Raw genomic sequence first — 72,089 nt, forward strand, 5'->3', positions numbered from 1 at the left:
TTCAATCACCAAAGATTGACTGTTAACTGAACTAAAACTGATCAATAACGATACAAACATTATGGAGATAGCACATCTTAAATAATCATTACACAATACGTATACAACTATATTTTAACATGCTGGTTAAACAGTCATTAAAAGTTTGAATTTGAAGTGTATTTTGTAATTACAGCGAGACAAAAGGATAAAATTTATGCATTAAACGACTTAAGACTTTTTAATAGACTTGTTAAAGTTACATAATGAGTCAAAATGATGTCTTTCTTTCAAGATAATTGTATCATAAAACATGAGATTTATGTGAAATATGAATAAAGCGAAGTTTTGACTACTCAACTGCACTGTAAAGCAAGAAAAGAACTGCAAAATGTAAGTGCCGGAAAAGCAAAGGTTGTATCTATCGCTAAGTTGTTATCGTCAATGTCAACAATGTCAAGGTCACACGACGTTTATTCTTAGCAATGAAACTTGTAAACAACTTTGAATTGGAGCAAGAAAAGTGAGGAAAAATTTCTGATCATCTTTATTGAAGATTTATCAAAATCCTTGGTCACCTGACATGTATATCTATGGAATTGACACCATGGTAAATTCTTAAACTTTTCTGCGCATGTGTGCAAGAGGAAAAAGTGGAGCAATATTTTTGTGTTGGGGCAAACAAAAATTATTTTTACTTTTATTTTTCCCCATAAATGTAGATTTTTTAGGTTCTGAAAAATGTAATTTTCTGAAACCTAGTATCTTCCAGAATTGAATAAATTTGCATGTGTCATGCAGAAATTCTACTTTTGACAATTTTCCTCGTTTTCCATCACGGTGTCTCTTTAATGAATCCAATATATCGCATATCGCTTTATAAAGTATCGTATCGTATCGAAATTTTTTGCTCAATACACAGCCCTAATATCGATATAGTTTCAAGCAGAAAGCTTGTTATTGCCTTCTTGCAAGATTATTTTAAGGGAATTCTTTTACATGTATGGCTTGGATAGAGTCGCATACACGTTACCTGATAACCTGACTTTCAAACCCTTATCCTTCAATAGCTGTATCAATTTGCTATATGATAAAACCTATAAAATGTAAAATGAACAGCAACAAGTGATTAGTGTTCTGCTTTCATCTTCTTCCACCAGTTTTCCTTATTATAAAATTAATTCTCTCCAAACAGATCTCGTAAATTCCAATCGCCATCCTGATACAAATTGTTTTCATTTTTCCCTCATCATGTTATCCATTACAATGTGAACAAAATTTACCCTGCTATAGAAATAACATTAATATGAAGTAATTTATTTCAAATAAACAACATCAATGTCACAATAAAAATATACATGGTTCTGTTAAGAATGTGTATTCATTCATTTCTGAATTATTTCATTTTTACATTGTAAAAGAAGTTTATCCTAACTATCAAACAGAATTCAGTTTTATCATCCACCATACTGTAAAGGGATGTGCATGTAGCCTTGGTTAATTCCTTTTTAAAAAAAATCGAATCAATTTCTGAATTAGATTAGTTTTTTTAAACCTTCACGTTTTTCGTTTTGTCGTTTAGAAGGCCTAATTTAAGCTATTGAAATTATAAAGAAATTGAGCTACAAACATCCCGTAATACAGTATGCAGAAGACCATTTTCTATTTTAATGTTCTACGGAGTGAAGCAATGGGACCTACAATGCTTCAGCAACGTAGACACAGCATAAGTAACAAAAAGATGTAAATAAATCGTAAATACGTGATGGTACAACTTAAAATTGCCGCTGATCAACTTGTGTTTTTACTCTGTTCTTTCTTTATCTAGGGTAATTTGAGTCCTATTTCCACGTGGCTGTTTGGTTTATGCAGCGTTATAAAAATACTTAAACTTAACATCATGCCTTGAGATCCAGTTCATTTTCTTATTTGGCAATGTCTCATGGTTAAGTAAATCTTTGCAAACTGCTGATATTTTGGGGGGTGTGGCTCGCAAATGTGACGTCGACATACCGATTATCAGTCCACTTCCTAAAGCAATCCCTTTGTTCAGCGTTTTAACAGGCACTACCAGATGGCTTGGGCTATTGTAGATCTCTGTTTAGTTGTGTTTTTGCGCCTCGTAAACGCATAGTGAATCAACGATAAGTTTTATCTCACAATGATGGTGTCTAAATAACTCGTACCTAAGATGAGTTTTGGCTCACACGGAATCATCTGTTGTGTCTGCGTTGAGCTGATTGAGGTGGACTCTCTCCGATTCGGTGTCATAGAACACCTTTGGTTTTTTCATGTTGTTCATTTCATCGGACTCTCTTTGGGGTGATCGGTTGATCAGCACAGACGGCTGATTGTCTACGTTGGTGTACTGAGTGTTTGTGGTACTTCCGTTCACGTAACGTTCCCGATCTCCTCGGAATAGACAAGGCAACACTTGTTTGAATTCCTTTCTAAAGTTATCATTCATCCACGCATAGAGAAAAGGGTTATAAATTGTAGAACTCACAGCTATGACGTGCGCAATAAAAAATATAAGAGTAAAATAATAACAGTATTGATAACTCTTTTTGTAGGCAACTGTCACATTGACAATATTGAGCATTAGCCAACAAAGCACAAATATGGTTACCATGGCGATAAGCATTCTATTCGTTCGACGTTTGCGTCTTATTTCTAGTTCATCTCTTTCGCGACATTTTGAACCACTTCCAATTTTAGTCCTGGAGCGTTTTTTGAGCGCCAATGAGACCTTAAGATAGCAGTATGTTATAATGCTACAAGGCACAACGTACTGTAGAACTAGGCTTGTGACGGTGAAAAACTGACCAGCTTGGTCACGTGGCCAGTTCTCGTTGCACCTCCAGTCTCCGTTATTGTCATTCTGAGATAATTCCATATATATACCCAGTGGAAGTGATATGGAAATAGAAATGATCCAAATGGCCACTATTACGATCAAACAAACGAATACCTTCATCCGGGGTTTAAATGGATACACAATAACAAAGTAACGATCCACAGCAATGGCTGTTGAGGTTAGTGTGGACACATAGACACTTATTGCTTGGGACATAGGAACTATGTGACACAAAGCCTCTCCAAACATCCAAGAATTCAGAAAATATCCCAGTGGTGTAAAAGGAATTGATAACAGACATATAAGAATATCGGAAACGGCGAGATTGGTGATAAATATGTTGGTGATTGTCTGCATGGTTTTGTTCCGGACTACTACATACACAACAAGAGTGTTGCCACTGAGACCAAGGACGAAAATGATGACGTAAAGGCCAATAAAGAGGACAGCTAGTTCTGATTTCTGCATGACTTGATCCGGCTCGATCATGATCCCCGCTGTCGTCATCTCAGTGACGTTACCAGTGACGTTATACATAATGGTGCTCTGGTTCATTTTGGCTACGGTCGAATAAATTAACCATACAAACCTGAAATAGTAAACGATATTTATTCAATGGTAAACTTTTAAAAAATGTAAATAGTCGTCTGATATTTTTGCTTAAACGTAGTTTTGCCATTCAGAGATCAGACACGCGCGGAATGCTACCACACTTTATGTTTCTTTATCATGTTTTGTTTTGTTTGTCAGGCTTAAGAACTCTTTATTTACAATGCACTTTGTAATTTTCTATTTAGCTTGGAAAAGTTTCCTCGACTAATTTTGAATCATGATCAGCTTCTTATATATGTAAAGGATAACATTATTATGATATGATATAAATTATGACATGTCTATTATTTAATTTAAAAAAAAACAACTTATTTTTCATTTAAATTACACAACACTTCAGTATTTTTGATTGAGTTAGAATATGAATATTCACTCTCAAATTTCCATCAAAACAGGAACACCCCCCACCCCCCAATAAGGACTAGCGTACTTTGAGGAGGCCTTGCCTCATTTTTTAGCTCACCTGAGCTGAAGGCTCAAGTGAGCTTTTCTGTTTAACGTTGTCCGCTCGTCTATAAAAGTTTCCCATCTTAACTTTTTCTCAAAAACCACTGGGCCAGTTTTAACTTAAGTTGGTACAAAGCATACCTGGGTAAAGGGAATTCTGAATAGTGAAAATGAAAGGCCAAACTCCTTCCAAGGGAAGATACATGTAATCAAGAACAAGAGGCCCATGGGCCACAACGAACACCTGAGTAACTTCGGCCTTGCTGTTTTTCACCTGATTTCCCACTAGTACTTATTGTGGCCCCGCCCTACCCCCAGGGGTCATGTGAACAATAAGAATCTACACTATCCCAGGATGCTTCCACTAAAGTTTCAGCTTTTCTGGCCCAGTGGTTCTTGAGAAGGAGATCTTTAAAGATTTTTTCCTACATATTTCAATGCAAAACTTGGATTCCCAATTGTGGCCCCGCCCTACCCCGGGGGTCATGATTTCAAGAATTTAAAATTTACACTACCCCAGAATTCTTCCACATAAGTTTCAGCTTTTGTGGCCCAGCGGTTCTAGAGAAGAAGATTTTTAAAGATTTTTACTTCATATTTCAATGTAAAACTTGGGTTCCTTATTGTGGCCCCGCCCTACCCCTGGGGGTCATGAATTGAATAATTAAGAATCTACACTACCCCAGGATGCTTCCACATAAATTTCAGTCTTTCTGGCCCAGTGGTTCTTTAGAAAAAGATTTTTAAAGATTTTTTTCTACATATTTCAATGTAAAACTTTGATTCCCTATTGTGGCCCCGCCCTATCCCTGGGGGTCATGATTTGAACAATTCAGAATCTACAATTCCCCAGGATGCTTCCACATGAGTTTCATCTTTTCTAGTCCAGTGGTTCTTGAGAAGAAGATTTTTAAAGATTTTTTCTACATATTTCAATGTTAAACTTGGATTCCCTATTGTGGCCCCGCCCTACCCCTGGGGGTCATGATTTCAACAATTTAGAATCTACTCTACCCCAGGATAATTCCACATAAGTTTCGCTTTTCTGGCCCAGTGGTTCTTAAGAAGATTTTTAAAGATTTTTTTCTACATATTTCAATGTTAAACTTGGATTCCCTATTGTGGCCCCGTCCTACCTACGGGGGCCATGATTTGAACAATTTAAAATTTACACTACCCCAGAATTCTTCCACATAAGTTTCAGCTTCTCTGGCCCAGTGGTTCTTGAGGAAAAGATTTTTTTAATTATCTCACCATATTTTTGTCTTTTCTTGATTATCTCCCCTTGGAAGGGGGCTTGGCCCTTTATTTTAACAATTTGAACTCCCCTTTATCCAAGGATGATTTGTAACAAGTTTGGTTAAAGTTGTCCCAGTGGTTCTTGAGAAGTTGAAAATGTGAAAAGTTTACAGACGGACGGACAACGGGTGATCAGAAAAGCTCACTTGAGCTTTCAGCTCAGGTTTGCTAAAAAGCAAAAAATAGGATGTGGTCATTCTTCTCACGGCCCCCGGAGATATGATGGGACCACAATAGGGATCAAGAACCACTGGGCCAGAAAATCTTAAACTTATCTGAAAGCTTCCTGAGGTAGTGCAGATTGTAAATTGTTCAAATCATGTACCTGGGGATATCAATCTGGTAGTGTACAATGTGCTGATGCACAACAGCAGGGCCAAAGTTCTGGTGTAAGCGTTGCTGCCCAAGAATCTCTTGTTATTCTTGTTTTCCATGTTTCAAAATTAATTTGTTTTAAACATAGTCTGATAAATTGTTGCCTGTTTTTGAGACTGTGTTTACGAGAGAAACCCTCGGGTTTTATTTCACCGTTTTCTTTTCGCTATGCTGTCTCCCGGCAGCACGGACAATCAACCTCTCGGACGAAAGTTAATGAATAACAGATACTGTTCCTTGAAATTCTCCATTATAAGACTCTTGGGTCTTCGTGTGAAACAGCACTAATCAAACCATAGCACGAGGTTAGAGTCGAAACTTCAACTCCAAACAATTTATTTGATTTAGGGAGACAGTCTTTTACAAAAAAGCGCTCTCAAATTGCACGTTACTTGTGGGAAGTAATTGATGTGATACCTACAAAATGTGTGGAAAAGAGCGTTTATTTCCCTATTCCTGCTCATTTTCGGGCCTAGACATGTAGAACTCATTTCCGTTCAGGCTCAGTGACAAATTGATAAATTTTATCTTCATTTCAAATTTCCGATACACAATATTCGTTGAAATACAAGTATTCTGTACCATTAATGCCTGAAGACAATTATTCCTCTGTTACGGAGAATGAACTTTAAATGGACCTTGATAGATCCAAATAACAAAATGAACAGCTTCATAATAACGCCCTCTATTTAAGTATTATTTAAATCAATAGAAAGCAAGAGGTATTTTTATACAGAAAATTGAGTAAAAAAAAATATAAACATCAAAGAGGTTTGTATGCTGTGGAATAATGATGGTCTGGAAATCTTTAACAAACACGTTACATGTACATAAAATTATTATTAGGATACAATTTCAATTTCTTCGTAATATCTGAATATTATTTTATGTACTACAAATATGTTGATAATCTGAGAGAGAGAGTGTGTGTGTGTGTGTGTGTGTTAACAGATTAAGTAATATTAAAATGAAATTTACCTTCACTTACAATATTAATGTTTTATTCTGAATTACTTAAGGCAGATAAAAGAAAACGGGGGAAGGGACTTTCTTTAACCTTTGCCTAAAAAAATCCATTTCAGACATGATAAAATCAGGAGTGAAAGCTAAAAGGCTACCATAGACTTCTATCTTGATATGACACAGGTAGTGAAATTATTAGATATTTGCTCATAAGGCATCAAACAGGGTTGTCCCTAAGAACTGAAATAGCAGGGGACATAAAAAAAATAGAGGAGGGTCTTGATTTCCTCCCCTAACAGGGGTTGAGGGGGAATAACAGAATAACCAGGGGATAACGTCATTATAGGCGGGGGGGGGGGTTAATTCCCCAACCCTCTAGTTTTAGGGACAACCCTGCATTAAAGCATTATTTAATATAATAAAGATGTGGTGTTCCTGCAAATCTGATGTTAACACATTAAGTTTTCCCTGATAAGTAAGTTTCACAACCCAATAGTTTACCCAAACAACCACAATCTATCAGTTAATAGAGGTGAAATATGGAGATAACGAATATTAATCCAAACTCAAAAGTCCATTGAAACAAAAGAAATCGGGAGAAGAGCAAACACGGGCCTCCAAAATATCAGAGGTGGGACCGGTCACACCCGCCTTGTGCTCCTTGTCATGATCGGGAAATAATGGGAAAATCTGTCCACAATTCAGGTGTAAATAATGGTCTAATTATGAGTATGTAAAACGTCAGTCAACATATGACTTAATAATAGATGGTATTTGCTGACAAGGTCATTGTATTGACCATAGAACTTGCAAAATGATGACTTTCGAGAGATTGTTTATATCCTTGTTTCATCAACTTGTTTGTCAACAGCTTGCCTCGTTTAAAAAATGTTCTTACTTGGAGCATGTTCTTGTGTATCAAATCAACTGGGAGATAAACCCCATATGCAGGTGACAAGGGCATATTGCTACATACAAGTAAGGGAAGTTGACGATAGAAAAGTTGAAGTCATCACGTTTATCATAAAGGTTTGTTGTTAGGTTACCATTAACGATTTTTTTTCCTAGTAAAATATCCAAGTATAAAACTGATGTGTGGGACTCCGTGGTACCTTTTTTTCTAGTTCTCTGAGATATATCCAGTCGACCGATAAATTGAAGTAACTATTATTAAATGATAATACGTCGTCAATATATACATGTATAAATGTCGAGTTGAAGACACCACAGCAATTGCAAGTGTCTTCTTCTTCTTCTTCTCATCATGTTTAAGTCTTTGTTAATAAATTTTGCTTTATATGAATGCAAAAATATGTCTGCTAATAACGGAAAGGTGTCTTGTTTTAAAACTTCCTTATACATCTGATGACTTCTCAATGCAAAGCAATAAAACGGGTAGGCACTAGAAGTCCTCAATTTTTTCCGTAATGCTTGACAAAGGAACAAAGGTAATGTCTTACCTGTCTGCTACATCCAATCATTATTTCCTTAAAACAGAACATATTGTCAAATAAAGCATCTTGTAAAAACGTCCGTTCTTGGGAAAATGTCCCAGTCCATATGGTTAACTGATCAATATTGTGTGGGAGTTTTGGTACAAACAAATTGATTGGCGAGTAATTGTTTAAGTACGACCAATTATTGATACTGGACGTTCCCTATCAATAATCATTAACAGAAATGTTTCTGAACCATCGTGTGTTCAGTGGTAATCAAGCAGTGTTTTAAATCACCAAACAATTGATTAGTCTGTCACAGTTCTACTGCTCTACGAGGAAGAATCCTGCCATTCTAGAGAGGGGTTTAAGTGATACCTGTAATTATATCCATTCGGATTGATAAAGTGACCTACTATTGATTCCATTTCTAACACACTGCAAATAAAATTGTCGACTGGCATGTGCTGCATCTATTTTTTTTTTTCTTGGAATAACTTTGTTAATGAGAAAAAAACCCCATTTAGTTCTGTTTTATGCGTATTAGTATAATGGCATCCCATTGTGAACACGTGGAAATCACCAGAGTTGAAGTTCTAATGGAAAGCTCTACCAAAGGAGTCGAGAAACATTTGCCTTGTGCCTAGATTATTATTCAAACTATTTTAATAAACATATCCTTCAGGTAGATATTCCAACAATTTTGGAGCATTACCACAATTACCGAACAACACACTTAACTACTTCTGCCGAGTGTTTACTTGGAGGATTTGCCATTCTACATTATCTTTTCTCAAACATTTTTCCGTATTGTTTAGAAAGGCTCAGTTTCGCTTTGACAACAGACAAGGTTTATTAATTAAAACTCGCAAAGCAGTACATGCCACTTCTGTTTCTACAGATGCCAAATACTTAATATATATATTTCGCGTTTCTTAAATCCAGTGGTAGACATATGTGATTATTACTTGAAATTGCTTAAAAGAAGAAACACAATATCTGTAAAAGCGATTAACAAAAACTTATTATTAATGTCCGATAGTTTCCCGGATCCAGATTTTTTTTCTATTAGTGCTTTGTATTATCTTATAGTCATTTTATTTTCTTTTAGAATAAGAATTTCTCAAACAGGACGAGGCTACTGGTACACACTGGGACATAAACCAAAAAGGGAACTTCAATTCAGGTTTTTATTTAAGTTAATTAACAGTGATATTCATTAAACAAATACTGATATGCAGTTTTATGCTTTCATTGAAGAAAAAAAAATATATTTCGTGATTGTTGCTAGGTAAATCAATGTAAAAGTATAGAACTAAGCCGTCGTTAATTTCTGAACCTAGGAACTGAAGAACAAAACAAAATCTCTTACATTTAAGATTATTGGAACTGGCGGAGAAAAGTGAAGTGGTCATTTCACTATACATACCTAATACCTCGATGTTTAGCAATGACAACGAGTTAAAACCAGTGTTAAAACCAGAAAACATTGCAAATTCATATACTTTTATTATGCTCTATTTACTTCAACTGTGATAGATTTTAAAACAAACTAACTTCATGATAAGGAGACTTTATGGATGTAAGACATAAAAGTACTATTCTTTTTGCACTGATTGAGAACATCTACTTTGTACAAATAACCCATGGAATGTTTTAGTCCGCAGAAATTCTGGGAAAAAAAATAATAAAGAATTGAGGGATCCTTGACAGTATAGTTATTCATACGTGAAGTACGTTTTAAGGTCAATTAAATGAAAAACATCGCCTTTTGTTTTACAAGTAACAACCATATTGTTTTCATTTACATACATACCAAATACATAAGCATTTAAAATATATAGAGAAGGGGGGATAATTTGCTAAAAAAAAACAACAATGAAATTTGCTTTGTATGCCTACAAATTGAAATATTAACATTCTTTCCTAGATTTGTTTAATCTTTCAGTTAGAGTAAAATCTCATTTTTTACAACTCAAGTTATTCCAGTTGATTTATAACCTCTGTTATGACGACTCGAGTGTTTATCATTGGTCTGACTTTCAACAGAATGCCGTATATCTTCCCAGTATTGTGATTTGTTTTCTCTTTCTTTGAGAGAGAGGTGTTCGAAACTATTTACCAGTTTCTCATTATTGTTAATGCACACCAATGATAAAAGATTAAACGTTGATGCAATCTGTAAGAGAATCCTCGGCACGCGTGTCAGTACTAGAACTGAAACCTCATTATCCGCACAATTTCGCTTTTTCTTACAAAGTGTTTCACTAATAAATGCAGTCTTCTCTTTTTTAACATTCAATTACAGAGCAAGTTTGATTGAGTGCAGCTTTTGTTGGCCATCTGTTCCTCTACATAAAAGAGATCAGGCGCGTAAGCGACTTGTTCTTAAAAATAATTTTTATCTAAGCGATAACTGTTGTTCGCCCTTTTTAGGTTATCGTGGGGCAGCGCTTCTACTCATGTAAAACACGAGCAATTATATGGAATCCCAGACGGGCAAAGAATTCCTTTTTCTGTGGAAAACGTTTAAAAACGTAAATTATTATTCTTTTTTTTCATTTATTTGTAATCAAATTTAGAATTTAAATTTATTGGTGATAAATTGACATGAAATGTAAAGATAATGAAGAGTGAACATACCCAAAAGTTCATTTCAACAATATAAATTATGAGCAGAGCCATCAAGGCCCTCTGAAGACAATGGTGGGATTAGGTGCCATCCAATTTATTGAAAAATAATTAATCGTCTGGTTGACGTACTAAGTAGTATTTACTCAAATATTGAATTAACTACCAAGGATACTGAAAATTTAGTTTGCACCTTCCGTACTCTAAAATTCGCTTTTTATTACAAAACAAAAATAACAAATAAGGCCTAAGCTAATATTTTATAAGACAAAAATACGCCTCTCTATATTTATTGACTGGGTTCAAAGGCAACATGCGTTTTGTCGAAATCGAGAACTAAGATGTTGGTTTTTTTTTTTTTTTTTTTTTTTTTACTGTACGTTGATCCCGAGAGTTTGTATCACCGACCAATTGCCGGTAAAAAGCTGCAATTAGACCTATACATAGCACTTGCAGCTAAGATAGGGGATCTTTTTCGTTCCAACATTTACTTCAAGACAGGACTTCAGTCGATCTCATCTGATGGACCGGTCTCCAGTCCTATTGATAAAGATCAACTTCTTGCGTCACACAGGCGACCCCTGTATGCGCTAAGGCGGAGGCAACAGTTTACTCAGAGAATTCGACAAAACGCATTCTTTCCGAGAACCCAGACAAGTAATTATGTTTTTTTATGCCTGTCCCGCCTAAGCTGAGGAATAACAAAGTCAAATTAAGAGTGACGTAAAAAATGTCGTAATGATCCAACATCTCACTGACCCTCAGTAAAAACATTGGAAATCTTTTTAAAGTATAGATTTATATAGAAAACAATTTTCAGCAGATACAATTATTTTTCTTAAAAAAGTAAATAAAAAAAACAACTCACACCTTCCAAATAACAACTGTTTGCACGTTCCTCACACGTTTGCAGAAATTGAAATAACGCAGACGACCGGGTAATTAATGAAGTTTTTCTCTTATCCGTGTTCCATCAAATAAGAAAGAAACGTCTATAAATTCATTATCTGCCCCATTACTCTCAGTTTTGTGCATACAATATTCCTCATAAAAATGAGGAGCATACTGATTTATTCATTATAGCAGGTTTTTTATATAGAAAGTCCGGGTTGTATCGGGAGGTCAAAGGTTAGAGATACTTATATAACTCTTGCTGGGTCAAGATGACAAAACCAAGTCGTCTGATGCTAGTTAAGCAGAGGGTACCGGCACTGCATAGTGATTACTAGCCCGAAAGAAGTACAAACATTTTTCTAATACTGACTATCCAAGACAAAAATATGGATGAAGCGTGATTGATTAATGTATAGCCAAAAATGATGTTTTCTTCAAGTATTTTAGTTATTATGACATTCGATCTTGATTTTATTAAGCATATTTTATATTTCATTAATGCGTCCATCCTTCGAAACCATACACAAGTAATTCCAGTAAAATTATTCATAACAATGGCGCTGATCTGTAGTGTGCATCCATAAACCAGGATAAACGAGACAGTTGCAGCAATAGACAACACATAGTTGCCATTTATTCTAGCAGTGGTCAGATTATAAATGTAAAAGAGTGATATAAACATAATCCGTGTAGGGTTCCCTGTGATGTAACATCCTGTTAAGAAAATATACTGCTTCGTTTTCTTATTCACGCTTCTAGGTCTTCCAGGACAAGGAAAATAGTCGAACTAATCTTACAAAATGTTTATATGCAACTTTCTGTCTCTGCAAAACTCAGAATTTTCCGGAATAATTTCCATTTTTTTTAATAATACATCCATACGAGTGAAAAATTCTCGAGAGGGACGTTAAACAACAACATATGAAATTAAATATATATATATATATATTGAGATCTGGCGACCGTTTCACTAACAAATCGTAGATCGTAAACGTACGATTACGTTTACGATTATTTTACGTGAACGCATACGAGCGTTTCACAAAACATGTCGTAGCACTTACGATAAGCGAGTTACGACCAACTTATTGAAACTATTCTGACTGAGGAGGTGTATTTGTTGAAGAGAAAGAAAGAAAGAAAAAGAACGAAAGAAAGGAAAAGATCATAACTAAGTAAAAAAAAATCACCATGAATTTTTCTCAGTCTTCAAAAAGAAATAAAATGGCCATTAATTAAAGGAAAATCGTTTACTAAAAAAAGTATATATCTATATTTATAATATATATTAAATGAAAGTTCCTTTTTCACCGGGATCAAATTATACATATCAATTATCTAAATTTATTCTTGCATTTTATGTCTTATAATTAACAAGTATAGTCCACGATGGTATATAACGTTCCATTTTACTTCAAACTAAAATTGCAAATTTATGACACACTCGTACATGCATATCTAAACATTTGAAAACAAAGTTTTCCAAATGTTTAGAACTTTAGACGATCCTCTGCCTTGTTTCCTGTTTCTGTTCAAAAACTAATCATTTTTAAACTCGGTATGTTTATTTATTTAATTCTACTTTCATTATTGAATTTTTTAAATACCCGGTAATATTGTTATTTATTTATTTTTTTAAATATTGTTGATACTCCCCATATGCAGGTTTGTCAAAGTATTTTTTAAAAATGAATTACTTCGTGAATTACTTAGTATATAGATCCCTGCCTATATTAATATGTATTATTTCGATAGTTTTTCTGCTTCAACCACTTCTCAGAGAGCAACTGCCTTACTCACTATATTCTTTGGACTGTATATTCATACACAAATCTCTACGTAAGGGTGTTATCAAACTATCTATCGCTCAATATCCCGTGCAAATCTTCGCACTCGGAATACATGATATACCCTGACGCAAAATAAATTATTTTCACAATTTCCAAGTTATGAACAAAATTAAAAATTCAAATCTGTAAATTGACGCAACACTGAGTCTAGAGCAGGCCCTCATCCAAAAACCGGCCATCGGCGTCTTTTGTATATACGAGGGTTGTCAAATCGTAGACAAAGCGTTTTTATCGAAAATTAATGAGCGCACTAAGCTGAATTTTTCTGCATATGTTTATAATTTGTCATATTTATGTGCATCGTTTTTTTTTTTTAATAAAATAAAGAAAAAATAAAGATGCCATTATGATTGAATGTGCACAGGGTTTCATTATAGAATACACGAGTATTATTTTGAAATAAAAATTGTATATAGATAAGCTCAAAAAAGAAATATTAAACTTTTAACGCATTTTTTTTTTCATTGCAAGTATGTTTTAGCGTGTATTTTAATATCGGACTCGGTCTTCACAATTTACTTGCAAGGAAAGCAGACAGTAGGAAAGTAAAAGTGACAATCTTTTGGAATCTTGCTTATATTTCTGTTTTGTGTTGCTTTTTTTTCATGAAATTACTTACACGTAAGTATCTTAAGAGTGCCCCTGACTACTCGTAGACTTACGATCAACTTTAATCGTAACTTGCAAATCGTAACTCTTAGTGAAACGCACTTACGTGCTACGTTCACATTTACGTCTACATTTACGAGCTACGACCTGTTAGTGAAACGGTCCCCAGGCTTGATAAGGTACACATATTTCTAAAGGAACAGAAGTCGATGACCAGTGGCAATGGTGAATATTTACTTATACCTGTTAATGGTTATTTCGCATTACATGAAAAGAAGTCTTTTGCTGTGGCCTTTAATTCTACATTTAGATATATTTATTTTCATTCCTACGTTGATTCGATTTATCTCTTTGAACTCAAATTAAAAGACTCTACAGAGTATGACATATCTGTTTCATATATTTTGATATTTTACTACAAGAGAAATTAATGGCAAACAACAAAACTTATGATAAACGTGATAACTTCAACTTTTCTATCGTCAACTTCCCTTATTTTTTCTAAAACGAGGCAAGCTATTGACAAAAAAGCTGATGATATAAATATATCAACTGCCCCGTTTAAAGTCAACATTTGGAAAAGTCTACGGTCGATACAATGACCTTGTTAGAAAATACAATCTATCGTTAATCAAATGTTGATTGACTGACGTTTTTCGTTCAAATTGTTATATTATTATTTCCTCACTGAATTCTCTATGGATTTTCCCGTTTGCCCGATCATGACGAAAAGCACAAGGTGGGTGTGACGGTCAACTGGGGATGCTTACTCCTCCATGGTACCTGATCCCACCGCTGATGTTTTTATAGGATTGTTTTTGATGTGCTCCAAATTTGTATTGTTTTAATGGACTTTTGAGCTGGATTACTGAGCGTTATCTTCAAATTTCATACTTTTCCCGTTTATCGATCTGCTTTTGTTAAATATGAAATATGAATATATTAATGAAAATAAATATATCTATTTGTACAGTTTTTTTTTAAATTCCTTTATGTATTTTGGAGGATAATGATGCGTTTGTTAATTTTTATCTATTTCAGCGAACATCTGAAATCAAAGTTTCTAGATCATAACGACTTCAGACCTACCACACAGGACGATGCCGGAGGCTTCATCGTGCTGCGTTTTCGATTGGTTGTATTCCCGGTATGGCATTTTATGACGGCTTCTGTCAGAGTTTAATTTTTGTGAAACTATTTATTAATTGCTCCTGGCAGTACTGGAGATTTTAAGTATCCAATAGATTGTAGAAAGGCAGTTGTATCAGATATACTTTATAAAGGAACGACAACAAATGTCGGCATGACTTCCTCTTAACGAAGTGGCCTTTATGTAAAATTAATTACAGGAATAATGTCGAAAAAAGCTCGTGGCCGTATAATTACTGCGGCAAGCTTGGTAATCTTTATGGCTGTGAAATTATCGCTCTTGGTGCCAACTTTTTAATAAGGATTTTTCAATATCTGTTGTTATGGAAAAACTTGCATTCGGCATGTAATCTTCAATATCATATTTTTTATGTCTTTGGAGCTCACTAAGACGATTATTTTTAACGATTTTTCAAAGAACTTTCCCATAATTCTGATCTCTTTGTCTGATAAATGGTAAGTAATGACATTAGTTACACCGTCTATGATTCCCCGCTTCAGATGAATCTGCTATTAGGTTATTAAATGGGTTGAAAACGTCAAGAATGGTACTGCTACATGGGACAAGTGCTTGAAATATCAACAATTACATTTCTGTCATGTATCAATAAAATAAAATCCTGAGCTACATATTATATGACCAAAAGACACGTGGGTCTTGAAGGTCAGTCATGAAATTGGGCATCTTTGACATGGATTTGGACTTCTTAGACATGGACTTGGACCTCATAGACACATGGATTTGGACCTATTAAATTGGGATTTGGACCTCTTAGACATGGATTTGAATCCTCTTAAACATTGAATTATACCTTTTAGACGTTGATTTTTCTATTTTGGCACTGGACTTCATTATCTATGTTATCAAATTCATGCTAGTTCGGTGATCAGCAAGATGCTATGACTAAAAGACTTTTTTGTAAACATTTTATCTAGACTCCTTCCTGAACTTTGAACCAATATAAGCACGAAATCTCATATTTTATTGCCATCATTTATACTGTTTACGGTACGCCAATGTAAAGAATATTTTCAAAGAATTATATAATGCTTTTTCAATAATTTAACTCACCCTGGGGCCTGATCTCTGAACCATAGGGGAAATGAACTTTATAATTGCGGTAGAGGACTAACTGATCACACAATGCTGTAAATACCGTTTGCGTGCTAGATATTCATTAGTCATGAAGGACTTTAAAGTAACATTTCCATATATGACCAACCTCGATCAATCCTAAAGGGTCATTATCTTTTTTAAAAAATGAATCTACACTACATTTGGTCCCCCTAAAAGATTAAAATTCCTTCCTTTAAACCCCAATATTTCATTCCCACCATAAAACAACTTAAATCCTATTTTCAAAATTTATTTTGCAGCCTGTATGTTTTAGATTTTGATACTTTTTCTTGGTGTTCATGTGTAAGTCAATCACACTTGATACATTAATCATAAGTAAGTCTGTCATCAGCTTAATTTACATTTGTTTTGAAATTAATTGAATTCCTACTGCTCTATATAGAAGCTATACATTTAAGTTTATTGAATTCTGTCTCGGTAGTTTAGGGTAGATTCTTAATCGATTTAGCTCGAATTTTCTCTTTCCTAAGTCCTATCCGTCTAAAAGGAACACGACTCTATAGCTATTTATTCTTTAATCAACAAATAAAACTGATAATTGTCTGGTCAGATTTGGCACGCGGGTTTTCGAGAAGATGGTTTCCACAGGACACATTCTGATGGACAAACGGATAGCAAGTGAATATGCATATACATGTATCACGAAATGAATCGCGTGATTTAAAATCTTATAATAGCGTTCTATTTAAAAAAGAATTATTATTGTTCAAAATCAACATTGTTAGATTATTAATCTTCTTATCTCCGATCATTTTTGTCGTTTACATATGCATGAACGTAAAGCTGTTTTCCCCTTACAATCTGACTATGTGTTTTACATGCCATTGGATTTTTGGAACCATTTTTTTCCACACAAGTTTAGATTACTAATTGATAAATTCACAATAACTACACTACAATAGGGACGTTATATAAATAAAGATTGGCATAAATATTGAATAAGGATAACACGTGTTGGTTGATTAATAAATATAATTAATAATAATTAATAAATATAATTAATAAATATTAAATTGCATTTAGAATCGACAACTAAAATACATGGAGAATATACATTTTCTTTCCTTAACGTTTCTTTGGTTAAAAAATACTTTTTGTCGCTCTCTTCCCCCAGTCCTGAATCCCCCCCCCCCCCAAGCTGTATGTCACTTTCCCGAAAATAATTTGAGAAATTCCTTGAGGATGATTAAAATTTAATTTTAAAGGGGCCTGGACACAGTTGCATTGTTTACATTTTTAATTTCTACGCTTATTAAAAAAATAATCCGAGTTAAATGAATTGAATTTACATGAATATTCTTAGAATTCAATGACAACGACATTCTTCTTTACATCACGCCAAACATCTGTTGATGTTTACATTTCACCGGGTGTGTTCAATTTGTTAAACTCTGCAGCACGGACTGACAATACTGGTGAGTTGCTTTCTCACATTTCTACTCTGAATTTTCTGAATTATAATTATAATATTTTTCATGAATACACAACAAAATTTCTACTTTTCTTAAATATTAAAGATAAAGTTTACCTTGTGAGAGTGAAAGGATGTGTCAATCAAACGTGTCCCGAAATTCGTAGTTTCAATAATTACCAGATAAAAAAAAGCTATTGAACACGCTTTTATTATATTTCCGTGTGAAATGCTATAGCAACATATAAGTCATGACATTATACAGAAAATTTGAGAAAATAAATTCAAATCTGTGTCCAGGCCCCTTTAAAATGTATAGTCTTGCCGGGCTACTCTTTATAAAATGAATATATTTTCTAAAAGGTGATGAATTATGTAATATACATGTACCATTTCCCAAGACAATGGGTTATTTAAAAATTATACAAATACAATAATGGTACAGGTATTCAGCAGTCAAGAAATTAATCATACTTTACGTTTTCTAAGAACAGAGGAAAAAGCCCCAAGGTATAGTATAGAAGAATGTTGATTGATATAAGTGATACATGTAGAATACCTTAAGAAAAATAATGCCAGGATGTTTTCCTGCATGTTAACTTCTTTTAAATACTCTATGCATTGCTCCAGAAAATCACAATCACTCGTGTACGCAGTTACACCCCCCACATCACCCCCAACACACACACAAACTATAGTTGCATAGTAATTCTTTCCGATCTTTTATACATTGAGAACATAGATAGCAAAAGTTACTTAGATAGCTTAAAAATTCTTTTTTAAAAAAAAACTGACACGGCATTGGGAGTAAAACAATATTCATCATTTCAATTGTATTCTATTGAAAACCATGTTTATTCGATACCACAATTTGCATACTCGATAATTTTTTTTTTTAGGTTTTGTTGGTCTCTTTTCCAATGTATTTTTATTTATTTCGATATCATACTGAATTTTTGGCGACCTGGATGATTTTCAAGTTCACTCTGATAAGGGGAGAGGAGTAATCTAGAGATGTTACGAATGCGGCGACAATTACACGGATACTCAAGTGAAACACAATAATGACATTAGGAAAAAATTCACTTCAAAGTCCCTCTTCAAGATATAATCCCTCCTCGTTCAAATAAAACGATCTTTTTTGTAACCATGTTAAAAGTCCCAAAATATGCAAATATCTTAATCTGGTTTCAGGAGTCCGATCTCCGTTCCCGCGTGATTAGCATTTACATGTAATTATACGTTTCTATATAACGAGAATCGGCATTAGTCGGCGAACTAGCTCCGAGATCGATTTCCGTATTTTTCCGCTGTCGATTTCATTATTGTTGAATGAATGTTAATCAGTCAGGAGAATAGTAATAGAATATTGACTATGTTAACCATATGGTAAGAAAATACATACCTTATATAAGTTTCTAGGTCAAATATTTCACGAAGTGCCAAATTCCGAATATCATTTTCCCCTGGAAAAGAAAAAAAAAAAGAAAAAATTATTTAGTGCCATGTGTACATATTATTTCACATCCGTAATGAAATAACAAAACATGCTCCTGTGAGAAATTCTACCGGCATTACAGTAAAAACTCGCATTCTTCTTCCTCACACAACCATGGAGAATTTAGGCGTATTCATTATAAGCATTTTTCAGCACATTAATTTTTTTCTGTCGCAGAGTCTTTGCTAAGTATCGATCTGAATCGCAGCATCACCTGGATTCCCGAGAAACACACATTTTTCCTGAGCAAAAAAATATTTTAATGCAGAAATCTGAAGAGGTCGGGAATGGCGGCTGTGATTTGTAGCCAGTGGAATGCTTTATGATAACATTTGATGAATCCGATGCCAAGGTGTATTTTTTCAGTAGATTATTATTTGTTTTTATCTCGACAAGAGAGCAATTTTTTCCCAGTTGCAATGATATGTTGAGATAGATGTGCTTTCACGCCTTTTTATAGCATGAATTAGCTTATGTGTAAGTGTGAATTTGTACCTTGGTATAAAATTCATATACTTGTACAAGTCGCACCTTTTCCTTGCTGCTGGATACATTTTTTTTCAGAAGAATGTATGTATTGTTGTTTTGAAACTTAAGACATAAAATTTCCATATTTTTTTCTAATTCTTTATAATTTTTTTTTTTTGATCAAGAAATAACAGATTATTTGGGAAATGTACATGATCTGGGACAATGGAGATGATTGATCCTGACGATTGGCATTCTAATACACTATATTACACCAACTCGACTACACTTCGTCATATTTTTAGACGTAAACACCATATGCCGTTGATTGTGTAATATTGCTAGATCAAAAATATTACTACATAAAAAGAGAAAGTCGATTTTATTTTTGGGGGGGGGGGGGGGGGGCTTGAGTTATCCCGTTTGTAATATACTGGTTGATTGATTAAATGATGTTTTACGTCCCGTTCGAGAATTTTTCACTCATATAGAGACGTCACTATATACCGGTGAAGGGCTTCAAATTTAGGCCTTTACTCGGCACTCAGGGCTATTGATCAGAGAGGGTTCTTTATCGTGCCAACGCCTACCGTGACACGGGGCCTCGGATTTCAAGGTCTCATCCGAAAGACCCGTAACTTTCACTTCAAAGTGCCGAGCGCTTGGCGAAGGAACAGTTGCTACCTATTTTTTATCGACTTAGTTCAGTCGCGGTCGTGATTCGAACACTCATCCTTCCAATCACAGAACGAGCGCTCTACCGACTGAGCTACTGATACCACAATTTTCATATTTGCAGGTTTTACTGACTATAGACGTTAATGGCCGGCCGACTAGGAATCGCCAGACCGTCACGGTCTGTAATATACTGAAAAAAGGTGAAGACAACGAACAGTGATCAATCTAAAATACTCTACACACAATACAAATCTGTGAACAGGGCATAAAATGCGGACCCCCGAAATTCCAAAGGTGGGATCAAGTGCCTAGGAGGAGTAAGCATCCCCTGTCGGCCGGTCATTAACGTCTATAGTCAGTAAAACCTGCAAATATGAAAATTGTGGTATACTCTAATGTCTTTGATTTCAAATTCACTGGGATACATATATATTGAGTCGACATATGAATAAAGTAAGCTATAATTGTTCATTTATAAATCGACGTCGACATACTGTATCTAAACGTCGAATTGAAGGCTACAGGAAGAGTATTCTTTTCGTATAGTAGTGAATGAATTCTGTTTCTGAGATTACAAAAAGCAGGTCGGTTAATTCAGGAACACAGTAGCATTTGTACTCGAAGAACTCCAGCATTCTTTTTTAGTTTCAGACTTTAAGATTTTTTTCAGTCAATGAAAAAACTTTTTTCAAACCTAAGTACTTCTACAATTTTTACACAAAACTTATTTTTATAGTAAGATCCAGATGTATTTTAAGTAGTTTCTTTGTATACATATTTAGACATTAAAATTTTCATTGTTTAAATATTTTTCTAATTAAAAGTCTGTCAGACGGGATGTTAAATGGCGCCCCGTTTCAAGGGTTACAACTCATTTGGCACAAAAAGATCGATCCTTCCTTACGTAAGTTCCTAACTTTCTTAACTTGGTTTTTGAACAAGAGTAAGCTCACTAAGGGCCGTCAGAGAAGCCAGAACCTCACAACTCATCACAGAACATCTATTTTTATTGCCAACGTTTGTCTGAGATACTCTCGACTCGGCGTAAAAAACAGATAATCGATCAGTCAATCCGAATACTAGTGTGTGAAATCACAGTAATTTTCATTGAGTAATTTTAAGATGAACCAATCACAACTGAGAGGTATGACAATTCACAAGTTCCATTTTTATTGAAGAAGCAGTTGTCAATCATGTCAAAAAATCTTTAATGTATCATGAGGAAAGGTTGCATTACTGATTTCGGGAAAAAATTCTGATTTTAAAATTTCTTAAAGTTCTTTCGATTTCTTTTTTAAATTTTAGTTTGAGAATCCACATTTCACTTACATCACTTCTTGAATATGTTGAAGCACAGCACGTGAAGAGTTAAGATAAGGACTTGGTTGAACATTTACCAAACCCTGCAATGTACCTTTCTCTGCAAGGCTTTGAATCCACTATATTGAAAGACTGCGGTTTAACGTCGTTTTCACTCATTTAGAGATGTCACCATATACCGGTGAAGAGATTCAAATTTAGACCTTTACTCTTCACTCAGGGCCATTGAGCAGTGAGGGTTCTTTATCGTGCCAACGCCTACCGTGACACGGGGCCTCAGTTTTTAAGGTATCATCCGAAAGACCCGCAACTTTCACTTCAAAGTGCCGAGCGCTTGGCGAAGGAACAGTTGCTACCTATATTTTATCAACTTATGTCAGTCATGGCCGTGATTCTAACACACGACCTTCCTATCACGGAGCGAGCGCTTTGCCGACTGAGCTACCGTGTATATGTACATGTGTACCTAAAAAGATCATTCGCGAACGAAAACTGACACCTGGGATAAATCCCACTTCACGAAAAAGCAATCACTTGTCAAGATTTTGATCCAGTATGGCAATATGAGATCACAATAATATTAATTTCTGCTTTGAAATATGTTTGCACCAGACTTCTTAACATCTCACGAGACATAGAATATCGATTTCCCAATCAAGATCCTACAATTCTGGATCCGCCAGCTATTTTTTTCCCTTTGTGCCATAGATCTAGTTGCTAGGCTTCATCGCTAGCCTATGAAGTTTTTGTTATTGTCGAATTTGGGATGGATTGACAACAATTGATGATGCAAATGCCAGGTATTTATTGTCACCGCGAACAGATAACCTGCAGCATGTATTGTCGCCTGGTAACGACGCAGACGACAATAAAAGTTAGATTTAGACTTGCTTTTCAGAAATTTATATATGTAACAAATTTGCTGCAGTCTAGTCGTTCTGTATGTATTGTCTCCTGGTAATAACGATGCAGACGACAATATAAACAATGTGCGTACCAAATTTGCTACAATCTAGTCGTTCCGTATGTATTGTCGCATGGTAATAACGATTGATGGATTGTATGTTGTTTTATGTCCCGTTCGAGAATTTTTCACTTACATAGAGACGTCACCATATACCGATGAAGGACTTCAAATTTAGACCTTTACTCGGCACTCAGGGACATTGAGCAGTGAGGGTTCTTTATCGTGCTCGGTTTTTAAGGTCTCATCCGAAAGACCCGCAACTTTCATTTCAAAGTGCCGAGCGCTTGGCGAAGGAACAGTTGCTACCTATTTTTTATTGACTTAGGTCAGTCGCGGCCGTAATTCGAACACACAACCTAGCGAGCGCTCTACCTACTGAGCTTCCTTGACGGTTGGTAATAACGATGTAGACGACAATATTAACAATGAGCGTGCCAAATTTGCTACAATTTAATCATTCTGTATGTATTGTGTCCTGGTAATAACAATGCAGACGACAATATAAACAAGTGCGTACCGTTTTTGCTACAATCTAACAGCCTCCAGTCGACATGTCTTGAACACTCAAGAATCACACTTAGCAAAGTAAATTTTCTGTATCCTGGAGAGTTGAGGATAATTTTTATTGCACGTTAACGAGTTGGGTATTAGATGTTGCAGATCACTAACAGTTGCTTGCTTCGTGTTGACTACTGTCAGCGGGCGACCAATGAACCGACAAGCATATGGAATTCCGAGCTAATTTGTGCGTGCGAGTTATGTCCAATAACGCTTTCATTTTTCCCTTAAGACATTCTTTTACATTAAAATCTCCTCCTGTCAGATTTCTACTGACAGAAGACTATTTTCTACCAGTAGGTATTTTTGGGAACTTTAGAAATCTATCAAATAGACTTGTAAACTAGGCGAATTGAAAGATGTACATACGCATGCGTAGATAGGAATGGGGCTCTTACTACTGAGTTACGGCATTATATATTTTGTACTAGTGCAGTGTAACCTATTTATTTCTGGTGTGCAGCTAACCCCCACCTCCACCCCGCACCAAAGCAACAACAAAGGAACCACACATACACCTTCATGCTGTGTATGTGATCTATGTCTTCTTGTTCTACATGTAGGTCGTTAATGCAGTCTTTATATTTCTTATTCTCAAAATTCTTATTTTCTCCACTTTGACAACCTTTTATTGCATTTTGCTACAATCTAACAGCCTCCAGTCGACATATATATATATATATATATATATATATATATATATATATATATATATATATATATATATATATATACAGAGAAAGAGAGAGAATAACAGTTATCTAGATGATAATTTTTACAAGTCTGCAGTTGTAGGTTATGAGGATTCGCATTTTACAACAATATAAGTAGTCTTCTGTCATTATCAGAACAATTTTAATTTTTTTCAACCCCGAGTTTCCATCATTAAACATATTATACTCGGGCGTTATTACAGAACTCTGCTGACAAACAATTACGATATGATCGTGTATATACAGAAGTTTTTTTCCCTATTTTATAACCTTTCCGATGTACAGGAAATAATCTTCTGCTTAAGATCACAGTAGCAAGAACAGTAGGGGCTGTGTAGAGGGAAAGATCAAGCACGCATGAAATCATTATAGAGGAGTTTTTTTAAATTGTGAATTGGAGGGTGTAAACGTCAAAGAAACTGTCTCCACTTTTTTCTATCCCATTCAGAATAGAAACTGTTCATCAGAAATTAAGGTTGAGTCTGTATCAAGAAAGCAAGATATATAAAATTTACAGCTAAACTACGTCATGAGGGAGAGAGATAGAGAAGAAGCAACCTCTATATATAACGGTTATGTTCCAGAACTTAAAATGTTTGTGATATTAACAACATTTACATGTGGACAGCTAAAGTCTTGTGCTTTTTTCTCTCTCAATAACCGTATGAAAATCTGTCCTTAAAACCACCCAGTGCACCCAAGCAAATTTTAGAAAATATACAGCTTATGGTTATTTTACTATTTTTTACATAGCAGCGGTTTATAGTAAACTTGCTCTTTAAAACAAGCAATTGAATATTAACAGATACTAAGGGGTGTGTTACTGTAGACCCCGGCTGCTTTAATGAAACAGACGGAGATAAATTTCCATTTTAAAGTCTTCTTAAGCAGTAAAACATGAAATTGACGGACAGTTACAACAATCTATCCTTAAAATAACATCTCTGGAACTCATTTCATAAAACAAAAATTATCGCTAAAAAAAGGATTTTCCTGATATTTGCTCTGGTCTGCAGTAATGTGGATATATTTATGGAACAGCGACTTTTACCTGAAGATATATTTTCAAATAGCAACAGCGAGATAAAAATATTTAAGCATTTTCTATCTTCAGGAAAAACAAATATATCCACATTATATCAAACCGGCAAAAATATTTTATCTTGACGCTGTTAGCTGAAAAACAATGGAAAATGAATCTTTTTTTTTTTTTTCAAAAAAGCGTCATGCAATTCCCAAGGGAAGAGTTTCGAACCATTATTTATCATAATTAACAGTATGTGGTAGCGTCTATCAGGAAAACTTTGATGTATGATTACCCACTCGTTTTCATTGTGACCAGTGCATAACAGATCAAAAAAATCTTTGTTTCTACATTTCAATATATCGTACAGGTTAATGTTATTCTAAAGTACACAAAAATAAAAGTTGGCACTATTTTAAGGTATATTTTCTTTTTCTAAATGTTATGGTATGGAATGTCTTCATTTTGTGAAAAATGGTCTTAATTCTGAATCAGTCGTACAACGTATTTCTTCGTAAAACTATCATTATACTTTAAAGTTTTTTGGGGGTCGGGGTGGGGTAACATTTACAAAGTGCATTTCAGAATCTTGGATTTAGTTTGCTAAGTTAAATATTTCTTGACTACGTTTATGTTTAATGAACAAGGTAACAGTGATCGATCTCAGAAATCTACAAACAATACAAATCTATGAACAGGCCCAGGGAAATTCCAGGTTGAGATCAGGTGCCTATAGCTAGGAGAAGTAAGCATCCCCTGTTGACCGGTCACACCTGCAATGAGCCCTATATTACATATGAATGGAAGTAGTTATTGTTAATTCATGAAACGTCGTCGATATATCTGAATTGAAGGTCACAGCAAGTGTTTTCTTCTCATGTTGGAATATTAAAAACAGGTTGGCTAATAAAGGAGCACAATTAACGCCCACGGAAATTTTAACAGTTTCTTGGAAGATCTGGTCTTCGAAAACTATTCTTTAAGATATTTCTAAAAGACTTATAATCCATTCTGGCAAAGTGCTCAGGTCTTAATAAGGACCATTTCTAAATACAACAAAAACCAAAACGAGAAATCGAAATAAAAACAAGCAATTAAAACACACACCAAAATTACACAAACCCCAAAAATCACACACACACAAATCAGATATTGAGTTTATGAAATGCTTGCCTTGGCATTATTAATCTTATTTTCAATTGTTTTCCATAAAATTGTGTACTTTTCAATCGGAATCAGCACTCGAGAATTATTTTTAAGAAAATCACATTCTTTGGGACGCAATCAACTTATGTTTCTTATAACGAAAAACGTACCCCTGTGGGTCACTTATTCTCTACAATCTTTGCCATATAGATAGCGTACTATTGTAAAATGCTATCCTTTATATTTAGAAATGCATACAATAAATCACTATTATAAGTGTCTAAAATGAATTAACCGTTGTAAATTAAACAAGATAGGCGTATTCAGCGAACCCAATATCAACTAACAATTCGAACGGTAAAATCATTTATTTACATAATATTTACACGTGTATATGTTTTCAAAATTGTTTCTTTCCTTCCTTGTAAAAACATAATACATTACAACTGTATAATTAATTTAAACTTAATACTTAGTATTTGCTAGACAATAGAATCTAGTACAAGCCTGTCTTTTGTTGAAAAATCTTAAGCGAAATAGAGATTCCATTTGCAGTATCACGGAAGAAGTTCAGCTTTAATACATTCTTTTGCCATGAAAATTTTCCACAACACGGAAACAAAATTGGATTTATATTTGCCGGGGCATTTCACGTGGGAATTAGCAATCCGCTAAATGTCTCGTAAAGCGAAAGGTTTTAGGTACAGTTTCAATAAGAGTTGGTTGAAAGGATTAACATTTTCTCTGGATTGACAGAACGTCTTCATCAACGTCTCCGATGTGAAAGGAGTGTTGTTTGTGTCAACCAATGACGCTCTTTCTGCTCGTGTAACGTGTTATATGGAAATATCGATTTTCTTCCCGACTGTTATAACTAACGCTGCCACGTCAACCAATTCCTCCAGATCTCCCAAAAAGGTTTATGGCATCAAGTCTAGAAAATCCGTAGGCTTTATAGCCAGTAATCCATTCACACCTAGACTCCATAATATATAGAGAGGTCGTTTGTTTTGGAAGAACTATTGTGCGAAAACATTACATTAAAACTCTGAAATTATATCATACACACAATTATGTTCGGTGAGCGCTTTTCATTTTTTTAAAAGACTTTTAGTATACAATAATGATTTCAAAGTAATTCATCAAATGAAGTCTATAGTCAGCCTAAAGCTATATCTAAGAATATTTTTCCACTCCCTAACTAAATAATGAATGTTTTACGAACTTCTGATGAAAATTAAGTCTTAAAAAGTCGTAGAAAACAGATTATGGGATAATTAATTGCATTCTGGTTGAAATATTCTGAAATATCCATGCATATCTATGATATGTCTTAAAATAGTTAAGTATTTTTTGCATACTTAAAATTGGACAGTTGGAAAGAATTAAATGGAATTCGGTTAAGTCTGTTTAATTTTTCTATTTGTATTGAATAGGTTTTACAGTTTTATACGAGGGGTGATCAGAAAGTTCAGGAACTATCTCTATATTTACAAAACCACAATTCAGATCAGAATGAAATTTGGCACACATATAGTCATACATGTATTCTATAAACAGCTGAGGTTATGTTATGTATGATACATGTTTGTGACGTCACAATGTGAAAATGACGTCAATAGGTAGGTTACTTGCGACAAAAAACGAACGGCTGTTAAGTTTAATGTGTATCTTGGAAATTCCTTTGCAGTAGCATATAATAATTTGTACAAAGTTTATGAAGACAAAAGACTTGCCAGGAGTTCAATCATTAATTGGATTAACTGTTTTAGTGAATGAAGGGAGATGGTTAAAAATGATGTTTCTTCTGTTGCTCAGGGAAAGCAAGCTGGGGAGGAGATGTATTCTTAGTTGAGAAATTTGTTATGAAAGACAGCCAAGTTACAGTTAGAAAAATAGTTGATTATCTTAACAATATTATAGTTATTGAATTCCTAAAATATCGCTTACTTTAGACTTTAAACATATCAGATATGATAAATAGAAGGCGCCCGTTCTTTATCCACATTGGATAAACGACGCTCCCAAGACAAAAAAACTCGGGTTGTGATGGTCACCATGCTCATTCTGGGAAAGGATATCCTTATCCACTCATCGTATTGCCGAGATTTGGCCTTTTTTTGACAAATTGACTGTTCTTGTGATAAAAAAAATTGCGTGGTAAGAAATATATGACTCGGAAAAATCTTTAACCTTCTGTGAACGGAACACTTCGAAGTATGTCACGTGACCGCTTGTTTCACGTGATTCGCGCATGGGCAGAACGGTGGGAGATGTGCATTCAAATCGGAAAGGACTACTTAAAAAACTATGAACTCTAAAACCTAATTTTATTTCTTTTATGGAAGTAATTCAATTAGTTCGCGAACTTTTTAGCACCCCTCGTACATATCGAAATTAACAAAATGAATCACAAAATGAATTCTCGTCTCGTTTTCAATCATCACTACGTATGAAATCGTGTAAGTAGTAATTAAGTATTTGTTAGATTAGTTCATATTTCTCTAATGACAATTTTCTTGCATTGAACTATTTTAAGGTGGCCATTAGTCCAGTTTTCAAAACCACTTGATCAAATTGAATATTCAGTTAACTGTAGAGAGCAAAGCATTTTTAAAAGTGCAGAAAAAAAGAAGTGAAGCTTGCATTAAGAACAAAGAAGACTAGAATTATACTTCCGGCGTCAAAACGAGGCGCTGTTCCCGGACCTCACCGGTCCTTTACGTTCTTTTGATGAAGGTCCAGAGCGGTCCGAAATAAGCGCAACGCTCGATTTCTCAGTCCATTCACATGCAGTGTAACATTTAAAAAAAAGCAACAGAAGGTTCTTGTGTCTAATTCACATGCAAAGATACATCACATTACAACATATAAAAGGTTTTAAAGTAGTATACATCATAAAAATTAAAAGTATTCAAAATCTTCATCAAATTAAATTCATGTAAAAGAAAGATGCATCTTTTTGTGCAAAAGTGTTAATTTGTAAATTTATAATATTTTAAATTACATCCAAGCTAGTAAAATACCACCAAATTCTGTTAAATATATATAAGCTGTTTATGACTTCAGTTATGGACGGACGATATTGGCGCTGGCTTTCACGTTTTGTGTTCGCCTTCGTTAGCTCCGAGATTTACGTATATGTCAGGATTCATCAACATCGTTAGTGGAGACAAAAAGAAGACCTCTTACATTAAATGTACATCAATTTGACCACTCAAAGAAACAGCGCTTTACTTGCATGTACCTCCTTGCTGAGGGTAAGACATTTAGCAGGTAAATCAAAATAAAGAACAAAATAGCTAAACCCATGAGATGGCCGCTCCGATATATCCATGGCACCTGTTCCACCTCTGATGTTTTGGAGGTCCGTGTTTGCTCTGCTCCTAATTTGTATTGTTAAATGGACTTTTGAGCTTGAATACTGTTCGTTATCTCCATATTTCATATGTGATGAAACTTATCATCTGATATTGCTCAAACGACGGCAATATATAGTCAGGGGAGATTTCTAAACAAACAAATTATTGGAAGCTACAGGATTTTTCACTCGTTAACATCGGTTTAGAGTATATTTCTTTTCATTCGAAATAGGCTTGCCTTTTTTTGTTTGATGTTCTAATATTCCGGGAATCCATGAAATTGGGTCATAAATCTTAACAGGCGGAATGAGAACCATGTCAAACACAGTTAGTGCTTATGACACTATGTCGTTAGACTAAAGATTCACACTATATCTTGGAGATTGAAAGAGAACCTTATTAAGAACTATTGATTAAGTCGTTTGAAAATCAATTACATTCCGTGTTTGAAAGGAATGAAATGCAACCGACACTTTTGTATGGAAGGGAAAAAAAGCAAGAATCATTCACATCATTTTGTAACATATGTAGTCTTGTCTGTTGAGCTGATAATTTTTACACAAGTAAATAAAGTAGTTAATTAGTTTTGTTATTGAAGATTGTTACAAAGAGACTGTATCGAATTCGCTATAATCAGAGGTCATAGTAGTGGAAAAGTATGTAATCAGTTTATGAATGTGAATTAGCTATTGATACCGTGTATAGCTTCAATGAAACTGGACACGAACAACAAAAAATGACCGGTAGGTAATTCACATTTTTTAGCATTGCGCATGCCACCGGATGTTCTCAGGGTCGAACAAAAACTTCTTTTTTAGCCTAGGGATTATTTTATTTTTCTTCGTCAACACACAACGCAACACATTAAAAAGAAAAATGTTCTTTTATATCTTAAAAAGATACACGAAGTTTCTTGCAGAAAAATACTTCTTTTTACGACAAGCGTTGAATTCTCTACTCTCGTATAATAATGTTCATTCAAATAACGAAAAAGAAAAAAAAAAGGAAAAGAAAGGGGAAAAAACATACATAAATTGGATATAGAATCATACGTTAATAAGACATCCTAGTCTGTACATTTTAATCAAGAGTTCTTGAGTAATTGTATCTAGATTAGTTGGTGTCCAGCGTGATGGATGACACACAGATTGACGGCTTTTTTCTCTATCAAAATAATGAAAAACGATCAATCAAAAATCTGTCGTGATGAATGGCGGCCATTGCGAGCCTGCGTGTTTGTTGTACACACCATTGTGTTGACCCATATTACTCTCCTGATCAGTTATATCTTTTACAAATGCAAAGAAAACCGTGATCAGTTCTTAATCACAATAAAAAATCATCATCAAAGGAGGAAAATCTTTCGATAAGAACAAGCGTTTGGAGAAAGCCATTACTTACATGTCCGTTAACTCTGAAAATAGGAAAAATCTTATGCTTAGAGATATTTCTTTATATCGTTTAGTGAAATATGTACAGCTGGAATTCCTATGAAATCACATTTGTAGAATTTTTGCTTGTAGCCAGTCATGTGTTTTTACGACAAAAGAAAATTTTAAGGAGAAATGAATATAAAGAAATTGAAAAAGTAATTTTAATTTAAATTTAACACATCACTGTTTCTTTTTTACATACTTATTATCTTGCTACAGGCTTGCTAAATATGCTAGAATTTCATTTTCGTTTCCATCCTCTGCTATGGTACAGTTAGAAATGTCATTTTAGTTTGCAGTGGGTCTTTCGTCCTTCTATCAAAAGTTACAATTCTGCACGATCACGTTATCAAAGCAGGTGCTGGTATCGTTAAGGAAACCAACAGAATACTTAGTTTTTACAATTAGTTCTTCCTCTTATGTCTCAGGTTCTAGAATGATAAAGGTTCCTTATACACATAGCAAAAACTAACCAAAACAAACAAACAAACAAACCAAAAAAAAAAAAGTGTTAAAGTAAAAATCTTGTAAAGGGTCATGATGGTAGTTATATCTTACAATAAATGAAAATTCGACATTAATATTACATTCTATCTATTTTGTATTTTTTAATCCATTATGTATATAAATAATTAAAAAAAATCACCTTATGTCCATGTTTTTGTGGTGACTGCATTAAATCCTTATTGGAGAAATTATTTCATTCTATGCAATGAGATTCTAATGAATATGTGTATAAATTTCATAAAATTTCCTGTTAATTTATTAGCTTTATCTCCCTTAGTAATGGCGGATTGTCAGTGGAGCTCATTACCCTGTTTCATACTGAAATATTAACAAGTAGAGCTTTTTCAAAAAGCTTACCGTCTTTAGCAACAACCTTAAACAGTAAACTGACCTAAACCTATCAGGCCGTATAATTCTTGAAAATTACTTGGCTTTGTATTTCTTCATAATTTTTTTTCTGACATAAACCCTACCAAGTGAAAAGTTAACAGATGTTCGACTGTCTCCGTAAAACTTCGACTCTGCTTCCGAGATCATTCGGCAAACCTCGACTGATTCCATCCCCTTTGTGATATGTAGATGAGGTACGAATCGGCCGAGGTGTTGCCTAGATTAGAACAAAGGGAAAAAGATGCATACAAGCTGTAAAGCTTGCATGCAATAACGATCAATTCTGTTAACAATGAAAATATAGAATTTTGTTTTGGTAATTGCTAAAAAAAAAAAAAAAAAAAAAAAAAAAAAAAAAAAAAAAAAAAAACTAGCATGTTATTTCGAATTAATTACTGCCAATTTCCACAGTTCGTTTTGTCATATTTTTTAACGATTGAAAATCTCGAAAAATTGTTCAGTCGTACGAAAATTAGATCATCAGAAAATTATCTCCTTTGCCTTGAACAGCATTTCAACCAATGAAATAATTGAAATTTTTTTCATTATGCAATTTCTACCAATCATAAAAGAGAGGAAGTGCATAGTCCGAATACTGTAAAATACTTCAACTCTGTATACCGTCTTCCAAGGAAGACGGTAATAACATTTAAATGACATGGTACCGAGATGCCTCTCAAATTAGGAAATATTTCAGATTGGAGACTTTCTTTTATCAGATTGTTGGTAAAGTCAACCCAGGAGATATTTTACAAGAATATTCTTCTTCTGTTAATGATTATTTAAATTCTGATTGGATTTATTATTCCTTGGTAGTAAAGCGGGTCCAATCTCTAATGGAATACACTTGGGTCCCCTTGGAGACAATATGCTTTCAGTTTTTTGCATGTAAACATGAGATATGTTTGAATAGCATGCTTAGTGACTAACAATCACGAAAACCGGTTTTATGATTGTTATATAAATTAATTAAATGTGATGCACAAAGAATGGCGCGCGCATAGTAACATGATGCTTGCAACGGACGTAGTTGTTTGAAATTACAAAATAGCTACGAAACGAAATGCTTCCCTTTAGACAATATACGGACGCGTACTGTGAAAACCGCCATTTCTAGTTTTTTTTCGGATGCAGAAAACGATTAGCTTATACAAACCCCTCATTACTAGTCTTTTGATCAGTCAATTCGAAATGATAATAACAAGTTGGAAACAAATCGCCATGTTTTTCACTAATTGCATCCTGTTTTACTTTTTCGCGGCAAGCCCCATTTCAGACCCTAATTATGACGCTTCGATTAATTTGGTGTGATAAAAAAAATAGATCAAGATCAAAGGATGTCAAATTTTGTGACATTATTAATAAAAGAGTCATACACACAGACAAGTAGTACTGTACGTGATGTTCTAACAAACAAGTCTTATAAGCATTCTAGTATTTCATAAGACTCTGTAATTAAGTTTTGTGAAGCAGTATCAGTTCATTAAAACTTGCAAAGATGTCATCTGCGCATATGCGCTCTCTGGAATCTTGTCGAAATACCTGTGTTTGACTTTTTTTTAATCTCTGTACTGTAGTAATTAAAGTAATCCTTAAATTGTATTCGAAGACACGGTAAAGAAATACATAGCCGTCTCTTACAGAACCTTCTAATGCCTGCATTGTGAGCTAAAGCAGGCGTTCTAGAGACGAGGAGTTCTTACTCGGGCGATCCAATGATGGTCTGAAAATAGTTCTGTTGTATTATCAAAAGAAACAACTTCGCCCATACATCACCTTAGCTTCCGAAGCCAAGGAGTGATTGATATTTTATTTGATATTTACGATACATACTAAACATGAAGTTATTTAGGAGGTGATAAGCCAATGGCATAGCATTGAATTAAGGGGAAGCGCGTGGAAAATGAAGCGGATTTGATTGGTTTTCTCGATTTAATGTACGTCGTTAATGAAATGAAATTTAAATCCACTTGACGCGATTTCTAATCTGATATGGTAATATTCTACCAAAGGGGATGTTAAGATGAAGGTACTAATGCAATTTTAATTCTTTCCAGGGCAAAGAGGTCCTTAAAATACCATGTTTTAGTTATGTCACCATGGCATATTTTACCAAAGGGGATGTAAAGATGAATGTACTAATGCAGTGTTAAATCTTTCCAGGGCAGAGAGATCCTTAAGATATCAAGTTTGAGTTACGTCACCATGGCATATTTTTTTTTTAATTTACTTGGGTGGATGCAAGCACAGGGGCCGGTAACATACTGTGTTTGATTTTACGTGATCACTCTATGTACAAAAAGGAAAAGGAAACCAACGTCGAGGAAACCAACGATTGCCCGAATGAGTCGATCTCAAAAATACCTTTTTATTCAAAATAAAAATACCTTACAGCCAATACAACTGGAATCATGCTACAATGGTTGTCCTTATATAAATATGTAACCCCATTCATCTAATAATAAAGCGTTTAAGTTGGGTCATAAATGTACACACATCTGATATCCAGTCAAGCGAGTTGATGTACCTTAAGTCGTCCGCTAAAACGAGGCAAAATCCACAAATAAAATCCAGTTAAAAGTCTTATCGAAACTGGTAAACGTAAATGTCTTTTAATATTTGCAATTTTAAAATCTCATCTCTTCGATTAAAGTTTTAGTTCACATTGAAGCTCGAGTCGAGAACAGACACCATTTTGGGAAACCACATGCAAGTTGGAAGGTGGTAAGTGATTGGTCAAAATTTCCTAGAAAAATAATTTTCACCATTGACGTCTCTTGGATGCTGTGTTGAGTGGACGTCTTTATCAAAGAATATTGCTGAATGATTTTAGTCGTTATTCGACTGGCTGCAATGTTACTGATGTTAGTTCGACCCCATGTAAATTTTGGCTGACGTTGATTTCCTTTTCCTTTTTATATATGTAAATCTTATACAGTACCAATTTTGATGCACCAGATGCGCATTCGACAAATAATGTCTCTTCAGTGATGCTCATGCCGAAACGTTGGAAATCCGAAATATTTAATTAAAAAGATGGAGGTGCTGAAAAAGGGGTGCCAAAGACTGGAGCCAAATACGTCGAAGGATTAGAGCTATGCATGAGGGAGATAATCCTTAATTTTGAAATAAATTTCTAAATTTATATAAAATAAACAGTGATAACAAAAAAAATCTAGCATAGTATGTCACCAGCCCCTGTTGATGCATGTGCAAAAATTATACCTTGACATTTAAAGGTTTCATGAGAGTTTATGTTATATTTAATGTTAGTTGTTACAGTAGACATATATTATATTCAACATTTGCCTGTTTTCCGAGACATATAAATCATAGTTGATTTATTTCAGCGACACACAGGATAATTACAGATACAATGAATCTTAAAATAAAGCACTCTTCTTTTTCTAGCACTGTTAGTGGAAAAAAGGACTATATTCGGAAATGACCAATATCTGCCCCCAAAATAACACTTTGAGTGAGAAATCTATAATTATGTTCTAAACCGGGTAGACTTGAAAGCATTACCTCTTTTCATTAGCCTGAAGTCACGTCTTAGATTAACATCAAGAAGATCACGTAAATTCAAATTTTTAATAATTTTGAGAGAAAAAGTGTATTTTACGTTCATAATTTGATTAAACGTCATATAACGTGATCTGCCCCATCTCTATCTTTAATATTTTGTCTCTATCTTTAATATTTTTTGTAGAGTTATAAATATCAATCAAATATGTGAATATTGTTGAGGAACAAGATTGCGCTCAGTAGATTCTAAACTCAGTATTGAACAAATTTTGTCTGTTTTGTCCTTTATCTTGAAAATAACGGAAAATTCAAATACATGTAGTTTGTGACATAACAGAAACAAGCATTGACGATAATCTACTTCCAAACTATAATAAGTTTTGTCAATTCATAATTTTCATACAATATATACAATTATGTATATTTCTAGAGATTTTCAAAATTTGCCTTTTATGGGGCAAAATATGCTTTTACCGCATATAGTTCTTTAAATGTAGAAAAAATAATTTTGTAATGAATTAAAACGGTGCAACGTTAACAGTTAAACAGATTTCGCTTGAATGACGTTGAGAAAAATTTAATTGATTAACGCATTAAAAAACTTTTACAGACAATTTTCCTATATCTTCTGTTATTGCCTTTAATTCACAATACCAAATTCTAGGAAATCAATAAGTCCACATTTCACGAAGATTAGGTTCTTCGTCATCTGGAACAATAACATTATTTTCATAACACAATTTTCTCAAGCTATGTACTTTGATGCTTTTTAAACATCCCGAAAATTTGCTGTTCTGAAGATATCGCAATTCTTGATGACAAACGATAATGGGAGAGTTGTAGAGCAGAAACTTATACAAAAATCAAATCCATCGTTGAGTTAGGGAGAACAAAACCTCTAAAAAACCAGCAAAAGTGTCATAGAGCTATTAGAAATATTTATTGATGGTTCTAAACCGAAGCGAAAACACCAATCTTCAATGACGAATTAACATTTTAAAATTAAACTTTATTTATTGATGTACTGCAGAGAATCCAATAAATAATCAAGGTTTATTAATATAGACCACGTTTCCACAGGAAAAGTCTCGAGTTAATAAAAACTGGTTTATCAAAGAAATTAACAGTAGGAGTTTTCCTGCTAAGACTGAATCATGCAAAAGGAGTCGGCAACTTTCCTATTGTAGATGACACTTCTACGACGATGTTTGAAGTTTTTGTTATTTCCATCGGAAGATATTAATATCATTCCTGTCATCAATATTATTTCAAGAGACGTCTCTCGTCTCTACAAGCCTAATTAAGATCAAAGTACGTGTGAAACACAGTACATGTAAACTTTGGCGAGGGCATAATTTACATGATAATATGAACACAATATATTGTAACGACATGGATTGTTTTTTTGAGTTTTGATGCCATCATCAAAAGTTAGGTAGTTTTTAAATGGATGTTAAAAGAGATCCCAATATTGATATTGTTAAACTGTACTATGTAATCGAGAAATCACAAATACTAGTGAACAGGATTTTGAAGAAATACCCAGATGAAAAGCATCTTTGTAGGAAACCTTTTTTATGAATTGTATCCAAATTAGAGCAAAAGATATTTGAAAAACAAAATGAAGTGGTGACAGAAAACAGCAGCCATTTGGAACACATAATAAGATGGCGCTAAATTGTTAACTCTCTCTAATGTTCATGATCATGTTTTAAAAAATGCCTGTCTTAGGAATAAATTTTCCAGGTTTATTTAATCTTTCATATTGATAAAATTGAATGGCTATGTTAACATTTTTTTTAAAATCCTTTCATAAATAGTTCACAATTTTTTTTTTTTTGTGGAATCAGCAAAGTCGGGACTTTTGTGCTGAATCCTCTGTACTACTATTTTGACTTTTGATAAACAAAGTTGTATGAATTCTTGTCTCTTCCTGTGAAAACGTATTGTATATTTGAAATGCAACAGATACATGTTCTTCATATTCAGCGTGATATATGGGATGTCGAGTTCATTATAAAATCGATAAATCTTTATGTAACTGGATAATGCCAAGGGATAAATATGTTTCCTCCGAATACTAAATTTTTAAAAGTTCATAGAGTTTACTTCTTTTTTAAAGAAATTCAAAATGATTTATAAATAATCAAACCAGCAGATAAAAATAAAATATATCTTTCATACAACACATCCATAAAAATGGTATACATTTCTTAGTTAAAATCTGTTATCCATCAACGGTTACGTCATTATAAAAGTGAGTAGTGTTCAGTGTTACTCGTTAAGTTTTAGGACGTATTTTATTACGAAAAAAAACATTAATACAAACACGAACCGAATTTTATTTTCTTTCCGCACGAAGTGAATTTCCAGGTCAAAGTTATTTTAAAAACGTAAGCAAAAATGTAACAGATACACGGCAAAGTTTATAGATTGTCTCAAATAATAAACGAGATATATTGCTCACATTTAAGCTTTCCATACTTTGTTTATATGATCTACCTATATATAAACATGTAGAAATCCATAACCTACTCATATGACGTATGAAACAAAATTTAAAAAATCTGTAACAAAAAAGAATTACATGTACTTTCAATAATTAATCTTTGTACGTGTACCGTGCAAGTAAAAAACAAACTATATCTTTTCTCTAAAAACTTAACATCTAAACTTCGTAAGTATAAATACTAAATAAAATGGAAGAAGAAAGAATTAAGTGAGGATTTCAAAAAGACACCTTATTTTTCTATTCTTAATTTTTAGTCACTTTGAAATTTTAAGATTAAACTGGGAAACAGAAATTAAGACCATTAATGAAGTGTACTGAGAATTGAATCTAGGTTCATTTTAGGTCAACTGAGTGATTAGAATAAACCAGGAGAGAACAGGTACATTAATTCGTCCTCACACAAGGCTACTGAATATAGATGGTGCATGACGTCATGAGCGGAAGTTACTTACCTTTCAGATCTGAAAATAGCTTCTTTACATAAGTCGTGCTTTATAAATTACAAATAAAACTTCACTTATTAAGTATGGCAGAAAATATTAAAAAGTTTTTAAAAAATCATTTGTGTATTTTTTCCCCTTCATTTTATCAAGAAGTTAGAAATCAGACATTAATATTGGTATAAATAATAATTAAAAGGTTAAGAATGTATATGAACGAATATCTCCAATGTATCGACTCGCACGCTCAAAAGTTATCTTCTGTCAACAACAGATTTTGGTATCGCTTATTACGCAAAAGACAACGGGTTCTTTACCCAAATACAATCAGTATTATTGCAGCATTTATTTGTTAAAGGCATACAGTGAATCGGTCTCTGTAATTGAGCTTCTAGTAATCCTGCTATGTGCTGTGGAATATATTTTCTAAAACAACAACATACGGGTGACTCTGGGCAATCACTCCAAAAGCCCGGGAGGGTTACTGGTCACTAGTTACATTGAACCTTTGACAAGGCAATTGTTCCACTGTGCGCACAAAATTTCTCTTACATCAATTAATGTTTCATGATCAATTTTATCATACAAGTATACGAGTAATATTCGCGAAATGCAATTTATTCAAATTAAAATTTGCGTCAAATTCTTTTTTATGTTTCTTATTGTTCATAAATAAATAACTAACAAGAAATAACTGACCGACATTTTTCATTGACAAGAAGTAGGCTTTTCTGAAATGTTCTATTTCCGTAAGAAGTGATAATAACCTTTAATTTGCTCAAAAGTGCGAAGTGAAAGTGAAAAAAAGTTACTTACCGATGAAAAACGAACATGCCTCAAAATTTCCGGTTCTCACAAAGGTGGAAAAAAGATTGTTTTATTTATATTTTTTTAAATGGAAATTTTTCTTCTTTGGAAAAACACCCCTGCGGAAGAAAAATGTTTATATTTTGACCTCTTCTTTTTCCGCACAGTCTCAGATTCAAAACAGAATGAGGATAGGTAGAATCAAGCTCTTAGAATACACAGATTCAGTTTTCCACTCAGATTTTCCGTGCGCGCGTTAGTTCTGTACCTGTCCGTGGAATGTCTATCACGACTGACGAAGACTCCAGGATCGATAGACTACAATCTTATAAACAAGCTGCATCTAAACCACCGACATGTCTTCCTAGCTTTCGTCCAATCGTTTTAATATGCTGTGTTAAGTGAATCCATTAAGGCATCTACCAATAGCAGAGAGAGAACTGGAACATATTTTTTGCCAAGCTTCTTCACTATTCAATGTAGATGTGTGCTAACGGAATGGGAGAATGCATGCACAGTGTTTCCGTAAAGGTGTCAGATCTTAGTTTTCATTGATTTGCATACAATTAACGAAAATGCGGTTTCAATATTAATTTTCTTATAAGGCAAGCATGCCAGAAATTAAATCAATAATTTGGAATATTTATAATACGTTAAATATAATAATGTGTGAGGTTTCGCTTTGGGAATCAACAATACAAGGTGCTGATACTGAGTAATTTTTATATATAATTGTCGTTGTATAATTACTGTTAATTACTTGGAATAAACTTATATCTGGAAAAAAAAAACTTAACAGTAAAATTTGAGTCACTTTTGTCATTGAAAAAGGTGAAGACGAAGAGTGATCTTGTAAACAATAAATCGTAAACAGGGCGAAAAATATGGACCCCAGGAAACACCCGAGGTGAAATTAGATACCTAGAAGGAAAAGGCGTCCTCTGTAAACTGATCACATCCGCCACGAGCCCTCTGTTTTGATCAGATTACAGGAATAATCTGTAGTAAAAGTAAGTATAAAAACGATGACTTAAAATTGGTATGAATTATGTCAGTTGTGATCGCAATCCAATAGCAGTAGTTCTTATTTCAAACTAATCTCATGACACGAAGTCACATAATTGTGGAGAAATAAGAAACTCAATGCGTTCAAAACCATGATTAACGAATAAGTACAATCATTTCTAAAAGTGGAAAGAACGTTGCATATAAGTCATTAACTCAAATTCTGAATAACAACAGCTAGCATCAGGAATGACATATAATACCCTCGCTTTACTTATGGTGAAGTCATTAAAATGTCTTTCAAACTACTTCGCAAATGAGAGATCGAATACTGTAAACCAACTATTATTCGCGATTCCATAGTTTGGAAGCAATCCGCGACAATTTATTTTCGCGATGAAGGCAGCATTCTACATAAATGCTTAGGTGTATCATTGGTTTGCGACGAGAAATATTCGCGAGTAAACGAAGCTCGCGAAACTGGCAGATATTTCTCGCTCGCGAATAAAAGTTGGTTTACCTTACAGAGTGTTAAAACATAAACCTGATTCTTTACCTGTAAATGGTGCTCACATACAGCATCTGAGACCCGGTTCCCCATTCCTTGTACATATTGTATGCATAGTGCAACGTGATTTATGCAAATTGGGTCATTTTTATCACCTGCAGGGAACGGATCCTCTTAGAAATATGATGTAAAATGTTATGATAACGAACAGCAATCAATCTCATAAATCCAGTAAATGAAATGAACAGGGCAAAAACATGGACCCTTGGAAAAACCAGAGGTAGGGTTCAGAAGCCTAGAATGAGTAAACATCCCCGGTCGACCGGTCATAACCACCGCGATTACTGTACTGGAAAATGGAAATCAACTACAGTACTAGTATCCGAAGCATCTTTACTTGTCTGCTTGTCAAGATACAAATTCTATGCAAGTTTTGTCACTGTACGATTCACACTGACTCTATACTTTATTTACTCGGCATCCGCTGTAAAATAACCACCCTTGGTTTTATCTTTGCAAGGTTGGTTAGTGAACACCCAATCGGAAATCGACCTTTTTTAATAGCTTTTACATACTTGATCATTCATTTAATAAAAATAATTATACTTACATGCCAAAAGTATGTCAAATAATCCTAAATGTTTCATAGTTAAAATTCATTCACAAATTTTTTTCACAGCTAGATGAGAGTTGTTTTTCTTGCAAACATGCTCTTATACGTTGTTTATGTTTATAATCTTATATAGATTCTCTTTGCATTTTTTTGGAGGGGGGGGGTGTTATACATATAAACTTTATGCAATTGAAAAAGATGTTTTAAGTCGTCCGACTTCGGCCTGTAACGTCAGGACGATGTGATCATTTTAATGCATATTTATTTATTCCAAAATGATCCAATCATACCTACATGTACTTAATGGAAACTTCAATCTGAATGCACATCTTTTGACTGGCCGTTAACTATACGTCATGTTGTTTTAGAATGACCGATTCTTCGCCTATTCGAAGGAAATTGTTAAATAATTTGTCAAAGATGTATGAATTATTTGCAAATATTATTATTTTTTTATCATCTTTAAAAATTTTACGCCAAGCTAATTTTTACAGTTAGATTTAGGTTGCCCGCGTGGCACAGTCGTTAGAGCGTATTCTGTCGTGGAGTAAGGAGGGACGCGGAGACAAGTCCTTCGGATGAGACCGTACAAATCAATTTAAGATCCCGTGTAGCAGTAGCTGCTGGCAAAAAGATCTCTCACTGCTCAATGGCCCTGAATGCGGAGTAAAGGTCAAAATTTACAGCACTTCACTAAAAAGAGATGGCGTCTCAATATGAGTGAAAAATGAAAGGGACGTTAAACTGAATACGATTCGGAATTTGTCAGCCATATTCTTTTATTTAGTTGTTATATTTGAAGGCCCCTATATAAGCCATTCACTTAGTCACTGTAATCAGTTGTCACCTGTGTTAGACGGACGTATGCTACATAGCTATTATAAAGCATATCGAATGCGAAGGTATACCCCAATGCTGATAACGGAGAAAGTAAATCTAAAATGGCGTATAACTATTTTCGAGTCGTGTTCAGCGTTAAACAAATGAAACAAACAAAGAGCTAGGTTCACTTTATGCATAAAATGGCCCTGTCCTTATATCAATTAATTGACTATCACCCTCTGTCCCATTTCATATATCAAAATAAAGTAGAGACTTAGTGCTTTCATTTCCTATAACAAAATTTCTTCGTTGCGTTTACCTAAGGATTTTTCAACGCACTGACTGCAATGCTGTTTAAGGAGAAATTGTGGGATTCTAACGAGATGCAGAGTCAATCCGATAGCATGAACTAAGACAGAAATATATGTAGAGACAGTGTGAACCGACATTTTAGGTTAAAATAAAATAAATACATGTTTTTAAACTCGGGAAGACCAGTGGGGGTACAACGTAAACAAACCGGAGTGGCATACCTTTCTCTCTTATAATGTATAGTGGGGTATTTTAGTGTGGAACGATTTTTTTGGGGGGGGGGGGTCACGATTTTTTTCCCATTGTACACATGATGAATAAGTGTAATAAATATAATTTGTGAAAAAATGTCGAACAAACCTTGGGGTTGAATATCGGGGGGGGGGGGGGGTTCCTGTCCACAAGTACCTGTGTGTGTGACAAAATGAATGCAGTGTTAAGTTTTGATGTCGTTCATCACTCTTATGCAGTTTAAAACCGCAAATTATTCATTTTCTGTTGTTGTGAGGAACTGCTATATTTGTGTAATGTCACAGTAGACATTTCCCGTGTAAGTTAGGCCCCGCCCCCTTTATGCTGCCTTAACAGAGCTGCAATCTTGATATACCTACGAAATGTGAAGATTAGGTGACATAGAGGAGTAAGCATACCCTGTCAACCGGTCACGGAAAAATTCCGGAAATTTCCGAGTGAAAATAATGGCCTAAAAATTTCACTGCTGGTTAAATGCGAATCGAAAACAAAATTATTGGTTTCGGACAATTTACATGATTGAGGTAGTCTCAAAAGCAAACGCCGTAACTCTGCATCACACTGGCGATTGAAACTGAAAATGAAGAAGAGAACCAAACAAGGAAAAATCATGAGATCCAGGATATACCAGACAGTTGTAAAGATGAAACCAAAATAAACATTAGATTCCGGACTGACAAGCGAAGCATTTTACTAAAGATGTGTCTAGTTATCCACCCAGAGCGGCTGAATTTATCGTTGAATTTTTCTCGGAATCGTAATAAACAGGAACCTTTCTCTCAACGAAATTTCATAAAAACTTATATGGTTTGCTATACATACAATTCCTGTGGAATACGATATGGTATACACTCTCATGTTAAACTCTTGGGGAGCACAGGAAAATTATAATTTCTCGCGTTACGATAGTATAGCGAGAAATAGTTGTCCTAACGACATGTAAACAAATTGTGTGTACCGAAACGGAAGTCTCGTTTCATGTATGTAGCAACATTTGTATACTTGGTAACAGCGATTGGAAATGACGTGTTTTAATAGTTTTTTTATAGTGTTAGAGTTCAGTTTCTAGCGCACACTCTGCCCGAGCAAGTGTAATTTTAGCACGTTGAAATTTTTTAAAAAAAAAATTACATATTATACATAGGTTTGTTAGAATGAGTCCGTCATTCATTTTGTTTATCTCGCAATTGCTGCGGACTTACAGGTTTCCATAGTTTTTACACAGTCACAAAACAAAATTGTGATTTTTTATTGATGGGTTTTCCTGGGCGGCAAGGGAAGCATAGTTGGGTTAACATTTTACTATAATAGTACTGCTCTGTTTGCTGGGAGAAATAAATCCTAGCGTCCTCTTACAATGCACTACAATGCATATACTGTTGTTGTTTTTTGATCAGTGAAGTGCAGAGTGGACCAATTGTTCAAAGATAAATTCTTGATGTTTATGTTAGGATTGAAGCAAAAAGGTCAGTATGCAACAGAAAATTTACTTCATAGTAGTTCTGGAAACAGAGCGCGATGCACTTAATAAAAGTAGTCAATCACCTGGAGTTTGATTCAAGATATAAAAAAATGCATCAAATTGTGAACCCAAATCATCTGCTTTTTAACTTAATAAAAATTAAAAAAAAATAATCCTTGTGGCGAATTTTGAGATGTGAATTGCTTGGGTTTTGAGGAAAAAAAACATATTTGGAGAGGGAAATTTCAAAAGATTACAAAAAATAAATGTTTTCACCAATGCAACAACCCTACACACACATTTAAAAATCGATAAAGATAATCATAATGAAGAATACCAATAATTCAATTAATCCTTCCTCAAATTATGAAAATATGAAAGAAGGATCTACAAGAGGTGGATAGTAAAAGAGAATATATACTGGGAACTTAAAACTGAAGCTGGTTCAAATTGGATGGAGTCCAAAGCGGCGTTTATTCTCAGTTAAATGCAAATTCTACTTTGTGACATTAGAATAACTATGTCTAATGTAAACAAGAAGCAATATATTGTGTACTGGCTAAGCTATGAATCTCTATATCCAATATCAAAAAGGTGGAACTGGAAAATAAGTCCAATTACAAGTGTTGCCATGGATAGTGATTTGTTGCATCGCTCAAACATTCCACTGCGTGATCCACGCAGTTATGTCAAACAGAGATGCCCTGAACGGTTTGATGTACTCTGCAATTCTTGCATAACTGCAAGTTCAGCATATGAAGCAGTAGGTCTGGAGTCACATTAAAACGGAAAAAGGAACATTTTGATCAGAGATTCAATGGCAAAGAAAAGGATCCTGTAAATGAAGAAACAAGGGAAAGAATGGCACATAATGAAAAGAAAGAAGTAAATAGAATGGCTAGATCTCCTAAAAACATCAGTTCTACCAAATGTTTACCCCGAATTGCATTTCAAAGAAGGAGGTGCTCGCATCATTGAAAGAAATGGTAAACCATTTTGTGTTTTCCGCAGTGTTGGCAGTCTTCGATGAACTCACAAAGGAAGGATAGCTGTCGAAATTAAATGTCTTTGATAATCTGCAGCTGGGGCTTACTACACAATTCCTACCGGAAATGTTTTGCAAATAACGTTGGAAATGCTGGCTATGAAATGTTTTTACTACAAAATATGACCACAATTATTGAGGTAACTTTTCCACAACACCTTTGGAAGAAGATCCGAGGTATTTTAGTGGATACTAGTATCAATTTTGGATTACTTGTATGTAAAATCAGAATGTTTTTAATGAAATAATTCTAAAAATGACCAATGACAAGGTATGTGAATTTATATTTATTAAAAACGATTGTTGATGAAGTCAGAAAGATTTAAATTATCTTGCGGAATGGTTATATAAAATGTTGATTGATTGATTGTATGGTGTTTTACGCCGCGTTCGAGAATTTTTCGCTCATATAGAGACGTCACCATATACCGAAGAAGGGCTTCAAATTTTGACCTTTACTCGGCACTCACGGCCATTGAGCAGTGAGGGTTCTTTATCGTGCCAACTCCTACCGTTACACAGGGCATCGGTTTTTAAGGTCTCATCCGAAGGACCCGCAACTTTCACTTCAAAGTGCCGAGCGCTTGGCGAAGGAACAGTTGCTACCTATTTTTTATCGACTTAGGTCAGTCGCTGCCATGATTCGAACACACGACCTTCCATCACGGAGCGAGCGCTCTACCCACTGAGCTACCGTGACGGCCCGCTACGATTGAGAAATTAGGAAAAAAATAAAGGATTACATAACTACTATCAGAGAAAGACTCCAATTTTCATATGAAACAGCATCTGTATGTAGTTCATAAGGAAGTCCAGAAATATAATATCAAAGGATAGATGCTTTTGTTTGAGACTCTCAAAGCTTCTTTGCTGTTTATCTCCCCAAATCCAAGTTTTCTTACCTTTGGCTTCCCTTTACATCCTGTTGGAATTGACATTAAATGAGTGAGGAGTCGACAGATTTGACTAAAGCTTCGTATAAAACTTCTGTAATATCCAACGAATCCAATAAAACGTCTCACTTCCTTTGATGAAGATCATGTTGGCAAGGAAGTTACTTTGTTTGTCTTCTTTGGATCAATCCCCTTACCCTTCTTGGATACAATGTGACGTACAAATTTAACAAGCACGTGTTTTGAAGAATGAACATTTTTTCGAGGAAAACTTCAAATTTGCTGATCTTTTCCGTTCTAGTACAAGTAGTACAAGTTGAAGGTTGGTCAGGTTTCTTCAAATGTCTTGGCAAATACAATAAAATCATCTATAAGGACACAGCAAATGTTCAAATTGTAGTCTCCTGAAACATCATCATTCTCTGATAGGCCGCTTGGCCATTGGTAAATCCAAAGGGCATACGACTGTATACTCAAAGAAACCAAGTGGTTCGACCGTAAAAGCAATTCGTTCCTTATGTTGTTCCATTATTTCAATTTGATGGAAACCAGCTTTCATGTCGACCACAGAGTATGAAGACTCCGCAAGGTAATCTGATAAGTCCTCTATTCGAAGAGCCCTGCAGTCCTTTTTGGTTACATTGTTTAGCTGTCGGTAGTGAACACAAAGACGTAAGCTTGAATCCTTCTTTCTAGCTAAAACAACATTGGAAGCAAAGGGACTGTGTGACGGTCTTATAATAACCATGTCCAATAACTGACGAAGATGTGCTCTTATTTCCTCATACGCCGATGGTGGGATGTTTCTGTATCTTTGTTTGAAGGGTTTTTCATCAATCAAGTCAATTCTATGCTTAACAACATCTGTGTGCCCGACATCATTGTCACTTTGGGAGAGTATATCAATGTATGACCTGGCTCCGGAGCCATAAAACTTAGCCAGCTCACTTTTCAGATCAAAATTTGAGACGGTCTCAGATTTTGGTCTTAGTCTTAAGTTCGGTGTGCCATAAAAATCCTGTCTCTGTCACGTTCTTAGTTTGGTCTCACTTTTGAGCTCAAAATTTAAAACATGTATAAATGTGTCTAACTTTAGAGATAGTTGCTCATTTTCAATATGTCGTCTTATGGAACAAGATTGATCCTTTATAATATCCTACAGCGAAGGAGGAAGGTACCTAAACACGAGTTTTCGGTGATCAGTCGAACCCTTTGGAGGATATTGAGGAGGAGGAGGTGTTCTCTCGCTTTCGACCAGAGACCATTTCATTTCTTGTCGGCTTGTTATACAACGGCCTTAAAGCTGAACACTACTCATAAATAGGCACACAGGTATATAAACCCTTCGATTTCGTTACACCCGATTGCACATTTGAAATCCGTCGTCGACGTGTAGTATTTCTTTCGTGGTCTTGGATTTCATGCATTTATTCCTTATTTTTATGTGCATTTTCTGTTTGTAAATAATGTATTGACTTGTATATCTGATGTTACTTTTCTCCTGGCTCGGAAAAAATGCGTAAAATTTGGTAATTTCATCGCGACCGAGTAACATAGCAATATAAGATGCACGTCTACACTCGTGAGACCTCTACAGCGAAATACTTAACTGTTTAGAGGTCTGCAGCTTATATAAGGGTTGTCGGGCTAGCGGCGATGAACAAGAAATATGGCGGACAATGCCTTTTACGAGTAGTGTTCAGCTTTAACCATCCAACAGAGAGGAACCTGGCGCTCCCCCCGTTATTACAGGTTCTTGCAGCACTGAGGTTCCATGCCACGGGTTCGTTTTACATCCTTGTGGGAGAATCCTTAGGCATTGCCAAATCAACGACTGGACGCGCTGCTCTCTTTGTGTGTCGCTCGTTGGCGGACATGGTCGGTACATACATTAGTTTCCCCGCAGACGCCTCAACTTTTTAGAAGTTTTTCGATATTGCATGTTGGTTTCATATGCAACTTTTCTACTTTCATTTTGCCAATAATATTGTAACGGGAGAGGAGAAAAATTTCCAGTCAGGTGCTCTACCAACTGAGCTATCTGGCCACCAGCAATCGAACCCGTCTGACCGCCACATTCCTCTCTCCTTAAATGTCTTCGGACCCCCGACCCCCGAAGACACCAACCCAGCCTCTTCCCTGGCAGGTCTTCACCTGTCACTTCCAGGGCATGGCACAACACCAAATGTAACGGGAGATGAAAAAAATGCAGCGGACCAGACCGGGATTCGAACCTGGCTCCTGAATCTCCAGTCAGGTGCTCTACCAACTGAGCTATCTAGCCACCGGCGATCGAACCCGTCTGACCGCCACAATACGATAACGGAGTAATTTGTTCTCTACAGTATAATATCGACTTTATAGACTGAAGCCCCTCATTGTATAATGTTCCAAAAGAAAAAATATATATTTCCATACAATATATATCGGTCAATGTTCAATCTTGCATTGTTCCAAGTATGAGGGATACTGTTTGACAGTTTTCTAAACATCTAAGGTGACACGTAAATATTCACGATTTACTTCCCCTTTGTTTACAAACAAAATAAATTGTGTCAGTGATAATGTTGTAAAGGAAGAAATAAGAAAGAAACAAAATATGAATTTAGGGTATTTGTTTTATTTGAGTACAATATTTTAAAGGATTTCCAAATATTGTTGGCTGTATTGACGGGACGCAGGTTAAAATCAAGGCAACCAGTGAGAATGAAGGAGACTTCATTAACAAAAAAGGTTTTTAATCGCTAAATGTTCAGGTGATTTAGAAATGTGATTTTTTTTTTTTAAATAACAACTTGAGGATGTGGCATCCTGTTGAGGTGCATTTTAGTAATTAAATAGATATATATTTGTTATGATGTAACCTTGACAAAATATTAGAATTTAGTTTTTTCCCCAGTCATTATATATCTGCTACAGAGGAATGTCCTTGACATCTCTGTGGTATTAGTATTACATCCTGCAATTCAGTATGTGCATGGGAAGAGTGTCCAGTGATTTTTCTACATTTTTTAAAACTCCTATGTCAATATATTCAGTCTATAATTTACTCTTTTGTTTTTGTTTAAGGACACATTCAAGGTCCTCTTTTGGGGGATTCATGATATGCCTTAAGGACCTACCTATTCATAACTTCAAACCTGAATCCTGCAGCGGATTTTATGCAGCGATATAACAATGCACACTGCAGGACACACGTCGTGATTGAACAAACTTTGGGGATTTTAAAACGTAGATTTTCCTGTCTGATTGATTGATTGTATGTTGTTTAACGTCCCATTCGAGACTTTATCACTTATGTAGAGACGTCTTTTCCTGTCTTCATACTGGACTTTGACTTACACCTGAGAGAGCATGTGTTGCAATTGTTGCCTGTTGCGACCTGCACAACACTGGAATTATTCGGGGTGGCATTATACAAAACCATCTGTTGGAAGAGGAAGAGGATTGGGTGGCTCCTGGTGCCATGGATTAAGACGGCAGGAGAGTGCGGGATCATTGCCCACAATTATTTTTAGGTATAACCACAGGCCCTTTATTGTCTCAAGCCACGGTCCGGAGTCCGCGTATAGCTCTCTCCTACCCGTGGCTGCTTGGTCACGAAAAGTGTCGTAATCTTGAATATTTATGCCTCTATATTGTGACGTCATGTTCAGCCAATGACAATATTTGTTTTCGTCGCAATTGAAATTAACAACTGACATCAACGGCATACAAGAAATGTTTAGTATACTGCGATTGGGTATTGAAAGGTCGCATCAAAGTTCATTATCCGACTATGCTCTACTCGCATTGGTCAGTATTTTAATGAGCTGCGAAATATTCTCTTCTCATTCAACCACGGCCAGAGTGGGAGAGGATCGTACATTTTGGCCGTGGTTTGCGACGATGCAGGCCCGTAGATCGCTTAAAAAAATTAAGGTGTTAAAAAAATAAAGGTGTGGAACTCCTTTCATAGGGTACCCACATTCGCCAATAAAATACTTTTAAATCAATCGATCTAAAACTTTACTTTCTATTCATAACTATTCACATATAAACAATCTACGTTATTACCAAAGTTCTTTCCGAAATTCCATATACTTCCCGAGATATGCTGGAATCATATTCCAAAATTAACTTTATTTTTTTACTCGACATTTAGCTCGGGCCTCTGAATAGTTACACTAATTGTAAAGCGGGAATGACGGGACGAATTCTTCCCGGAATTTATTCTATACTCTCTGAATATTTGTTTATTAGCACTCAGTCTCTACAAAATTTTATCTGATTTCATTATATGGTCTTACTAAATTACCACCAACATTTTAGCGGTATAATGTTTAAGGGTTTGGTTTTGTGTGCAGCCAAGTGAGACTCACTAAAAATAAAAACCTTAATATCTCAAAAATTAAGCCTTGCTTACACTTGAAAACTGGTCCATGTCAACGTCATAATGAAAACAATCTCTGGGTATATGCAGCTTAATTGACACTTGCAGCAGTTTGCAGCTATGAAGTGCACAATACACCTGCAGGACTGCGCAGCCACAGGTTTAAGTAGTGCACCAAAAAATCCAAAAAAAATATGAAATAGTTAAACTAATTAAGTAGCTACAACTATTTGTGAAGAACCTTTGTTTTAAATGTAAACTCACTACAATAGGTACATTTCTTTAAATGCATACTTGTTAGTTAAACAAGAAAATGTTAGCCATGAAAGTAGTCCCAACCACATGGCAATGTGTTAAAAATAGAATTAAAGAGACTCACTGTTGATCTAAAAATAGCACTTTATATGAAAGCCCAGATGTATCTAAAGTATTACTCTATGGTGTGTACAAAACACAGGGAAATTAATGTCAGAAATATAATTTTCTCCTTAAAAAATATGCCAAATAAGATGTTAAAAATATGCAGGGGGAATGAAAGTGTGCAATTTAAATAAGAGGCCTGGCCCATAACATTCACTTGAGTCACCTTGATGTTTTTCAGATTTCTAAGACATTCTTATCCCCCTTAATTCTCATAAAAACAAATTTGAGCTAATATTGTGGCCCCACCCTGGGGTCATAAGGCCATGTCTAATCCAAAACTGATTCCACAACATGAGGATATTTCATTATCAATATGGCTAACATGGTTTATATATGTTTTCTAATTTTTTTTTCTCATATGTATACATGCATTTACCAATTTATATATAAAATCTGATCTCAGATTTATTTAAGAAGAAAAAAATTGAGAGAAAAAGATATAAATAGGGAATATTTTAATATTATAATATCAAGTCTGGCCCATGATTTAGACCAACTTGAATCTTCACTACTTGAGGATGCTTGCATACATTATGAGTAAATCATTACCTTGTTGTCCATTAAAGGACAATTTTTTCCCTATCTATTCCCATTTCAAACTTTGATATCCGTATTTTAGGGTTTAATTTTTATGGATGACAGATGGACAGGCACCAGAGACTTTTTGATCAGAAAAGTTCAATAGAGCCTCTGCTCAGATGAGCTAAAAAGTAAAATGTCTTTGATTATTGTAAAAAAGTCACCATGAAGAACAAAAGAAAAGGATGATAAATGAACTTTTTTTTATTCTTAATCACTTCCAGGATATTATATTTCTTTTAACATGTTAACCAGTATATGCAAGTTTGAATAATTTTTGTGAAAGTTTCTTTAAAGATATAAGGTATAAATTTATAAATAAGCTTCAATTCTAACAATATAACTCTAATATAACTCTCTAAAATATTTGAGACCTGTGTTCTTAGCATTGGTTTCACAAGAGTGACTTTAAAACATTTTTTTTTTTTTGCATTTAATGCACTAAACATTAAATTAGATAAAACATTATTATAATATCCTGTATCGAGATCCCAAAATGTTCTTCACTGTAAACTCATGGAAAGTTCAAATATGTATTTTTGTTTATGGTCATCATATGTTCTTTTTCAATGATGTTTGGAAAGGTCAATGCATTTGTTCATACAACCATGAAATCAAAAATATTAACTTTCTCAAGTCATATCATATGAAACAGTCACAGTCTTCACATGTTGCTGATATTTTCTCCAACACTGCTTTCCAAAAGATTAACTGTTGAGACAAATCAACATAGACCAAAACCTCTGTCATTTGAATGATCTCCTTAACTTTGAAATCTGTAAAATATTAAATATAAATAATTTATAACATACCACTAAAAAACCAATACTGTCGATCACTTTCAAAGAAGGAACTTGAATTGAGAGTTAAATCTTTCCATCATGACTAAGTAAAAAGTATGCAAAGATAGACATGTAAATTTCAGGGTCAAAGGCTACACATCCCTCAGCAATCATGGTTACATTGTAAATGTTGGTTAACACTGATTCTTGCATTGAATATATCTTATTTTAATTAACAATTAGTGTAGATCAGAGTAGTTTAATCCATATAGAGATAAATGAGTCTAATCTGTATACAAAGAGGTCAACCATAAATAAGGTCAAGGTAAACCTAAGTATTGGTCATGTCATCTTGCCTTGGGAAGTAGATGAGACAAGCATATAAGATCATAATTAAATAAAGCAAACAAGTATCGGTACAAAATCTGAAGATTAAATGACAAGGTAAGGATTTGATGGCAGAATTTTAAAAACCTGATATGACGACGTGTGTTAGTAAGCTACAAGAAGATGATCAAAAACATTTCCTTCCAAAAGAGATTGAAGTTTTCAATTTTTTAAAAATAACCTCTGATGTGACTTATTTTTTTCAGTCACTGTTTATCTAACATTTTTCCTATCCTTTAAGTCAACTGCATTATAAACAATTACTTTTATTGGTTTATAACGTGACATCACACATAAGGTTTGATTATTCATGATAACGATACTTTATTCGCTCAAGCAGCCTCGGGTAGGAGAGAGCTGTAGGCAGATTCCAACCATGGCTTGAGACAATGTGATGGACACATACACAACATTCACTTAAACAAGATCTTTCTTTTCATCCAACCACATATATATTTCTCATCATAAAACTTGTACATTCTTTCATTCTGTCTACACAGAGAATAACATCTGAATCCAATCATACAAAATGAAAATGACTAGTCAACTCACTGTGATTATAACACCTACCTTATACCCTTATACACATGTCTATTAAATTTACAGAATCATTTCATTGTGATCTAAAACTTACCTTACAGGGGAGGTTTTTGGGAGGGCTCCAACACAGGTACATTGTATCACATGAAATGCAGAAATTGGCAGTCAGAGAAAATATCTGAGCAGTGTTCTTTTTTGTGAAACAAGGCATTCTGTAAACATGGTAAACATAGTTATGATAAGTTTTAGGGAAAAAGTTCAAAAACAATTCTTTTAAATCTAGATATTAATATTAATCTTTGTTGAACATGTTGAAGGATGTCTGTGTTTCAACTGAATGGTATTTATTTCCTGAAACTGTGTCCGATAAAACTTTTTTTTTCCTCTGAGACATTATAACAATAGAGTTTTGCTTCAATCTCTCGAACACCATTAAATGTGAATTTGAATTTGATTGTTTGTTAGGCCAAAAAAAAAAATAATAATAGTCTTGTTTCCTGCTACCAGCCTGAAAAAAATAGGGTAGGTAGGTAGGAAAATTATTTTATTTTTTTATTTTATTTTATTTTTCCAACGATATTTTTGGGATATGAACTAATACAAAACCAAATTAAACATGTCATAGGTCAATATTATCTTTTAAAATTAAATTTTATGTCTTTTGATGCACAAATCATGAAATACCACTTGAATATATATTTTTTTTTTCAGTTTTGGAACATGAAATTCCTGTGATATTCCCAATTTTTTTTCCAAAACTAACAAAAAACTTCAGGGTCGGGTGCAAAAAAATAGGGTCAGTCAGGTAGTAGGAAACAAGACTATTATTTTTTTTGGCCTTATCTTCATATTTCATTGAAAGTCTCTTCCATATTTACTTTAAGCATTTTAACCTCAATTTATCAAACTATACCAGATTTCTCAATTTTTTTTTAATTTGTCCCATCAGGATAGAAATAAGGTTTGTCTGTACCATTAAAATGCAGGTCCTCAAATAAAAAAATAATAACCTTTGAATTCAAGTTGTGGCTACATGTACATTCCTTTTTTTCAATTTTATTGAAAAATCTTAGAGGTTTTTACAAGAATATAATGGTATTTATGGATCAATACTAAGATTTACCCCCACACCCCCCAGTACCTTATCTTTTCCTTACAAGTGCAACCAACAACCTAAGTCTGATTGAGCATATGAAAAACTTTCATAAAATGAACAATGAACATTTAATAAAAAATAAACATGCTTGTTAGCATTTGATTCAGCATGCTCAATGGTAACTTAATTAAGATCAGGTAAGAGCCGTCCCCTTATTATACTCTGGCCCTTTTTGATGAAACCAATGCAGTTGCAGAAATTCAAGTTTTCGATCTTAACCATTTCAACTTGAACTAGAGAATATTAATTTTTAATACTTTATGCAAATTTCATTTTTTTTTTAAAAAAAAAGCTTTTTTTCAATTTTGCTGCACTCTTCATTTGATGAACAATTTACATATTATCAAGCAATAAGCAAATTAAGTTGACATCCTTGAAAATTTTTATCATTTAATTTACTTTTCCATATGAGATTCAGAGAACTACATACACTAATCTGCAAATTAGATGGACCAAGTCCAAAATGATGATTTGTATACATAGTACAAACTTTGTGAATATTATTTATATAAATAATTAATAATACCTGCATCTCTTTTACAAAAAGTAAAACAAAAAAGCAATAAAATTTGAATATCAAAATTTTGATTTACAAATAACAACTGATTTACCATATATGTGTACTACGTAGAGCCACTTCACTTAGCCGTCATTGGACATTTAACTTGGTGTGTCTGAGGCTCAATGAGGGATCTTACACGAAAATTGCTCATTAATAAAAACAAAATTTAGTTATTTACTCTACTCATAATATTTGAATACCTGTTTTTGACTGAACTGTATTTTGATACGATGACGAATACTATTAGTATTTTGAAACATAGTAACATTTATCAGAGGAACCTTAAATATTGCCCGCTACCAAATTGTGGTCTGCATCAAACACGTGGAAATTCTCAGATCCTTTGTATAACGTTTAACCCTTTTAAAATTGATGTGCATCAGATCGCAGGTGTTGTCATACTCAAAATGAAATTACTGATACTAGGAGTTAGATCGTATATCTGAGATAAGGCCAATAATTCACAATGAACACAAAATATCGACTTACCAGCTCCTACTTTCACTTTAGCCGAATATCGCATGACAGACCTCAGAAATAAACTACGCTCAGTGAATATAGTTCTTAATTTTCGTGCGATATTTTTCAATATTATATGACACTGTCCTACATTTGTAGGATTAATAAGCTTATTTGATAAAAGGTAATTAATAGCCTTACCTGCGAAAGAAATAACAGACTTTAACTTCAGTCGGAACAGCTAAAACTGGGCGCGTATTAATTTATCTGGTCATTGTAAAATCAAAGACGGAGCATTCGCTGATATGACGTAAACATCGATGTTACTTTTATAATAAACAATATTAAACATTTAGATCGAAACATTCTAATAGCTGGAGATGTTTAACGAGATATCTCTCTAATTGCTTATTGTAATTGGGGTACTAGAGACATCAGATTACAAAACTAGTCAGTTGGTTTCAATACCGGAATGGCAGCTCACGGATTTCGCATGGCGGACATGCCTAGTTGATGAAAAACAGTCAGTTATGGAAAAAGTGCGCACAGAATTCCTAGGAACGAAACAAATAGTTGTATTCATGACGTTCAACTTTCTGCACATATACAACAAATGTCATGTTATTGTTTTGTTAGACCTATAGCTGTGCAGTCCTGCAAGTGTAATATGCACATTATTGCTGCATGACACTGCAAGTGACAACCAAACTGCATACATGTCAAGACAGCTTTCCCATGGAAGGTGTCATAGGTCAGTTTTCAAGAGTAAGCAAGAAGTATTTATTAAGATATTGAGATTTTTTTATTTCATACGAGTTTCACTTGGATGAACACAAAACCAAACCCTTAAAAAATCAAAAGGTATGTTATACATTCCGGGAAAATTTCGTTCAATCGTAGTTTTTTTTTTACATTGATAAACAACATGGCTGCGAAGTTGAAGCAAACGTTTTTTCTAAATTTTTTTTCGCAAAAGGAATTATTACTGACTTAACTCTAAGATTTGGAGTAAAAAAAATCAATTTTAAAATGTTGAAAGATTGTGTAAATACTATGCAGCTGTGTACTGCAGTTCAAACACCGTCTGTGTACATGTGAATAACCAGGGCCCAAGATAATGTCGCGTAAAAAAAAGTAGGTCAATTTTGGATTTGATTTCACCATATCTCGGGAAGTACATGGAATTTCGGAATGAACTTTGGTAGAAAGGTAGACTGATTGAATATGAATAGATATGAATAGAAAGTAAAACTTAAGAGAATTAAATTTAAAAATATTTTATTAGCGAATATGGGTACCCTACGTTAGGCGTTTCATACCTTTACCATTTTTATACACCCCGGTTTTTTTTTTTAAATCGGATTAAATGGATATAACCATGAATTTGCACTACTAGTATTTGCAATTAAACAATGTACTATTTGCAGTGAATATAATTTCTCCAAAAGTAAGTTTTCACTGTAAGTTTGATGATTTTAAAAGTGTTTTACTGCATTCCTTAATTTGAGTAAATTGCGAAATGGCCAAAATGTATGATCTCCCTTTTTGGAGAAGAAAGCTATAAGCAGACTCTGTGTGTGGATACGATTAATTGGATTGCAATTTTAAATTTAAATACAAAACAGTAGCATCTGATTCAATTTGAGGTGTTTATATTTTTTTCTAGATCATAAAAAGTACAGACATCTCTTTATACAGAAATAGCCAACTTAATGGCAAATACATATATATTGTAATATACACTGGTACGGGCATCAAATCTTGGTTGTCATATTCACATATGTGTAATCAACACTGAAGCTTTAATAAGAAATATAAATATTCTTGTGTATTTTCTCATAAATATTTTGCATAGATATGTAAAACCCATAAACAAAAAAGTAGCTACAGTGGAATTGAAATCTGGAATCAAATCTTCCAAAATGCATGTTTAAAACATGCATTATGGAAAATTTGATCAATCCAGGAAAAAAATCTTTCAAAAAGCAAGGCCATGTTAGTCATAAAATTTATAATTATTCTTAAAGCATTCTTATGCTGTACGGTTTTTTTTTAGTATACCCTTTTTTAAAGGGGGCACGATAAAAAAAAAATTCAGGTGAATGCCAATGAAGTGGGGGGGGGGGGGGGGTTAAATTCTGATATTTTTTTTTCAGGTCAGTGTTGTGATTGAAAATCCTGGAATAATCTTGGGTTAAGGTCCATACCAGTACCCTCAGTTGCAAGTCAAGCAATCTTTGTGATAAGTTTGAACTTCTAATATTCTCCATTACATGATATGGTAAGGACAGGGATTTATACATTTTTCTAAAAGTGACCTTGAACTTGATCAAATGATCTTGGGTCAAAGTCATAACACACCATCAAGTCACAAGCAACCTTTATACCAGGTATGAGCCTCTTGTGTACCTCCATTACAAATTTACAGACATGATCACTTGGACAGACGTCGCCCGCGTGGCGCAGTGGTTACAGCGTTCGCTCTGGAGTCGCGGAGTTAATCCTTACGTCGCGGGTTCGAATCCCACTGTGGGACGTTAAAAATAGCTAAAGTTAATTGTTAGTCTCATTCATGTTATTCGTAAGTTCTTATATAAAACGGGTTTCTGCATGGACAGTAAAAATATGAGATAATGACAAGGAGCACACGGCGGGTGTGACCGGTCGGCAGGGGATGCTCACTTCTCCATGGCACCTGATCCCACCTCTGATGTTTTGGAGGTCCGTGTTTGCTCTGCGCCTATTTTGTAATGTTTGATGGTCTTTAGAGCTTGAATACTATTCGTTATCTCCATATATTTCATTCATCAAAATTGTAATTCTTTAATTCATCTATAAGAATATCATGACTCACTAAATCAAAAGCTTTGCTGAAATCCAAAATTGTTATGCCTATGAGATTACCTTGCTTCAACTTCGATGGAAAAAATTCCTTTACTGATACTAGCATTAATTAAATGAGTGACTGATTTACCAATGATACTAGCTGATAGTTTTAGGAGACGAGGTCCTATGAAATCAACGCCTGCCGATTTATTGACATCAAGCCCGTTCAACAAATTAACTACTTTAATTACGGCTAAAAAAAATTTCATTACCAAGTTTAGATTTTGTGAATTGTCTTAACAATTCTGGGTTAAATCGGCAGTTTGGAAGATCAAGTAACAGTTTACTTGAAATTCCTGTAAAGTGTTCATTAAAAATATTAGAATTTCTTGTGAATTGTTTGTTTCTGAGTCATTATGAATGATATACGGCGGGTGTGACCGGTCGGCAGGGGATGCTCACTCCTCCATGGCACCTGATCCCACCTCTGATGTTTTGGAGGTCCGTGTTTGCTCTACACCTATTTTGTAATGTTTAATGGACTTTTGAGCTTGAATACTGTTCGTTATCTCCATATATTTAACTACAATAAATTATTTGTCTTTGTGAATAAAATCATGTTCATGCATTTTTTTTTTTTTACATTTTACTATTAAAATTAATTATAAACTTACGCATTCACTGCAGCCGTGATCTATTCCCATGCCCTGTTTTTCTCCGCTTTCCTGGACTGAGACCCTTTAAACTTTCCGTGTAGGACATCGCGCCGCTTTGATGCTTCCTCAATGAGGATTTCTTTTTGTAATTTGGACCAAAAGGGCTCATAACTACTAACTGTCTTCCTTGGCCACATTTACGTTTTGCAACAACGGACGACAGGTGACGTAAATTACGTAACAATTAAATTTTTATGAAAAGAAAACAAAAAAACAAAGAAAAGTTTGAAACAGTTTTATTTTTTGAAAAGATTGCACAATACCCAGTGGGCGTGGCACCATCACATGTAAACAATAGCCAACAATTCAATTGATATCCTGCTTAGTTTGGTCTCAGTTTCTGTCTCAAGTGAGGGAATTAAAAATGAACTCAGTTCTCTTTATTGCCTGACGCCACGTGCGTAAGGCAGTATAAGGATTAATTTTTTCAAGATCCGAAACTAAGCGATCATTCTTAATGAACTAGATATTCTGGAAGCTGATTTACACTGGAATTTGTTACCTGCATTTCAACAAATACAGCTTGCAGAAGAAAGAATCTTATTACTGATGCAAAATAATGTTGTGTTTAATTCCTTCAGTTTTTTGTATGCACATGTTTATTCTTTGCGATTCTTTGTACGGGCATGTCCGTGTAACATTTTTTCTGCGTTTCTAAACTACTGGATCAGTCCATTTGCCTTCTACAAAAGGGGTGACACAATCATTTCGCTCCAAATGTCACATGTAAATTATCTTCGCGCCTTTTTCTTGGATTGTTCTATTGAATGGGTGTGATAACTTCTATGGAAATAAATAACGTTTATTCTTTTGACCTGATTCTTAAGATTCAGATGTTTTATTAACAGTAAATTTTATTTCATTTTTAAAAGAACACATTGTATATGGGCAGGCAACACTAAAGGAATGGATTTGCTGATTATTCTTACTATTTACCCCATAAGTGAACTAGTCCAATCATAAACAAACTCCTTCGACCTAGTAAATGGGACATCCCTTCTTGATTCAGTCTGTTTCCCACCTTTTCTTTCAAAATTACATTTATTAATAAAGTGCGTTACAAGGTTAGGTTTTTAAAAAAGCTTAGAAAGTCAGCCAGTAGCATATTATTTCATGCTTTTTCATGAACAAGGATAGTGACAAGAGTAGGTCAGTACCCATAGAGGAATGGGCTTAACTCCCGTAAGGTTCTAAGCAAAGAATCGACAAAATGAAGAAGACATCATGATCTGTATTAGTTTTCATTTCATATAAAAGCACGTTATAATTATAATTATGAGAAAGGCCCTGAAATCGATTGAAAAGAAAAGATAAACAATTTTAAAACTGTACATAAAGATGTATTTTTAAACTCATTTGTAATACATGTCCATGTATATGGTAAGATCATCAGCGCGTGAGTTTTATCGGGGGGGGGGGGGTATTATTATCTTGTTTTGCTCTAGCTATAAAGTGTACAGTCCATTTACTGTGAGTTCTAGAGCAGCATTGAAGCATTTTTGTCTCAAACACTTCAAGAAAAGGCAGTTAGAACTGTTCATAATTTACTTCGACGTCGAGAACGACGGAAAACAGACCAGTCTATAAAAAGAGGCCGTCTCATCAATCTATCACTAACCAGAGAAGCGCGCCCTCTAGTAAGAGAGTACATGTAATATGAATTTCTTTAGAATCATCTAACTATTTTCCCCAAAATTATAATCTACGCTATCGCACTTAGAGTTTCATCCCAACGTAACTTCTCAGCCCGTGGGCTAACTGATAAATGATTGAATAGTGGCCGGTCTTAGATATTCGTCAATCTGTAGTACATGTATTTGGTTATGAGATTTGAGAAAGTCAATTGTACATCTTGTGTAATGAAGTATCGCAACTATGTCGCTCCTTGATGACGGAAACGTTTAGCACCTCTCTTGCCTATACGTTCCATAGATCTTGATTGATTAGTCAGGCAAGCTTTTTTGAAAAGCTATTACTTGTGGCACACTAAAAGTGAGTCGGTCTAAGTTAAGCCCGGAATCCGAGAGTTTTAGATTTATCTCAAAAGTGAGCTGACTAAGTTTTATGGCCCTGGAGCCTGATGAGTTGAAGTCCTTGCTTAAATTGTTCATCACATACTAGTAGATCAGATTTGTTAAACTCCATTTTTTCCATCATTGTCTGAACTTGTCACTGATTTTGATAATACTGGAAGCTGAAGGTTGAATTTCACAGATGATTGCCCTGGGTGGAATATCGATTGCCCTTGTTGTAATGTTAAAAATACTAACATCGATAGATCCATTCTTCTTATGGTTAAGAAGTCTTTATATTCTCTAAAAACTTTAATGTTTGAATTTGCTTTTTATTTCTATCGATGACGCAATCTGTGCAAATGTGGTAAGATTCGAGATCAAGTGGCGTAAACATTCACGTCTTTTGACAGCACCATATGCCAAGGGTTTGTGAGGAGAGTAGCGGATCAGAAATCCTTGGCTAGCGAAGATGTAGGAGGAGTAGTATTTTGAAAGTATTTCACAGAAATTTCTATTTTTAGTAACCATGGCAACGCCGTTCATCAAAATCAAAAACCTATTTACAGAATCAAGAATTTAAGTGTTCTGACATTTTCCGGATTATTGTGTTCTATTTTTAGGTTCTCTGTTTTACATGCGCCTATACGTTCAGCAGCATGGCATGGCTGCTCACGACTTCGGTCATCTTGTTGTATAATTGCAGCTGAGTATGTGTTCCCATGGTTTAAGTAATGTATTTGGGTATTTTGTATGCTCTGTATGTGGCTAAAATTATTTTGAATAATAGTTTTGCAATGTTTACATTATTTCCGGTGAGGAAATTCGAACGTGTACCATCATTTCGTAAAATGGTCAACATGAGAAATTATATTTGTAAGTTTATTCAGATATATGTAAGCAATTATGATGTTATTATTATGAGCATACTGTGATGTGTTGTTTATTTTCAGTATTTTACCCTTTCATGTCTTGTTATAAATAAACAGAAAACTGTTTATTGTTGTATTTACTGGACCTGGCAAGACAAGGGTAACGTCTACCCGAGTATGCTGCATTGAGGCAGAACAAGTGTAGTCTACTTGTGTGCCAAGTTATTTTGAAATCAAACTGTAAGAGGAGTAGCATTTTGAAAGTATTTCACAAAAAAATCTATTTTTAGTAACCATGGCAACACCGTTCATCAAAATCAGAAACCGATAAAATGAAGCATGTATCTTAGTGTAATCTACTTCATTACCAAATTGTATTGAAGTCTAATATAAAACTGTAGGATTACCGTCACGGTAGCTCAGTCGGTAGAGCGCTCGCTCTGTGTTCGGTAGGTCGTGAGTAGGAATCTCGGCCGCGACTGACCTAAGTCTATAAAAACTTGGTAGCAACTGTTCCTTCGCCATGCGCTCGGCACTTTGAAGTGAAAGTTCTGGGTCCTTCGGATGAGACCTTAAAACCGAGGTCCCCTGTCACGACAGGCGTTGGCACGATAAAGATCCCTCACTGCTCAATGGCCCTAAATGCCGAATAAAGGTCAAAATTTGAAGCCCTTCACTGGTATATGGTGACGTCTCTATATGAGTGAAAAATTCTCGAATGTGAGGTAAAACAACATACAATCAATAAAACTGTAGGAGGAGTATCGTTTTGAAAGTATTTTGCAGAAATTTCTATTTTTAGTAACCATGGCAACATTCGTTGAAATAAAAAAAAAGATATACAGAATAAAGGTATCTTAGTGTAGTCTACTTGCGTGCCATTTATATTGAAATTAGACCAAAACTGTAGAGGAGTAGCATTTTGAGTGTATTTAACAGAAATTTCTATTTTTAGTAACCATGGCAATACTGTTCATTGAAATAAAAATCATGCATCTTAGTGTAGTCTACTTGTGTGCCGTTATCTTGAAAATCAAACCAAAACTGGAGGGGTAGCATTTTGAAAAAAATATTTACAGACAGACACCTTACTATTGTATAAGCTCTTCTGGTCTCTGACCAGTAGAGCTAATAAATCACACAAGGTTAAATATCTAAATCTCAGTAGTCCTTCGCTAAAGGAGATGACTGTATATCCAGTAATTGTAACGTATGAATTTGGGGTTAATGTGACAGTTCTATCCTAAGCGCTACGAATTAAGCCTAGTCTACCATTATTTTTCCTCGGCAATTATTCTTGAAGTGTAACGCATCTGAACCCCAGGTACCATGGAGATGTAAAATCATATTCCTGTAAAAATCTGTCTCCAAAACTTATCTTTAATCTATCTGTTAGAAAGATATTCCCATGAGAATAGGGATTTGTCAGCCATACCTGCTATCAGGTGTCACTAGAAGGATACATGGATGTTCTGTCCTAGTATCTGGATACGAGTCTCTATGTATCCTAAATAAGGTAATTGCTTACCATCTGCACACTCAATATTCAGGGGGTATCAAATGTCAAGAGTGGAGTCTGAAAATGTTCCTTAAAATATGATTCATTTATCCTTGACACTGGTGACCCAGTATCTAGAGGCGCGAGATCCTTTGCTCCCAGTTGAAATGCTTACTTCAGATAGTTCTCAAAAAAGATCTGGGGGTATTTTGACTGGACCTACTTTTGGGAACATTAAAGTCCTCCAGAGCCGAGTAAGGGCCACTTAGGGCCTTTTTTGGCCCTGTAAATTTCTGAAAAATTAAAACTGCATAGTTTTACTCAACAAGGCAATAAATATCACTTAAATACTTGGTGACTGAATTTCTACTAAAATGACGTAATTTTCTTGATAGTCAATGCATATTATGACGTCATGCATTGCGTCATTATTCACATATCCCGAATATTTCTTCAAAAATGGCCAAAATATGATGCTATTTTTCAATATTTCGTATACAGCACAACCTCCGATCCAAAATGTGCAAATATATTACGAAAGAACTGCTTATTAAGATTATAAATTATATTTTAATTTTTGGATCGAGGGGTGTGCTCATATTTTAATTCTTTGTTGAAGGTTCTCAAATTCACCTGTTTTCTGCAAAATTCAAGAACATCGCAATTTCACACAACCTGTTTTCGAGTACTTGGACTCTTTAGAGGAAACTTTTATATACAAACTGAAAGCGCCAAGTCTCTATATTATATTGATGTTGAGAAAGGGACATAGTGTGTTAGTGGATAAATTGGTTTATCTACAGGGCCATTTTATGCATAAAGTGAACCTAGCTCTTTGAAGCCCTTCACCGGTACATGGTGACGTCTGTATATGAGTGAAAAATTCTCGAACAGGACGTAAAACAACACACACCTGCAAGTCCTCTGATGGAGCACTAATCGACCTAGAAATATTTGGTTTTGTATCCCTCGTAACACTGTCTTGATTATTTTGGTCAAAGAATGAATCTTCATAACACTGCTTTATCGCCCCTTTTTAAATGCAGAATTTTACCTTTTCAAATCTGAAAATTGTTATATTATAGCTAAAGTCTTCAAGCATAATCTGTTTAGATACTCGTAAAAGATTTTTTGGGAAAGAGACTTTCAATATATACATTATATCGATTAAATAAAATCGTATACTTCACTGTAAAATCCCGGTTTCGCCATTACAGCTATGTAGGTCATTGTATTATTTGAATGAGAAGGCGGAGCGTCTATCAAGCGTGCGATTATTATGAATACATTAGCGTGTGTTCGAGGTGTACTAAGTTTTATGATAAACTGACACCTAAAAACTCTCTTTTTTTCGTGCTAGAGACCGACAAAATATAAGCATACATTTTTAATTTGGCAGGCTTTGATTTTTTTTCTGCTTAACTTACGAGCTGTATTTGAAATGATTTACTAGAAATTCGTCAATTATTTATACATTAATTACACAATGGAATTTGTAAACAGAACGTATAACGAAGGATGCACTATTTTTCTTACTTTAAAGAAACCTTTTTAAAAAAAAAAAAAAAAAAGAGATAATAAATCCATTTAAGCTTATTACATAATTAGAATTTATTTCATACATATATATAATTTTGCAAAATCCGAGTGCTACAAGAAATACATAATACATGCATTTTCGAAATCCATTCCTGTACTTGTTTTTTAGGTTACCTGAGTCACTCAGGTGACCTATTACTATCTGTTTTCGTCCGTCGTCGTCCGTCGTGCGTTAACTTTTGAACATTTTTAACTTCTTCTCTAGAACCGCTCAACCAATTTCAACCAAATTTGGCATATAGCATCTATGGGTGAAGGGGAACAAAAATTGTGAATTTCATGGTCCTTGCCCCCCGGGGCCTGAGGGGTGGGGCTAAAACCACCAAAAATAATGCAATCTTTAAAAATCTTCTTCTTTACTCCTGGACATCAAGCAGTCAAACTGTTGGCATCATTGTAATAAGCATTGAGCCCGCTACCAAAATTGTGAAATTCATGGCCACAGGGTCAGGGGTTCTGGCCCCAGGGTGGGGCTATATAGATCATATAGTGAAAGTGCATTATTTCTTTGAAAATCTTCTTCTCTGCTCCTGGGTATTAAATAAAGGAACTAAGTACATAGTTATGATGAGCAAGAGTGCCTTTTCCAAAATTGTGAAATTCATGGCCCCAGGGTCAGGGGTTCTGGTGTTAGGGCGGGGCTCTATTGATTATATAGTGAAAATGCATGAATTCTTTGAAAATCTTCTCTGCTTCTGGATATTTAATAAAGTAACTAAGTACATAGTTATGATGAGCAAGAGTACCTCTTCCAAAATTGTGAATTTCTTGGCCCCAGGGTCAGGGGTTCTGGTGTTAAGGCGGGGCTCTATCAACTATATAGTGAAAATGCATTAATTCTTTGAAAATCTTCTCCTCTGCTCCTGGGCATTAAGGTGATAAACTAAGTACATAGTTATGATGAGGAGGTGGGCCTCTTCCAGAATTGTGAAAGCCATGGCCCCTGGGTCAGGGGTTCTGGTGTTGGGGCGGGGCTCTATTGATTATATACTGAAAATGCTTTAATTCTTTGAAAATGTTCTTCTCTGCTCCTGGGTATTATTTAAACAAACTAAGTGCATGGTTATGATGCATAAGGATGCCTTTTCAAAAATTGTGAATTTCATGGCCCCAGGGTTAGGGGTTCTTGTGTTAGGGCAGGGCTCTATAGATTATATAGTGAAAAAGCATTAATTGTTTGAAAATCTTCTTCTTTGCTCCTGGGTATTAGATGAAGTAACTAAGTACATAGTTATGATGAGCAAGAGTGCCTTTTCAAAAATTGTGAATTTCATGGCCCCAGGGTCAGGGGTTCTGGTGTTAGGGCGGGGCTCTATTGATTATATAGTGAAAATGCATTAATTCTTTGAAAATCTTCTCTGCTCCTGGGCATTAAGGTGATAAACTAAGTACATAGTTATGATGAGGAGGTGGGCCTCTTCCAGAATTGTGAAAGCCATGGCCCCTGGGTCAGGGGTTCTGGTGTTAGGGCAGACTCTATTGATTATATAGTGAAAATGCATTGATTCTTTGAAAATCTTCTCAGCTACTAGAGACTATTTAAACAAACTAAGTGCATGGTTATGATGCATAAGGATGTTTTTTCAAAAATTGTGAATATCATGGCCCCAGGGTTAGGGGTTCTGGTGTTAGGGTGGGGCTCTATTGATTATATAGTGAAAATGCATTGATTCTTTGAAAATCTTCTCAGCAACTGGAGACTATTTAAACAAACTAAGTGCATGGTTATGATGCATAAGGATGCCTTTTCAAAAATTGTGAATTTCATGGCCCCAGGGTTAGGGGTTCTGGTGTAAGGGTGGGGCTCTATTGATTATATAGTGAAAATGCATTGATTCTTTGAAAATCTTCTTCTCTGCTACTGGAGATTATTTAAACAAACTAAGTGCATGATTATGATAGACAAGGATGCCTCTTCCAAAATTTTTAAATATATGGCCTCAGTTTTTGGGGTTCTTGAGGAGGGGGGAGGGGCTCTATTGATTATATAGTGAAAAAGCATTAATTTTATTAATTAATCATTAATTAATCCTGTCTGCTCCTTAGTGTTGAGCCGATAAATAAATTGCTTAGCTATGATGAAAATGGGAACTTCGAACAGAATTTTTAAATCTTGTGGTCCTAGGGTCGGGGCTTCTAGCATAACGAGGGGGGGGGGGGGCTTTTGATAATATAGTGGATAAGTGTTAAATCTTTGAAGTCCATAGTTATGATGAGGGTAACTCTTCCAAATTTGTAAATTTCTTGACCCCTGGTCTTGGGTTCTGGTGTTAGGGTAAGGCTTTGTTGAATCTGTAGTGAAAATGCATTGTACCTGTGAAATTCTTCTCTGCTTCTGGGCATATCGGAAGCAAACTTAGTAAAAGTTTAAATGATATGAGTAAGCGTATTTCTACCAGATTTTTAAACATCTGGACCATTGGTCTAAGCATTCTGGTCTTGGGCAGGGCTCTATTAATTTGTATTCTACTGAGAGAAGTTATTCCCCTTTCCCATTCATCTTTGATAATTAATCACTGTAAATAATGTATTTGAAAGGTTAATAGAATAAGATAATTACGCAAGAATGTTTATCGTATGATTAAAAAAGTACTTTCTTAGTTTTATTAATCAGGTAGACCTGTAAGTAATAGATAAATAAAAATGAGACAAAAATAACTTATCTTATTAAAAGTTCTTCAAAGACCATAAGAGAGGTCAATGCTAGAGGTCTTAATATGAGTTTAAAAATAGTACAGAAGCACTAATAGTTTGGTAATAGTCTGCATGGTGATAGTGTTAAGTGGGGGACAGATTAGAACTTAATTTATGAGTTGATACTGAATACTAGACTAATTATTTTATTGATCCTGATCTTCCTACTTCTCTTGCTTTAGGGCAACAATGCTTCATCTATCAGTGTATTTAACTTCTTAATTGTTGTATCATACTCAGGTGACCGTTAAGGCCCTTGGGCCTCTTCTTTATTTTAACAGACTCTCTCCTTGTAGTAAGATAAATAATAAATCACTCAAAGGTATTTTTAACGCCCTTTTTCCATTCTACTGATTTTTTTTTCTTCTAAATCTTGAATTATACAATGTAAGTTGATCGGACATGTGAAAGGGTCATACAAGTGCATTTTCTTGCTTTTAAACATTATGCTTTAAAAATACCTGCGAACATGGACTTTTTTACATGATCTGCAAAAAAAAAATGTTTGTGAGATTTTGTGTCGATGTAAAAAGTTATAGCATTTGCAGTGTCGTCAGAAGAAACCCGTAGCTTCCTTCTATTTAAAGAAGGGGTGCATTTTGTGCAAATGATTTCATCCAGTGACTTTTCATTCGATACACAGGTCTTTTTAGCGCTCCGTACTTCAATTTTTCTTCAATTAGAAGTATGCATTTGTGCACTCGTAACAAACATTTAATTTTCTAAAGATATGATGAATTGGTGTTTTTCAAATAACGGTCTATAAAATTAATGACAGTTTTAACCGAAAAAAAATCTTTAATATCTTCCAAGAGTCAATGACCGTAGCACTGATGTATATTTAGGAACAAAGGCAAATGTATAATATATACACACAGTAATTTAGATTTTAAAATTCTGTATTTATGAGACACAAGCAGTAAGTGCAAGCTATATGCTACAGGCCTACAATATGAATTGATATATACCGAAAAATAAACCAAACAAAATCGACTGAAATAACGTTTAATAACAAGTAAATCAAAAATCTGAACACAACTTAATCATGAAAAAGTTTTCTCCCAGAGTTTTAATTACCCATTTGAAAATGATTTGACCATCGATAGTTCGCAGACACTAGACATGGCCCCAAGACCATAAACTGAGAACAGACTTAAGTCAAAATTTTGATTTTTAATATCTTGAGTTTTATCTAATGTATTTGCTTAAAAATTTGCAATATTGTGTAATATTTCAATTCAAATATATGATGAAAATTTTGTTTCAATATCAAAATTATTTCATAAGTTATAATAGTTTGAAATTTTGACTTAAGTCTGTTCTCAGTTTATGGTCTTGGGGCATGATCATGACGGTGTCGCATAGTTGTGCTCAAAGCGTGAAAGTGAATAGGTTTGAATCACGTGTTCAGTGCTTTGTTATTCATGAGGTCAAAGACGGGTTGAAATTTGTAAACAAGGTGCCTTTACTGTAGAGACGAGCACCCGTGATTTTGCACCTTTTTGGAAAATAACAAATGAGCGCAAGACTGTTTCAATTTCTTTCATGAATGTAAATGACTAGTATAACTCTTTACATTGACCGTATTTACGACAACTTGAAACATCCATGCGCTCATATAAAAAATGTGCTTACAAAATGGGGGTGTGGCCTAAAGTCTATGAGAAATCGATGTAAACAACGTACCCCTGCTATATTAATAAGATAAATACCTAATAATAGTGCAAGGAAGTAAAAGCTGAAAGTGAAATTAATAAACTATAATATTTGATGGAAACATTGAGGCAAAAATATGTAGAAAATCTTTAATTTAATTTTTTGTAAATTATCGGGGGGGGGGGGGCAGATTTGGACGTTCAAACGATTCATCCTTTGTCGCAGTGCCATTCGAAGTCCATCAACGTCTTTAATAGTGTCGTATTTGTGTTCAGAAATGTTTGTCAGTGATGGTTTTAACCCGGTCCACAACATCTACTTCTCTACGTAGAATGATTCCCTGGTCAACCCCTTTGCCAATATTGCCCTCCAAACGGCAGCTCCAAGCCTTAATATTTTCGTCTGGTTTTTGTTTGTTTGTTTGTATGATGTTTAACGTCCCTCTCGAGAATTTTTCACTCATATGGAGACGCCACAACTTGCCGGTGGAGAGCTGCAAATTTTTTCCTATACTGGGCACTTACGGCCATTGAGCAGTGAGGGATCTTTTTCATGCCAGCACCTACTGGGACACGGGACCTCGGTTTATGCGGTCTGATCCGAAGGACCGGTCTCCACGTCCCACAGTGGGATTCGAACCCGCGACGTAAGGATCAACTCCTTACTTCGCGACTCTAGAGCAGACGCTCTAACCACTGCACCACGCGGGCGACCGTCTGGTTTTTGTCTTGATGCATAGAATTCAGTCCTTAGTTCTTCCTTCTTGTCCACTACCACAAATACTGTACAGTTTTTGAATAATGTCATGCACAGTAGCATTAAGGTCAAGACGCAAAGCCACAAGTCCAGCTTCTTCACGTAAAGATCTCTCTGCATTGAGAACCGCATCACCGTCATATTCTTGTCGCAACAGACATTAAACTTCATTCATAAGCTGTATAACCTGATTTAGGTTCCGTTCCTGAAAACAGAACTACTTTATGTGGGTGATTCATTGTCATTTTTGTTACTTGTGTATTTTACCTGTTGCAGTTTAAGCTGATGCTCCTTAATTATACCCCACGCACCTAGTTGCGGGGGGTATAATGTTTTTGACCCGTCCGTCCGTCAGTCAATCCTGTTTTTTTTTGTCAGCGCAACTCCTAAACCGCTGCACAGAATTTCGTCAAACTTTTCAGTACACAATGTGTAGATGTGCATATTACCAGGAAACTTCGATTCCTTTATTTTTTCTGGGAATTTCGGCACTTTTCAACTTAGATTTTTGGCCATATCTTGAATACAGGGATGAACAGTTTGTCAGCCCAACTCCTCCTAAACTGCTCCACAGAATTTCGTCAAACTTAGCAGATATTTAGCCATATCTTGAATATAGAGATGAACAGCTTGTCAACGCAACTCCTCTTAAACCGCCGCACAGAATTTCGTCAAACTTTGCAGATATTTAGGACACAGTGTGTAGATGTGCATATTACGAGGAAATTCCAATTCCATTATTTTTGCCCAAAGAGTTTTGCCTATTATTGAAGAAAATTTCCAGCTAGGTAATAAGGAAATCCACTAGAATCAGCCGTCGTAATGAAATTTTATGTGAAATATTTTATGACCTTAAAAGACCCCTATTGATTTTGAGATCAAAATATTAATGATTTAACACACACACGAAATCTTGGATAGTTCTCAGACATAATGTATAGATTTGTATATTACCAAGAAATTTTGATTCCATTATTTATCTAGAAACTTTCAGCCCAATTAAATTTGTAACATACAAAGATTTGAATGTCCTTATATGCAAGAAGTTTTGATGTGATGATTTTTTGCAAGTAATGCCCCTTTGTGAATTATACTGTGTATTTAAAATGCACTGTGCCATTCAGTACGTGTTGCTTTGTCAAGTTTTGGGGGAGCGTTGGGTATGTGAGCTTGCTCACTTTTTCTTTCATTTTCATCCACTTCTTTAAATCTGCTGGCAACTTTTCTTTCGGAACAACTCCCAAATTTGCAAACTTTCCCATGAATGAATAAATTTTCTCTGATGTAGGAGTCTTCAGCTTGGCTCCAACTCCAAGTTCTGTTTTTGGAGGATTGAGTAGTGGACTAGTAGGTTCTTTAACTTTATCAGTTTCACAAACTTTGCCAGCCATGATGGGTACAAGTAACCAAAAGTAGAACAGAGGGATAAGAGATACAAAATATATGTACAATTCTAATGAAATGTATGGAGATAACAAACAGTATTCAAGCTCAAAAGTCCATTAAACAATACAACTTTTGGAGCAGAGCAGACACGGACCTCTAAAACATAAGAGGTGGGATCAGGTGCCATGGAGGAGTGAGCATCCTCTGCCGACCGGTCACACCCACTGCGTGCTCAATTCAGTGTGTAAATAATGGCCTAACAATTAGTATGAAAAACGTCAGTCAGCATTTGACTTAATGATAAATTGTATTTGCTGACAAGGTCATTGTAACGACCATAGAACTTACGAAATGACTTTAAACGAGACTGCTGATACTCTTGTTTCATCAACTTGTTTGTCAAAAACTTACTTCGTTTTAGAAATTGTTCATACGTAGAGCATGCTCAAACCCCGTATGCAGGTGATGAAGGTATATTGCTGCATTAGTAATGGAAGTTGACGATTGAAAAGTTAAAGTCATCACGTTTATCATCAAGCTTGGTTGTTAGATTACCATTAACGTCTTTTTCTAGTAAAAAAAAATCCAAATATAAGACAGATGTGTCAGACTCTGTAGTATCTTTTATCTCAAGCTCACCGGAATATATCGTATTGACAGAAGAATGGAAATAACCATTCTTATTTGACAATACGTCATCGATATGTCTAATTGTCGAGTTGAAGGCCACACCAAGTGTTTTCTTTTTTTCACGTATAAGATTTTGAACAAATTCTGCTACATATGAATACAAAAATAGGTCTGCTAATAACGGGACCTAATTGGTACCCATGGGAATTTCAATAGATTGTTGGAAGACCTGGTCTCCAAAAACCACATGGATACTGTCAATCAGAAACTC

At 34.7% G+C, this 72,089-nt stretch overlaps 1 protein-coding gene across 1 annotated transcript; it reads right to left on the bottom strand.

The window, feature by feature from the left end:
• Positions 1 to 1,275: 1,275 nt before the first annotated feature.
• LOC133194027 (neuropeptide Y receptor type 2-like) lies at positions 1,276 to 39,357 on the bottom strand. Its single transcript, XM_061329951.1, has 3 exons — positions 39,011 to 39,357; positions 19,056 to 19,116; positions 1,276 to 3,425 (listed from the first exon to the last, which is right to left on the bottom strand). Exon 3 carries the CDS (start codon positions 3,389 to 3,391, stop codon positions 2,183 to 2,185), a length of 1,209 nt encoding a protein of 402 aa, XP_061185935.1. The 5' UTR covers positions 3,392 to 3,425; positions 19,056 to 19,116; positions 39,011 to 39,357; the 3' UTR covers positions 1,276 to 2,182.
• Positions 39,358 to 72,089: the final 32,732 nt, after the last annotated feature.

This window comes from Saccostrea echinata, unplaced genomic scaffold, assembly GCF_033153115.1.
Source record: "Saccostrea echinata isolate AGI-Se365-2 ecotype Australia unplaced genomic scaffold, CSIRO_AGI_Sech_v1 ptg000001l, whole genome shotgun sequence".
In the NCBI taxonomy this organism is placed as follows: Eukaryota; Metazoa; Mollusca; class Bivalvia; order Ostreida; family Ostreidae; genus Saccostrea; species Saccostrea echinata.

Excerpts from the sequence above, each read along its gene's own strand:
- LOC133194027 (XM_061329951.1), bottom strand. The coding sequence starts at position 3,391 with ATGAACCAGAGCACCATTATGTATAACGTCACTGGTAACGTCACTGAG.